This window comes from Gordionus sp. m RMFG-2023, chromosome 3, assembly GCF_954871325.1.
Source record: "Gordionus sp. m RMFG-2023 chromosome 3, tfGorSpeb1-WG-v2, whole genome shotgun sequence".
In the NCBI taxonomy this organism is placed as follows: Eukaryota; Metazoa; Nematomorpha; class Gordioida; order Chordodea; family Parachordodidae; genus Gordionus; species Gordionus sp. m RMFG-2023.
In genome coordinates this window covers 8,787,148-8,859,236 of record NC_088777.1, presented here as the reverse complement: position 1 = coordinate 8,859,236, position 72,089 = coordinate 8,787,148, and the positions used below count along the sequence as shown (strand labels likewise).

Below are 72,089 nucleotides of genomic sequence, written 5' to 3'. Positions count from 1 at the left end.
GTGTAGATATTACGTTTTTTGGACAAATCTCGATACTGATGTTGAAGACTTTGTTAAATGTTGTAAGAGTTGTCAAGAAGGAAGGCCGGGAGCTAAAGAAGTGCCATTATACAATTGGAACATTCCTACCCGACCTTGGGAACGATTACACATTGATTTGACAGGCCCCGTATCTGGAAAGTATTGGTTAATTTGCGTAGACGCTTTTACCAAATGGGTTGAAGTTGCAATTTTAACACATATTAATTCAACGAGTTTAATAAATAATCTGCTTAATTATTTCGCTAGATTTAGTTTACCTCCTTACATTGTCTCAGATAACGCTACTCAGTTTACTGGATCTGAATTCAAAATGTTTCTTTTTAAAAACAATATAAAACATTTTAGATCGGCCCCTTATAGCCCCAAATCGAATGGTTTGGCTGAACGATATATACGGACGATAAAGACGCGTTTCTATGCTGGAAGGAGATGTGGGACTCCGGACCAGTTAAATTTAGCGAATGTTTTAATTACTCACCGTAATACTCCCAATGCAACTACTGGTAAATCCCCTGCCGAGATGATGTTTGGAAGGTCGTTTAGGACGACATTAGATCAGTGGAAATTATCAACGAGAGAAAGGACGGAAAACGCTCTATGGAAACAAAAGTACTACAAAGATAGAAGTGTTGAACCTCGGGAGTTTGAAGAGCAGCAAAAAGTATGGATAGCAAACGAAAGGACAGCAGGGTGGCATGAAGGAAAAGTGTTACAACGAAAAAGCGCAATATTGTACGATGTGGAATCAGAGGGGATCGTTAAAAACAAGCATGCAGATCAATTGAGGGATGCACATACACAAGAGAAGGAAATACCCGTTACGTTGACCGAAGAAGTGGAAAAGGCAGAACATGAGAATACAACTCTTGAAAAAAGAGTTTCGAAACCCCCACTACGTTATCACGATGAATTAAATTTATAGTGGGGAGAACTGTAATATAAATGTAATTGTAAATTGAATATAATATTAACTTTTTTTTGTAAATTAAATAACCTGAAGGATTGAATTCATTATATATATATAGTGATATTTTGTATAAAAGATACTTTTACTTACTTTACTTATTTTACTTATTTAATAAAACACTTTAGTAACTCAAAATGATACTTAATATTTTTTCTTTTAAATATGTTTAAAAAATTTATTTTAGTAAGATTTTCCTTTTTTAAGCAACGTATACAGCATTAATAATTAGTGATCTAGCATAATTGAAAGGCTTTGAGATTTGATAAATCAAGATTATTTTATCCAATCGTTCTTTTAGTAAATCAGCCAAATGGGTGCTCCAAAAATCTCTTAAAACATTCACATTTTACAATTTCCTTTAATTGTTATTCCCTTTCTTATTTCGTGTCATTTATTTTCCTATCCAAAATATAATTTTAATTTTACCGGAGAAGATGGACGCTCGATTTCTGTGTCATAAAGATTCGTATATTTTTGTTGTGTGACTGGATTGGACCCAAAATTAAGTGACAAAATATCCCAGATCTGTTTTTTTAAATTCCTTATATCCGTAACTTTGTTCCGCTTTTCGAAATGGATGTGCAAGTTTTCGATCTATCAAAAAAATTAATAAATCATCAGGAATATTAATGTATCCAAGCCCTAGTTTTTTATACAAGGTTTCCATCACCCTTAAAAGGCAAAAATATTAACCAGCCCATATGACTTTGATTTTTTTAAAAAAAGTAGGAATGCAAACATTTTTTTTAAGTCTTGGCCTGGAGTTTTTCTGGAATTATTGGAATCAGCTGATCCGATATATCGGTATTAGTTTTTTTAAACCATTGTAGATTACTTATTAATAGATTAAAATAATTAATAAGCACAATAAGGTCGTATCATGATTCGTCTTATTTCGGTACAGAAAATCTGGTAGGCGTCTATAGTTTACTCTAAACAGAACAAAAAACTAAGGCCATGTCCTGGTTTATCTTATTTATGAAACAGTTTATTCAGACTTTAAACTAGGAGACCCTATTGTGTTTTAAGTGTGTACAAAATCTAAATAGCCTAGTTCTTTCTATTCTGTTTATAGGAAGCTAAAAAATTAAGGACATGGTTTAAGTGTTAATTTTTTTTTTTTAAAGTTATAACTGATGAAAAAAATTATATTAATTTTATTTAACGGGGTCTAAAAGCGGTGTTAGAAACGTGTAAAATCAATTTTTCCTTGGCTCAAGCCCACCCTGGCCTTGTGGTAAATAATTTTTTAGATGTAAGCGCAGCCTGCAGTGCCCCAAATTTAGAAATCCCAAGGCTCAAAATATTTATTGGATTCTTTATTTTAATAATGGTTATGCAAAATATTCAGCAATAAATTTGATAATAAAATGACTTTTATTCTATTTATTTAAAAAAAATGAATAGCAAATATTTCCCTACCTCTTGATTTATTTTAAACAAAAGCATTTTTTAAAAATTTTTCTTAAAATATATTTTATAATTGTGATATTCACGATCAGGCAAAAGGTAAGAATTTGGGTAGGAAATATAATGATAAACATTTTTTTGTGGCCAAAAGCTGGGCTTTTATTTTATTGGCGATGTTAAGGTAGGCTTGTATGTCTGTCTTGCAGCACTTTACAACTAATGCACAATGTATGGTTATGGTAACTTAAAGAAAAGCATTTATTACTGACTATATAATGTATTTAAATTTGGTAGGTGGGGGGGGGGAGGTTAAAGAGGAGAGTAGATAAGAAAATAATAATTTATATTATCTAATTTAAGTTTGGTGTTTTAGAGACTAATCATATTTTACCGATATTAGGTTTATACCAACTGATTATCAATTATCAACTAATTCAATTATTAATGTAAAAATATACTATGTGAATAGTGTATATAAGAAAATGGAATGAAACAAAATCAAAAATACACATATTATAACACGAATGAGTTATTACTTAAAAAAAAATTATGAATCAATATTAAACTTTTAGACTATTCACAATTTTTATAGAACAGATTTGTCAGCTTTGACTCTATATAGAAAACATTATAACAATAAAATATATATGATAACAAGCGAGAGAACACATTTTACTTTTCTAGTTGGTTGCAAAAATTGGGTCCCCAAGTAGGTATCGTTATTGATAATTTCCCCATTCAGCATGGTGGTAGTTCTATTGGGAACATCCTCAACTAAAGTGGTGTTTTCATTATAATCGTTCATAAAGGAATGGTTGTGATTTTCTACACCAGATAGATTCAATCTTGAGCTGTTGGCTTGTGGTTGCTGCTTTGTAGGAGATGCACAGAATAGTTCTGATTGACGCTGTTTTTCTAATTCTTTCAGAACGTGTTTTAAAAAATAAATATGCACGAATTCCAATTTTTTTTTTGAAAAGAAATTTGGATTTATTTCTATGTTTTGATTAGATTTAGTAAAATAATAAGTCTTTATATTAAAAAAAAAATATATGTTAATTTTTTTTTAAATGTACCCGGGCCAGTCCTAAAAATTTTTTTAAATACCCAGGCCGGGCCTATAATTATCTTTAAAAAAAATACCCGAGCCGGGTTGTATATTTTAAATAGCCATTATTAGCTTTATATTTCCGTAATTTTCTTTTTACGAGGCAGTTTTCTATTTTATTTTAACTTGATTTTTTCTTAGTAAACTTATATATATATTTTAATTTTTCTCTTAAAACAAAGGGTAAAAGTCCATCTCATAATTTTTCGCGATCGTTATATTATAAACAAAAAAAATATCCACTATCAAATAACGAGAAAAATAAATAAAAAATAAAATATATATAAAAAAAGAGTTTATAAGAAAAAAATCTAAGTTAAAATAAAATAAGAAAACGTCCTTGTAAAAAAATAATAATAAGACTTAGAAAAAATTAGAATAAGAAAATTACCTTGAAAATATAAGTTAATAAGAAATATAAATATAGGAAAATAAAAGATACAAGATAAGCATATAAAAATGTGAGTTGCAAAAGCCAGCATATAAGTTTTTAGCTGGAGAGGGATGTCCTCTTCCACTTCCCTGCGGCGTACAGGCCTGACACTTATATTTTACATACAATACATATCATAATTTTAAATTTGTACTAATCCCATTGTTTATATATTAAAGATAACCTTGATTATAAAGAATTACAAAAGATATAAAATAGATAGATAAAATCCATTGCCTAGAGCTATTTCTTACATATATTTTATGCAAATTAGTTGCACTTAGAATCGGTTTTAGTTCTAGGAAATTTTAGAAATAGATTCTAGTTTCCTGAAATTTTAGTAAGAGTCAGGCATATTTCTGGCTCTTAGGCGTTCGGTTCTAGGCTTTGATCTATATTGCTTTTCTTATTTAGAAAATTTATTATCCATTATGGAATATTGATTACCTTTCCCATTAAATGACATGTAAGATAGAGTATGAACGCTTAGTAAGATATCTCCCAAATTTTCGGTATTTTTAAAATTAACATTATTTTGAAGGTTGGATGGAGTATTTGTGGATATTTCGCTTTTCCTTTTTATCGATTCGTTTTGAAAATAGGTATTTTCACGAGTTAAATTATTGTTTATATTGTTATCAAGATGTTTTCGAACCAATCGGATAGCATTATTATTCATAGTTATCTGGAAATATATATTAAAAAAATAGATATATCAAATATGAAGTTAAGATATATATATTATAAATGAGTGCTATGTAAAATAATTTATAATAAAAATATATATATTAGTAATAGTGTTACTTTATTGAGGGAAGGGGGGGGGGGTAATATTTAAATAGAAAAAATGAATTTAAAATTTTCATAATTAAATTTAAAGCCCATTTTTGACAACAAACACCTAACAAAGTTTGTATCCTTTTAATATAATAATAAAAATAACCGAACCTTAAAATAAGGCAGCGCATGTATACCAAACAGTTCCTGCTCGGCATCTATCCGTTCATTTATTTTATCGAATTTGGATTCATTTTTATCAGTATATTTTGATATTTCTTGCCGCCTTAATAATTGGGCTTTCTTTATCATTTTATTCAAACTCTGTTTCGTAAGTTGGTTATCGTTTTTGCGGGTAACTGGTTTGTAGCTCAGTTCGAACGTTTCGGTGCACAAGTCATATTGAGCTGGTAACTTAACGCCGTCAGCTGTAAGCCTTTCTTGGAGTTTTTTAAAAAAAATTAAAATAGATCGGTTATATTATTGTCATATTAATGTTTTGTTTATTATAACAATGTACTTATTATTATTTCCCTTTTACCTTACCAACAATCAAGAATAATTTTTTCTATTTTTTTATTGGAAAATCTTCGTATAAAAAAAATAAATGTCAATTTTCATTTTACTCCGACTCCCCCACCCTTTCCCCCATTTGTTTCTTGTTTTCTTTAACCTTATCTTAATCACAGTTAATCGAACAAAAATAAATAATTACAACACACACACACCATTTTGAACATTGGGTAAAATTTCACCACGCATTGTCTCAAAAAATATCTTGTGCAAAAGTCGTTTCTGCTTCCTTTGTTTAAAAGATTTCGTATTGTTATCGGTAGAATTTTGAGTAAAAGCGGGAACTTTAAAAGATTTTTGTTTTTAAAAAAATGCAATATAATTTAAGGTATTAATTGGGATATCAATTGTTTGTCCAATCTAAATATTAATTTGATATCATTTCTGTTTGATTGTTAGTTTATATGTATCTGTTTTTAAATATTGGGTTCATAAGAATACCGGCGATTTCTTATCATGCAACAAAAAAAGTAACAGTAAGGTAATAATTAGTCCTTGTTTATAAGCTCGACTGGAGTCGATTTCTAAAAACGGCTAAATTCAATATTTAGCCATAAAAATATTGCTTAAGGCTTGAAATTTTGGCTAATAAATGTCCAAACCTTTGGGTCAATCTATGAGTAAAATCTTCAAGTTTGCGTAATATTTTTCTGGATAAAATATTAAGTTAGCCGTTTTTAAAATGGACTCCACTCGAGCCTATTTAGCAACACTAGTAATAAAAATATATTTTAAAATAAGAAATTTAACTTCTAGGTCTTAAAAGTCTTGCATCTATAGAGTTGGCATTGAATCGAGTATAGTCTAGATTTTGTTGCGACATTAGCATCTGAGCTAAATTTTCTGAATCCCATTCTCTGATTAATTTTTTTTAAATAATTTTTTATATAGATAATGATCCTGTTTATCGTGGCAACTAAATCAATTAGAAATTTTCCAGGAAAATATTCTCCTATAATTTATTTTTTTACAAAATTTCTTTAATTAATTTTAATCGAATTCACGTTGTTCATAACTTTCATACTATACACGTAATCCATTTTAAAATTTAGTCTTTGGAACTCCCATAACTGTTTATAATTGATCAAACTATAAGATAAAACCTTAATATAACACAGTATTAAGTAAAACAAATAGGGGATTCTTTAATCGTTGAAGGTCATTTTTTTTTCTAGAAAATTTTTTTTAAAAAAAATAAGAAGTGTATATTTTACTTATTTTTTATTCACAAATAAGGTAATACATATTTGTTCTCGAAAAAAACAAAATTAACAAATTGTGCAGATAGAGGAGGAAATGGTAAATATAAACATAATTTTAAAAAAATGTATTTACGATATCTTTCCTAAAACTAGGCTCGATTTTCCGAATATTCTCGTAGAACCTATAATATTTATTATTATGATTTAAAAAAATATATAAATTAAAGATCGTTAATAATTTAGCATAATAGTAAAACCTCTATAGAGGTGATCACTAGATGATTACTTTTTTTAGGGTTAACTCGGTAGAATGTGTCAGCATATAGAATATTTTGATAAACATTTTAAAAATAATATTTTTGTGAGGGATGGACCTATAAGACCCATTTATTTTTATTATATATTAACGGAAAGTAACAGAGTCCGATCTGCTATATATCACGCCCCCCCCCCCTTTTCAGCCAAAGACGGAACTAACTAGATGGCTTTAGGAAAAAACATGGTACTCGAATCGGATTGTGATACGCACACTGAACAGACTATGCCCGTAGCCATTAGGGCATGCCCTTCCATTTGGCTCCTTGATAAATTTTAGCCCCATAAATTTATAAAAAGTATCAGTCATAGAATTAATCCCTCTAAACAATTAAATCTAAATGGAAAAAACAAAATTCTTATAAAAAATTCTAGATATTAAACTTTTGATTTGCCAAATCAATTGGACAAACAAGAAAAATATTATTTATAAAATATCTTATTCACGCATTTCATTAACCATTAAATGAAGAAACAAACAATCATTTTTCGAACTTAAGAAGCTCATATCTCAATCGCTGTTTAGAGTTGGAGGTTAAATTTTATTTTTTCCGTAGCTATAATATATGCTGACTTTAGAAAAAAATCTGAGGGGGTCGGGTTGAAGCTCATGTTGATTTGTAATGATCACCATATATTCTCTCATAATAATCGGAAATTTATATTTGATTTATATAGGGCTCTATTGATCGTAAATGTTTATATTTATATTTATTTATTTCCATTTTCAAGTTTCGAAAGTTTGTGAATCAAATTTTTTGATGTTTGAAACACAGTAATAATATTTATAAAAATTTCATTATGTGTAAAAAATAAACCAATCAATTATTATTGTTAAAAAAATAAACCAATAAAAATAAACAATCTTTTTTGAATGTATAAATAATAAGCAAATACCTAAAAAATAACAACAAAAATGATTTTTTAAATCATGGCAGGAATTGAACCATGAATGGAGATGCCAATTGAAAATTTTATGTTTTGGATATAAACATACATTTGGATCTCTAGATTTTGATGAGATTTTACAATCTAAAAAAATTTAATGGCTTCAGGACCAAAATTCCCTAAAGTGGTGATAACCTATGGGATAAAATATCGGTTAAAGTATTTATTGAATTTTCGCGTCTCCATTTGGGTTATGCATTCCGAAAAGGAATTTCTGGCAAGCATGAGTTATAAAAAAAGTAATATGCCTCTTGAAAGAAGCAATAATACTTTTTTTATTTACTCGGCCAAGCTTGGTATAGGATCTTAAAAATAAAATATTTGAAACTATCCCACACTATTTAAGTTAATGTAATTTAATTTAATTCAATAAATATATTTAAATTTAATTCAATAAATATATTTAAATTTAATTCAATAAATATATTTAAATTTAATTCAATAAATATATTTAAATTTAATTCAATAAATATATTTAAATTTAATTCAATAAATATGTTTAAATTTAATTCAATAAATATATTTAAATTTTATTCAATAAATATATTTAAATTTAATTCAATAAATACATTTAAATTTACAGTTTTTTCTTTGGGCAATAGAATAAATATAATTAATGTTACTCTAAATTATTCAATTTTATTCATCTAGAGATAATATTTTTTATGTTGTAATCACTTGTTTATTGATTTCAAATTAAATTTTAAACAAAGGAATATTAGAAAAAAATACTTTTATTAAATACATTAATATAAAAAAAACCCAGATCCAAAAAATTCAAGTTTTCTTGGATACGATATTTTTCAATCCTGGATTTTTGGCTTACTTTTTTAAACATTTACTCACCATCTGGTATGGCCTTATCACATGAAACAATTTTAAATCTAAACGTTAAAAACTTACTTTTATTCAAATCTTCCATAATATTGTGAGAATCTTTATGGTTTTCGTTAAAATTAATATTGTTTAAAGATAGTTCTAAATTTTCCTCGAGCAATGAAACGTTATCGCCTTCCAAATTTAAATCGTCTACTTCTGGGATATCCAATAAATTGTGATTACCATTTTGCTATAATATAAAATGAACAATAAAACGTGGATTTAAAGAAAATAAACAATTCTTGTTTATTTTTGGGACCGAACCGACACGATTTAACAGCTGATAGATTAAATGTAGGTGAACTAGAACCCAAACCCCTTTTCAAAATAACATATAAAACTAAATTTAAATTAAATATTAAATAACATGCAAATTATTTAAAACCATGGAGTACTTTTAAATATATTTTAGAGTACTCCATTTCAAGTAAAAAATAAATTTTGCCAGCACATTTAATAACTATTTTTAAATAATAGATAATAATATATATATATATCTTAGGAATATTTATTTTCGTTTGTTGAATTAATAAATTAAAAGTGAGATCAAAAAAAAAAGAAAATAATCAAAAGACTAAATATTACAATTTGCAATGCACTCTCAAAGTTAGGCTCAAAAAATCGATATTTTAATTTTAGCATATCGATTTTGGAAGCTGATGTTTGTCATTTTTACTAAATTTAATAAGTCTTTATTTTTCTGGAACACGAACCCTGAACCTGATTCATAGATATTTCACTGAACCAGAACCCAAACCATTTTCTTAGGAGGAGGGTTTACAGCCCTGTAAATTTGTTTATGAGACCAATTTTTCTTTATTAATATTAATTATAATAATATTAGAATTATTGATCTTTATTGAGAAAAATTGATCTCAATAAAAGATTTTCAAAATCTCTCAGCTGTTAAATCGTGTGGGATAAGATCGCACTATTAAATCACGAGGATATTTTGTTCGTGTATTTTTTTTATTTTATAAAAAATAACAAATATGTAAATTATAAGGTGGTAGACGGGGTATGATTAAATATTGCATTGCTAAATATAAAAAATAATCAAAATTTTATTATAAAATTTATAAAAAAATTTATTTAATCAATTTTCTATCAAATTATGGATTAAATGTCTATCAATATATAAATCTATTTTTTTTATTTAATATGGTTCAAATGTTAATATGCAATTTTAAAATTTAATAAATATATGTACATAAGAGGGCGTTAAACACATAAAAATTTTAATAATTTGAATTATAATTGGCTAGCGCTTTTTTTACATTTGGGTGCAGATACACGTGGAAAATTAAATAAAAATAATAGGTTTCTTTGACATTTAATTTATGAGTAAACTTGAATCGAAAAATAATTGCAAACTTATGTCATTTGCTCGAAATGTATTTTGTTATACTTTTTTTATGCTTATATTTAGGTGGAAAACATTATCCAAAAAAATATTATTAAAATATTGTGATTTGATCGATTGCCAACCCAAAACCGGCCAAAGACCAAATACTGTTTTGCGTGGGTTATCCATTATTTTTGTTTTCTAGGTTTATACTTGCAAAAAATTATTCCAAAAAATATTAAAATATTATGATTTGACATAGCCGACCCAAAATCGCCGATAACTTATTATTGCATTGCTGGCGTTATTCACCTCAGAATTAAAACAACCTAAAAATTCTTTTTACTGAATTCCCACTAGATTTTGCAGAGTAAAAATTTTGATTTTTCAGAATTTGATTTTTCAAAAAATATAAAATATCGTTCTGAAATTTTTACTATTTTTTTAAAAATTAAGTACATTTATCTTAGGCATGATTTTTTGTGTGTCAAAATTAATCTACTTTTGTCTTCAGGTTTATGTCATGGGAATATGGGGAAGGGGGGGGGGGGTGAAAACTTTCCTAAAAAAATATCGAGGCAATGGTATCAAATGAAAGCTAATAAAATAATTTTGAGTTCTTTTATAATATCAAAGGCCCTCGGGTATTGTCAGGGACAAGTATGAAATTTCTTATATCTATTTAAAATAATAAAATTTAAGGTTTAAAAAATAAACCATTGATATCTACTTATCGATTAAAAAAATTTCTCTTATATCAACTCAGTATATTTTTATATCCTAAAAATAAATTAAAGAATTTTAAAAATATTAGATATATTTATTCTATAATACATTATATAAAGCTATCCGTCCAGACTAATATTATAAGATTATATTAGCAAATATAAAGAAAATAAGTTTCTAATTTGTCCTATGAACCCTGTAGCTATTTATAATGTGTCATGTTTTTTCACTTAAAAATTCAAAATACTTTAAAAGGTTTAGTGTGGTAGAAAAATCAGCTAACTAAAAATGGTCACACATCAAGATACAGATTTTATGAGGATTTTTTTTTGCAAAATTCTGTTAAATGTGTTCCGCTATTCATTACCTCGTCAATCCCACGAATAACGTGTCAAAAATAACTTCTCTTTTCGTTACGAATTACAAAAGTGTAATTCAATTTTATTCAAATAAAAATAGCCACTTCATAACTAACTACCCCCTCTAATTTCAATGACGACCTTAAGTTATCTGTCCCGAGTAGAAGCCCCTTCACTCGAATGAGCCCGAAGCAACGCGATAGTTTCTTCGTTATAAAAGTTTGGTGGGAAAAAATTGTCCAACCTTCGCGATAAACGGCAAGGTAAAAAAATCGCGAAAAAGTGTTTGGAACATTTAAAATTGATTTATGTTTGTGTAGTAATATATATTTTTTTAATGTTAATAAAGGTTCATAATTTTTTTTAAATTTAAATATTATTTGGTTAAGCTTTTCAATATATTATATACTCACATTTGATATGATAACATTAACAATGTAAATAAATCTTTCAATAAAAAAATTGCACGGGTAATTGAAAATATAATTTATTTATGGTCGAGTGGACTTGCATAGGCAAGATGCAATCCCTCAAAATAAATTTCGTCATGCAAAGAATAACGCAACGAATCGAAAAAACCCCCGCTGTATATTTCATTTATATTTTATAAAAATTCTGTTACTATTTGTATAAAATGTCTCTACAAGATGCCTCCCACTAATAGAAAGACTTTAATAAAAACATTCATCAATAATTTTTATATCATTCGTCGAAGACTAACGGAGTTAAGACATTGAAAGTACATTTTGAAAGAATTGTAAATAACTTTAAACTTAAAAATGTAAATATAATGATATATTTGCAAAATTGTTATACATTTCAAATTCATAAATATTGAGAATTTATTTATCTTATCAAAAAGGATAAAAATTTTTAAACTAGGAAAAATATGTGATTATATATTTTCAATTTCCTTTTCAAATGCAGCCTTGGAGAGGATTTTTAATATGTCTTGAAGAAAAAATCGTTCTTTCATTTGATTTATTAGAGGCTTTCTTCATAAAGAATTACAAATTTATCTTATCCAATAGAATTTTGTAATTTTTTTTAATGATCATAATTTTGCAGTTATATTTATTTATTGAAATAGGTAATGAAGCCAGAGTGATGAAGATCTTCAAATGAAGTCACTTTTATATCAGAAGGCTATATCAATGTGAATTGTGTAAATAGATAGAGGGCATTCAAAAGTCTCGATGAATTTTTTTTTAAAATATATATAGTTTACATTTTAAGGTTTTATTTAGGGGTTCCTATAAAAGAACAAAATTTTTATAGAGAATAAGATTTTTTTAAAAAATGAGATTTCCTTTTATTATTAACACAAATGATTTAAAAAAATCGTTAAAAAAAATTAATTCGGAAAATTTAATAAAAATTTTTTTCTATAATTTATAAAAATTCTTAGTTTTCAATATTTTTAATATTAATTAAGTATTATAAGCATTTCAGAATATTTATTAAAATTTATTATTAATGATATAAAGAACATTTTAAACATTTACGTGATGGGGGGGGGGGAGTGACTAACTGGGTTAAAAAATTTACCCAAAATGTCCGTTTTCCTGACTTAAACACGAAAGATCAAACATCCGCTAAAATGTAGTGTCGATCTAAAATATTGAGGTTATGGTTGTCGCGGAAAAATATCGCTATATTGTTTTCGCTAATTGTTTCTCGGAATTGGCTAAAATTCCTTCGAGAAAAGGTTTAACTCTGATACGTTACAAGTTTGCTCTTATTTTTCGATTCTAAGCTTGCTCGAAAATTAAATTTCAAAGAAACCTATCATTTTTTACTAATTTTTCTGTTGTAATAACATATTTTCGAAAGTATTATTGTAACAATATGTCAAGGAAGTTTTGGAATATATAATGATTTCGTTTTTCTTGAAATATGAATTACTATTTTTGTTCTATTAAATATTATTCACGTTTTTTTAAATAAAAAAATATATATTTCGTTAAAAAAGAATAAGAATAAAAGGTGTAAAAATTGCTGTTGTCCAATTAAAATATAGAAAAAATTACATTGTAATAGTAGATTATAAAGAACTTCTCTTATAAAAAAGATAAACTTCTTTTACAACAATTTCTCTTACAACAAAGATAAACTTCTTTTACAATAATTTACCTCGCCATAGTAGATTATAAAAAGAAACTTCTTTTACAATAGCATCTACACCCAAAAATAAAAAAGCGGTAACCAATACTCATTCGGTTTCCCTAATTTATTATTTATGTATTTAGCGCCCTCTTTCGGAGATATATTTATTAAATTTTAAAATGAAAAATAAAATTAAAGTAAGGTTTTTGATATTATATACCCTAAAGGCTGATATTTATTCTAAATTTACTATATCCATAAATATTTTGAATCTTAAATAAGAATCAAATAAATAGATTTGTAAATGTCCCTATAATGTCTTATAAGATCTTTTATCATAAAAAAATCTTCAATTTATAAAACAAAATGTAATTAATTATATTATAGAATTATAAACATATATAAATTTGCAAAAATTGCAAATCACATAATTAATTTTTATATTCTTTTCATCATATATAAATAAAAAAAAATTTCCAGACCTCAGATTTACCATTGTCATTTTCTCTTACTTCACAAGATCTGCAAATTTAAAATAATCGGGTTCGGGCCGGGGTTGGGTTGGACCTTGGAATATTTTTAAAATATATCTAAATTTATCAATTTTATGTATTTATTTATTGAAACTAAACGACATATAACATATGTCTTTTATTTGGAGTAATTATAATGATAAATTTCTATATTTAAATAAATTCGGGCCATGCTGGGTCGATAAAATTTTTTAAAAAAATTTCGAGTTCAGGCTGGACTGGCACAACTTTTTTTAAAAATTTCGGGTTCGGGCCGGGCTTAAAAAATTAGGCCTGATGCAGATCACTACTTCATATTCATATTAATTGCTTTCATCAATTTCTTTTAATTTGGCATCCATTAAAATAATTATTTTAATATGAAATATATTTAATTAAATTTTTTTAAATAAAGTGAAATTAATCTTCTTGGATCACTTTTAAGCAGTTTTTCTAACTGTGAGGGGTTTATGGGGGAAAAAAATTATCTATTCCTACCAAAGATTTTACATATTTTTAGATCTTCTTACTTTGTTTTAAATAATGAAATTGTTAATCGTTTTCATGAAATCATTAAAAGTATATTAGAAAATATTTTAAATATAAAATTGAAAGATTATAACTGGAGGGCTTCTCACAATTACCCTAGAAAAGGGATGGTATAGATTTATTTCTCTTTCTTCATTTTTGGCATTGCGTTTGATGAATAACGCAATGATATCTTCTTTTATCTTTTTAACGTCGTGCCGTATCTCCTCGAGAAACTTTATTAGTAAAATAGTATTTCCAAGAATTTACAACCAAAGAATATCAATTAAAATTACGATTTTATAAAGAAAAAAAATCAACTAAACTAATTACAATCTTCCCTTTTATAGGGAAGTGAATAATAATTTTTAAAAATAACCAGGCAGAATCATTATGATATGATAAATTATAATTTTAAAAAGAGTTATTTTTAGTTTGGTTATTTTTTTAATGATTTGTGTAAAAAATCGGGTGGGGGGAAGATATGAGGGTATTTAATTTCAAATATATGTGTAGATATGTCGATCTGGGGACTCATCTGGTTAGAACTACGATAATTAGCAAGGAAACGGAACCCCTAGCTAGTGAATGGAGAACATTGGCTAACGAGGGGAAACCTGAGGCGACACAAGTACCGCTACGCGAGAGGTCGGTGAGTCGAACAAGGGATGGATGGAGGAATGCTGAAGATATGAATTTATTTTATGGCTGCGGAAAAGCGGGACACATCCGAAGATGGTGTCCAAGGGAGCGATATGACCAACCTCAGGGAGGAGTGGGTGGTGAAAAGGAAAAAAGAAGCGGGTAGCAGTGTTAAAGAAATGTCTGATGAGGTGCCAAAGCTGCGGGTGGGGAAGAAAGAATACAAGCATTCGCCAAGAGTTGGTAAAAGGAGGGAATGTTCCAAATGAGTCATAGTCTTTGGGAGATGATTGTGTCGTTATATATTATTAGTTGTTTTAGGAAATCATGATGAATTGTATTTAATTATATTTTAATTTTATTTTTAGATTATAAAAGTTAGTTATGGCAGAATCATTGTGATATTGTATTTAATTATATTTTTAATCACGTTAATAAATTATTTATATATTTTTAAAAGTTAGTTATGGCAGAATCATTATGATATGATAAATTATTCTTTTAAAAAAAGTTATTTTTAGTTTGGTTATTTTTTAAAATTATTATTCACTTCTCTATAAAAGGGAAGCGAAATTGTAATTAGTTTAGTTGATTTTTTTTTCTTTATAAAATAGTAATTTTTTTTAATTGATATTCTTTGGTTGTAAATTCTTATAAATATTATATTACTAATAAAGTTTGTTGAGTATATATCATTTCCGTGCAAAGTAGTATATTAATTCTATCAGGGAGATACGGCACGATAAAGTACTCTTAAAGATAACCTTTTAATCAGACTTTGGATATCTTTAGCTCTACCTGAGTTTCACCCACAATTTTAACACATTAATCAATGAACCTTTGATTAAATTTTTTTTAAAAATACTCTCATCAACCCTACGCCCCCCTCCCTCCCACCCCTTTTAGAATATATTCAACTATTACAAAATGCTGACTGTACTAGTTATTATGAATGTCTGGAAACATTACCAAGTAGTAAACTAGGTAACCACTTATCGATGAACAATTAAGAGTTGCCATAGACCATAGAATTGGATATAACATAGTTACTACATACATGCATAAAATGTAAAATATTAGTTGATTACAAAGGGAGACAGGTTCTAATTGTATCACATGAAAGACACAGCAATTAATTCAGTTATTAGCTTTTCTTTTACGTGGTCCCGAATACCAAACATCCTGGAGCCTGCTAATTTATCATTATATGATGTCCTAAGACCAGATGGCTTAACTTCTGTTTCTTGGTATTTAGGTAAATCCTTAATTCGGGACTTCACATGCTTAATTTTTTAAAAATTTAAATTCTGACCCGGTAGATATAGTCGGAAAAAAAACAATTAAATATTTGAAATTAACAAATTTTATTTTTTTTACCAATCGTTATCTCTTTCCTTGGACATATTCATGCGGAACTTAAGCATTTTTAAAAATATAGGCGAGAAAATAAGATCCCTTGCATCAGAATCCAGAAAATTTTATTTTTTAAAACAAAATATAATTATTCATGTTTTTGGGAAACTTGAAGTCCCACCTCCGTTAATAGAATAGTTTTTTTAAATATTTTTATAATAATATAATAAAATAGACATTTTAATAATAAAAAAATATTTAATTAAATAGATATTAGTAAAATATATTTTATTTAACTTGATAGAATATGATAAAAATATGGTATGTAATAATATCGCTTTAATTATGCGATACAATCAACATAAAATAGTTTGGTGTATGGATGTTATGTAAATTATAAAATAGTAATTGAAAATGACTAGTTATTCTGATTGACATTTTGGATAAAATGTGATAAATAAATAATGATATGGGTTATAATTGACATTATGAATTATAATATTATTTAGGATATTAATATTTATTTTTATGGTAGGGTCAGGCTTAGGGTCGAAACAGCTTTTACAACCCGATCCGAGCACAAATTTTTTAATGCCGAGTTATACCCGAGCCTCGCAGTTTTCTAATCATTATTACTAAACGATTGTGCAGAAAGGGGCGATTTGATAAAAAAAATTTTATTAAATAATTTTTTTACTTTAATATTAATTTAAAATAGATTTGTAGTGTTGTGTATTTTAAATTATTTTATTTAATATATTTTTATTTATTTATAAAAATAAGGAATCAAAAAAAATAAAAATTTTAAAAACACAAATTTCTTCTTCTCCGTTTTATGGCGATTTCCAGGTTTACCCGGGTAGGCCAGTTTTCCCTCTGATTTTTCTTTTCCATTTTTGACGGTCCTGAGCATCAATACTTGTAAGATTCAAGCTTCTCATATCCGCCGCTATCACATTTGTCCACGTCATCTTGGGTCTTCCTCTAGGTCTTGATCCTCCTACTTCCATCATTGTGCATCTCTTTACCCAGTCATCTCTTGTCATACGTTCCACATGCCCAAACCATCTTAGTCTATTTCGTCGCATTACCATACCAACCATTTCTATACCTAATCTTGCTCGCAATTCCTTGCTAGTTTTTCTCTCTCTTAGAGATACCCCACACATCCATCTAACCATCCTCATCTCTGTTCTTTCTAATTTGGCTTCGTGAATTGCTTTCATTGCCCATGTTTCACCGCAATAAACTAAACAACTCCTCACGCAGCTTACGTAAACTTTCCCCTTTAACTTCAGAGAAACTTTTTTATTTGTAAGAATAGATGACATCTCTCTGAACTTATTCCAAGCTTGTCTGATCCTTGCAACAACAGCAGAATCTACACCACCATCTGCGTTTAGCATATCACCTAAATAACAAAACTTATCCACTTTTTCTAGGGTTAACCCATTGCCAATATCCAGACCACCATTTTTTAGGTTATCATTATTATGTATCCCTTTCATGCATGTTTTACAAATAAAGGTCATTCTTTCTAACATCAAACTGCCTTTTTTCCCACTACATCTTTTATGTACCCATTTCTGGCATCTGGTGCATTGGATAGAATTTCTAGCAACTCCTTTCCCACATACACCACAAGGCCACTTACCTGATTCTTCTATCTTTAGATTTTCCCCACCAATCATCACCTTTGTTTTTGATGCATTCATTTTCAGGCCCTTTGCTTCCATAGTCATCTTCCATTTACTAACTTTATCCCTCAATTCTCCCTCACTGTTTGCCATTAATACAAGGTCATCTGCATATAATATCTCCCAGGGAAGTCCTTCACGCATTTCTCTAGCCACCACATCCATTACTAAGATAAATAATAATGGACTCAGCACGGATCCTTGATGAAGTCCTACCTTCACCTCAAAGCTGTCACTATCACCATGATCCGTCCGTACTGCTGTTTGTGCTCCAACATACATTGCCATCACTGCGGTAACTAACCATTCCTCCACACCGGATTTTCTCAAGGCCCATCTTGTAATCTCACGCGGCACCCTATCAAATGCTTTCTCCAAATCAACAAACGCATAATAGAGTTTCTTTTCCTTCGCAAGATACTTCTCCTGAATTTGTCTCACCACAAAAATTGCATCTGTCGAGCCTTTTCCCGATGTAAAACCAAACTGCATTTCATCAATTTTGATTTGTTCCCTTATCCGCTTTTCTAACACTCTCTCAAATACTTTCATTGCATGTTCCAAGAGTTTAATAGCTCTGTAAGACCCACAATCTAAAGGATCACCTTTCCCCTTGTATACTGGGATAATTATACTTCTTCGCCAGTCCTCGGGAATAGTACCTTCTGTGACAATCTGATTTGCTAAATTCATTAACCATTCAATCCCTAAATCATCAGAACCTTTAAACATCTCTGATACCACCATCGTTAAACCCGATGCCTTCCCTTTCTTCATCTTTTTCACTGCTCTCCTTATCTTGTCCTTGCCAAATTTACACCCTGGACCTTCTACCTTTGCACAACTAATATTATTATTCCATTCATTTTCTTCATTCAAAAGTCCTTTCATGTAAATCTTCCAGGTGTTCTTAATACCACTACTATCAATCGTCATTTTTCCTTCCATATTTTTCAAACACTTTACACCTATCACATCCTGCCTCTTTTTTGACATCTGTTTTGCCATTCTAACCATATTTCCAATTCCATCAGCGCATTTCATTTCTTTAGCAAACTCGTGTCTTTTTTCTTCTTGAGCCTTCGCTATTAATTTCTTAGCATTTCTTTTAGCCATCTTGTAAATATCATTATCACTATTTTCTTTGCTATTATACCATACTTTGAAACACCTCCGTTTCTCATCCACGGCTTTCGCTACCTCTGGGCTCCACCACCAAGTCTCCTTATGTCTAGGCGGCCCTTTTGTCCATCCACATACCTCCTCAGTTGTCATTACCCAAGCTTTCTTCATGGCTTCCCACTTGTCATTCACCCCAGATGCTTGTGCCACCTCCGCCTCCCTAATCGCCAATGCCATATTGAATTGACGTCTAGCATTCTCCAATTTCCAAACCTTCAGCCTTGGGACAAACTTTCTTTTAGTGACCCTGGCACCTTTAAGAGTGAGATCTCCTACAACTAGTCGATGCTGATTTATACATTCCTCTCCCGGTATCACTTTCACATTTTTTATTATACATCGATCACATCTCCTTAATAACAAGTAATCCACAACACTTTTGGTACTACCCGACTTATAAGTCACCAGCTTCTCTGATTCTTTCTTAAACATTGTATTACAAACAATCATATCCATAGCATCACTAAATTCTAAAATCCTCTCTCCTTCCAAATTTCTCATGCCGTAACTGAACCCTCCATGTACTCCTTCATAACCCTCACTACTCGCTCCCACATGTCCATTCAGATCGCCAGCCAGGATAATCCCCTCTTCATTTGCCAGTCTCGATGTCACCCCCAATAGACTGTCCCAAAATACATCTTTCTCTTCTTCACTTCTTCCAACCTGAGGAACATATGCCGAGATCATATTATATAGCTTTCTACCAATAATCATCTTGATAACCATTATCTGGTTGTCTAGCTTTCTCACTTCGACTACTTTGTCTACCAATTTCTCCGCAATCAATACCCCAACTCCAGCCTTACCATCATTACCTCCTTGCCAAAAGAATTTATACTTTTCGCTAGTCTTGCCAATCATTCTGGTCCAATTTCCTTTCCATCTAGTCTCCTGTATGCAACACACATCTATATGTCTTCTGTGCAATACATCGACGACTTCTCCCGCTCTTCCCGTCATACTCCCAACATTCCATATCGCGACCCTAACTCGATCACCCGTAAACTGGTTTCTCCACTTTTTATTAGGTCGTTTATGGCCGTCATAGGTTTCATTTTCATGAATAGTGGTTCCACCAGGTTTCCCATCCTTCTTTTTGTCGTAGGCGGATGAGGAGGCCCACGGGGTACTTTGGGCTGTACCCCGCCCATGCTTTGTTGTAACCATAGGGAAATTTTTGTAGCATGGTTTTTACAATCGGATGCCCTTCCTGACATCAACCTCTTTAAGTGGTTTTTACACCCCGTCGAGGAGACGGTGATCCTATTCTAGACCCAGATCACAGGGAACCTTTTAGACCTCCATTTGCCGCCAAAAGACGTTGCCACTCTCCCGCCAAGATGAGGGTGAAGGTAAATTTCTATATATCAGTTTACAGTAACGTAAGGTGGATAACGTAAATATCATATTTGGAATTATTTTTTTCCTTTTTGACTTTCAAATTTTCGGGTGATAAGCTTCTTCGATATCTCTTATTCTATTCAATTTATATTTAGTGATATTGGTTTTAAGCTTGGTGATCCATTGGATTTGGTCTTCTTCCCTCTCGTTTACCCACCCAATATATTTGTATTTTTTATCTAACCCTTTACCCCTGCTATCATTCTCATCACCGTTATCTGTAAACTTCTCTCGTCTGATTCTTTGCTTGGGACTGGACAGTCCTGCACATAATGACGTTCCTGAATCTGAAATACGTTATCACTAGTGCATTATTTCCCCCATTTTCTAATTCTTTTGGTATGACAATATCACACCAATTTTTAATATTCGCTTCTGGTAGCCCATATTTAACCAGTGGAAACCCACTGGTGCCTTATTGTTCTCTCTGAAACCAGGTACCTACTTGTTTTTCTCTGCAACAACTATCCGAAGTATCCCCCCATCTCCCAACTTCTTTATATATTAATTTTCAAACAATTTCCCCCATTTTATAATAGGTATACACATAATATTTTTCTGCACTGTGACCTATAATTCATAGGGGATAGTAAAATTTAGACGGGAGAATAATTTTTGGAATTTTTTTTAAGAAAAAAAAATTAAATATGATAAAACTGTTGAAATACAAAGAACAGTTAAAAGTTTGAGATTTCATAAACAAAAAAAAATTAAATTATTGACCGGTTAATTTTTTTTAAAAAAAATTTATTTATCATATATTTAAAAGAAAGGAAGAAATTTTTTGACTCTTAGAACTCTCCTCTTTTAAAAAGAGTCCGGGCTTAGCCAAAATACCAGGGTTCAGGGTTTGGATTCAAATCCCTGCTTATTTAAATTTTAACTCTAGTTATTTTAAATTTTAGAAAGCACTGTCTCAATTTCCATTTACAAATCAAAATTGATTATATCGTCGCATAAGAATTAGATTATTCTATATCCACTTTTTGTCAAAAATAATTTCTTTTTTAAAGATGATATCATTTTTTTATGATTAATTATACTATTCCATCTAAATAAAAAAATCAGAAACATTTATAAAATAACTCAAATTAAACTAGACACTAGGTTAACAATCCTATTGAAAACAATAAGAAATGTAAATTTTTTTAAAATTTCTCTCCTGTTAAATTAGTGGAAATGATTATTTTAATTCTCAAGCGACGATATATACTCTATTAATTAAAGTGAGATTCGAATTCTAAAAAATAAGCACGTTATAAAAATCAAATTATTCAAGTATTCACAATTAGAAAATTTACCCTTTACCCTTTGTTTTTCCACATCAGGGAATTTCGGAAAGAAAGATTCTATTTTTAAAAACTTTAGATAAAAAGTTAACTACAATCACTGGAGATCCTAAAGAAAAATCTATTAGTTTCTTTCGAGATATGTAGATCTAATTTTATCTCCACTTCGGCTCTATGTCTGGTAATATATCTTTTTTATACCTCTTCTACTGTTTTGTTTTAAAAATAATTTAGTATATATATATATATATATATAATATTTTAAAAATTCTGGAAGATATAGATTGTAAATTTAGAGGAAAATCAAGGGTCAGAAGATAATCAATATAATAAATGATGGGAAAAAAAGGCAATCAAAATGTTTAATAACAGGGGAAATAAAATTTTGGAAAATAAGAGTATGGAGAAAGATAGAATTGGAAATATGGGAAATAATATTTCTGAAACCCTGGAAGATATAAAAATTACGAGTGTGAAAATCAATCAGATGTCGCCTGTCAATTTTAAATGATAATTGTGACGAAAATATGTTAAATTTATATATATTTATTATACAGTTCTAAATTGGTTTTTATAATAGTTAGATAATTAATCTCTTTACTTTTTTACTTAATAAAAAATTTATTAAGAAATATAAAAACATATGTTTAAAATTTTTTGATTAATTGCCTTTTTAGCAGATGCAATTTAGCAATGCAGTATTTCGTCATACCCGGTGGTAGGTGCTTTACTTTTAAATTCTAAAATAATCACGGTTCCCCTAAATATTGATAAATCTGAAGATTTAATTTTTAAAAAATATCAAGCTATGCAAATTTAATTAAAAAGATATGAACAATATTCATTATATAATAGTCCAAATTCGATCCTATCCATATGAACTCATCGAATAGAACGTGTATGGATGGATCTAAAGGTCAACATTCCACGAACGGGGAGAAAACAATGATGTCACTTATATATTTGGGAATATTGCTATAGAAATATTGGACATGTCTAATTTTAATAAATTAATTAAATTTTGAAATTACATAAATTTATATATGACAATTTTTACATTTAAAATATTAAATTTATGTTTAATATTTGATGTTCATTCAAATAAATTCCTTAATTATCTAAAAAAAAATTTTTTATGAAATTTATATAATATATAAAAAGAAATCACGTGTTTTTTTGTACAATATTAAAAAACACACGAAAAAATTTTCTCGTGATTTAATGACTTATCCAATATATCTTTTATAACTGTGTATTATATAAAATGTTACACAGCCAATTTAAAAACAGCGTCCATTCCAATGGAACGATCTTATAAATGATCTAAATATTATATCACTTTATGGTGTACTTATAATATACCTCAATAGCACTTATTTGATGATTGCGGCAAGTTTAATTTCATATTTAAAAATCCTCATACATTTTTAATCAAATTTTATACCTCATGGTCTTCCCCGATATTGTTATTGTCCTCCATCATATCTAAAAGGGTATAGGATACATTTTCTAACCCGAATTGACCCACCTTAGCGCCATCATAGCCGTTACGAGATTCGGAAATTCGCATTTTGTCAAACATCCTAGACACGTTTAACTTTTTTTTAAAAAAAATAAGTTTTCAATGTAATGTTTTTTAGGTTCCATTTGAAAAAAGGTGGGAAAAGAAATATTATTTTCTAGAAAGGTTTGAAGTGTACTAACTATTGACATCTAGTAATACCTAGATTGACTATGCATTCATTAAAAGTGCCCATCAATGAAAAACAGCTGAGAAAGCCATTTTGATTACGCATAACATATATAAAAAAATTTAAGTAAAAAATGTCCTAACTTCTCAATTATTCCAAAGCTATTCTCATAAGAAAATATGTATTAGGCAGAACAAAATTCAAATAGTTAAATTTGAATCCTATATAAGTCACCAAAATGGCGTGTCACATAGTTTCCCGCTGATTTGCATTTAACGACGCTTTAAAATGGCATCATTATGAATGAATCTAGATGATTGTATCTATTACTCTAATTAATTATGAAAACCAGGATAGCCAATATGGGACGCGGATAAATAAATAAATGTAATAATAAACTTCGTTATCTTTGGAAAACCCAATATCCTGGGTGGCAGAACAAATTATATATTTGTTATAATCGATTTTTCTAATATATTCGTCTGTATTATTTTTTTTGTAAACATAAATAAATAAAAAACTTTTTACCTAAAGGACTAATCAAAAACTATTTAATAACTAGTGCACACAGATTGAGCGTTTTAATGCTGGGTTGCAAACGCAAAGAATGCATTTCAAATTGCATCGTGCAAAGTGAAATTACCGTTTAGAACGCTTTTAAAATATTTTTTAATTCATTTATTTTGTAAATTGGTCTGCGACCACTTCAAGAACTTGGGTTTTTTGGTAAGAAAGCCGACAAAACCTTGTTACTCATATAAAATAATAATAAGGGAGGGAACTACAAATCCATTCCTAGTTTTTAAATATATATATATATATGTAAATTAAATTTAATATTATATAAAAAAAATTTTTTAATTTATCTTTTAAAATGGAATATTTAGTAGAAGTTAGTCAAATAAAAAGGCAGACAATAATGGGTCATTCTATTTGGTTAAGCAAAGAAAGGTTAATGTTTTTATCATTACCTCCCTTCATTCAATTATACATATCTTAAAAACTACATAATTGATTATATTATTAAATTTTAAAAAAATTAATTTTCGTCAATTTCCGGCCAAAAATTTTTTTTTGGAAATAATGCTTCATTTTCTATAAAAAATTTACTATAAAAACGCCCTTTATATTTATAAAAATAATCTGGGAAGCGGACAGCCTCATTTTCAAAATCAATAAAAATGATTAGAAAAGTGTCTAAATATTTTATTAAATCAGTTTTTAATGAGTTTTCCTTGAGGTATTTGATATTATTTTAAGGATTATTTATCCTGTAAGATAAAATAACAATCAATGGGGGTTTAAATCAATAAAAGAATTTGGGCCATAACATGACAAATCGTTTCGGACGACCTCTTTTCCACAATTATAAATGTTAGGCCTTTTACGTATCTCTTAATTACATTAATCTATCATTGCATATCAAATTTTTAAAAAATCGAAAGATTGGCCGAATCGTGGTTGATTTATCATGGAATGTTCCCTACTATAATTTATAAAAACTAATTCTTTTTTTATAACTTAGTTAAACATTTGAATTGACGATACTGATAAAAAGGCAGGTAAACTCATAAACAATGAATAAGTTACGTTTTTTTTAAATTTAAAAAGATATACAAAACGCAAACGATCAATCTGTGCGCATTATTAGGTATTAAATAAATTAATATAAATAGATTAACAAAAATATCTTTAAAAAATTATGCAAAATAATTACTTACTCATTTATTAATATGCCATATAAACCTTTGTACGAATAAAAAAGGTTAAAAAGTAAAATGCGAATCTAATTTGACAAGACATCAGATACTATGAAATGTCACTCTTGACATAGCCTCAATGATCAGGATAAGTAAATGAATGGACACACTCTCTATTAAGAGTAAAACTAGTGAATTTACTATACAGTGTTGTTAAACGGTTCGATTTTTAAAAAAGCTAATCCAATATTTTCGCCAAAAAAAAATTAGGCGAGCTTCGAGATTTTGGATATCCAAGTCTCTCTCTCTGCCATCTATGAGCAAAATCTCCAGACTTGTGTATTATTTTTGGCTAAAATATTGTGTTACCGTTTTTAAAAATCACAACAATAGTTACCTTAAAAAATAACTGGTTATAATTACTTAATAAATTTTATTTAAAAATATGACTTGCAACTGGTTATACTAAAAGTTACTTTACATGATTAAGTATATAATATAATTTTATTATACAAAATAATTTTGGGTTATACAAATTTAATTCAAGCAATAAAATTGTAATGAAAAAACCTCAAAAAATAAAAATAACATGTGTTTTTCATAAAATTTTCAAATTTCGTGTCTAAAAATGGGTGCTAGTTCTTCCCCAAAAATATGCATCCCTAGACTAAGAAACCAGTACTGCGAATAAAATATTATATGTTGTAATAATTTTATGAAACATGTTGACTATTAAATTAAAAACTATCCAGATAAAAGTATTTTGCTTGCAAAAATATCAAAAAAACACATTTGCAATTTATTTAAAAAAATTTAAAACAATCCTCTATTTTTTCTTTAAATTTTTTTTTAATACTTAAATTATTTTTTTAAAACTTTTCTTAATTTATTTATAATGAATAATTTTATTTCTCTTATCTTGGATCTTTCTACATCTACAGGTTTGTAGCATTTAATATATTATTTATATTTTTCCTCACAGGAAGAACCATCTTATTATCATATTTAATGTTCAGTTTCATTTGATATAACAAATGATTCTTTACCCAGTCAAAAAAATGTTTCTACAATTGATACTTATACTCAAACACAAAAGAAATATAGCAATTGGAGTCAGGAAAAAATCGCCATAGCCAAAAAATAGCTCAGTAAACCTATACATGAACAGGCGAGTATAGAAACAATGGCGCAAGACCGCAATTTATCCGTTGCCTCAGTATACCGATTCAAAACGGATTACCTTCCCCAAATACTAAGATGATCTCTTTTGGCCGATTACATAGTCAATCAAAGAGGGAGGAACAAAAAGAATGATTGGGATTAATATCTAAAATTAAACAGCTACTTTAACATAATAATGGATTGAAGATAAAAAATATAGTAGAAAATTTACCACTTAATCTCAAAATGAGTATTTCGAAAATATCTAGAAGCATTAAATCAATGGGATGGAACTGGGAAAGGGTTGGAAAAGAACCCGATAGACGGAATTCCCCAGATGTTATAAATATTCGTAAATAATATAGCTTAAAAATGATGAAGGTGCCATTTCAAAATATATTCCATTTAGATGAAACAGGCTTAACACGTCATTTCCCACTATGGAGGGGCACCTCTGGATATGATGTCATCCGTCAAACTCCCTTCTTCAAAGGGGAAAAGCATATTGGTTTTGTGTACCATAGAAATTAATGGTCTCAAAAAATACATAATTATAGACGGACAACAATGTGATTTAAAACTTACCTGGGTGAATTTTCATCCATTTTTCCGTTGAATTCACTCATAATAATAAATAATGTGACTATTCATCGCGCCCATATAATAACTCAAAGTTATCAAAATATATCTTCCATCTTATTCCACGCAACTAAACCCCATTGAAATTTTTTTTGACGTTTTGAAAATCAATATCGATCTATATATCCCAAACCAAATAAGAGAATATATATAATCGTGGCAATAACTAGCCTTTTGCTTAATTTCGATTTCACAGCCTTCTACTCACATACGATACAATATATTGAAGAGAGAATCTGATCCAAATAGATAATTACACTAGATTATTATATAATATAGATATATTTTTTCGTTATATTATGTGCAATTCAAATAGAAGACTAAATATATTTTGAACTTTTATATAAATAAAATAAATACAAGTTAAATAAAGATTTCACAGGTCATTTTAGAAACTATAATATAAGAAGGGCAAATTTAATAGAAAATAAAATAAACAATGAAAAAATAAAGTTAAAAAATTATCATAATTTGACCTTAAGTTTTACCCCAAAAAATTGTGTATTTTTTAACTTATTCAAAAAGTCTTCCAGTTTATAGATAAAAATTAATTTTATAAAAAAAAACCTCGGTCATAAAAACAAATTTTAAAGGAAAAGAAAGGTTATATTAAATTTTTCAATAATGTGTAAATGTGTTTTAATTATTTTTTCAAGCAGAATACTTTTATCTGGATGGGTATTAATTTAATCGTCAACATGTTTCATAAAATCATCACAATACTGTAAACAATAAAATTGGGAATCATAATGTATCTAAAAATATCGAGGAGCATATATAACTATTTAACATTTAAAATGGTGGCTTGAAAAAAACCAGTTATTTTTGTGATTACATTCCAAAAATATGTTATAAAAAAAATTTTTCTAAGTTATTTTTAGTAAGACTATAATTTGCCAATATACCTAAAATTGAGTAGTCGGCTAATTTAACCCACTCAAAATTAGCCATTTTTTAGGTGAATCGGCTATGGAGCTTGGCTAAATGTCCGTCATGTATTATGTAAAAATATAGATAAAATAATTTTAATAAATATGATTAAATAATAATTGAAGCTATGCTCATCTTACATAACACTGACGGATGATTAGCCAGGGTCTAATTAGTTTTAGCCACTAATTAGGATTAAGCGAGATTAAATAAGAATTGTTATATTGCATTCACTTATCTGTCAGCTCATAAAAGCTCAGTATCTCATCAAATGATATTTTAATAAAAATTTCAATTTTAAAAAGATTTATTAAATTTATCTACAAACCAATTGTCTCTTCCATCAAGTTTTCATTTTCCTCGTTTCCAGAATTGAGATCTTCCCCCTCTCCTGGTGCTTGTTCTTTCTCTGCATTCCCTGAATTATCATACATATTATAAATAGTGTTAAAAAAAACGGCTTTTTAAAAAATATGGTCAAAAGTCTAGACCATCTGATCTTTGAAACCGAAATGGTCCAGAAGGCCAAATATGAGATGGGAAAGCTTTCCCTATCTAAGGGTTCAAAAGGACCGAGATTGAATCCATCTTTTGACGTTAGACTAATTTCTTTAGTGTTATAACAATAAATCATTTAATATTTTTTAAAAAAAGATGTCAGTCTCACCACAAAAGGCCTAACAGTGCGATCTAATTGAGAGTTTTAGTTTTGTTATGCAAAACGCAGACAATGCATTTCAAATGGTATCACGCAAATTGATAACAATTTTTAAATATCAGTTTGATTTTTTAAAAAAAAACGCTCAATTACGCACTAAAATTGACAAAATTTTAAAAATAGTGTATTTAAGATATTGATTTATATGTTTTTTATCATATCTTAAAGGCAGAATTTGTAAAAAAATATATAACTTTATCTTCATATTTTTGATCAAATTTTACTGACCTTCACTACTCTTCTGTAAAGTTTTTTAAAAAAAGTATGGGTCGAAAAATATTTTTTCCAGTATAAATTGAGAGTATAAATAATATATCAGACATTTTCAGTAAGCATATCTATTTTTCAGTTTTTTAATATAAATATTTTTATTACAAGATATTTTAATTGATTTATAGTATATTTTTTCCCCCTTATTATTTTTTATTATATCCAGTATTTGTGCCGAAAAAACCGACCCAAAATAAAAATTATTTGTTCCCCAGCCCAAGAATTCAATTTTATACAGAAAAATTATATATTTTTTATTTTAAAAAAAATATTAGCGCCTTGTTTCTTGCAAGAATTGTAAAATATATCAATTTATTTGAGAAAATGATATCATATTTAAACATTTAAGCCCATCTCGACCCGAAATTTTTTAAAAAATAGGGGCTGGGCCATAATTTGCAGATCTTTAATAGCGATTTCGTCGCGATAAATACAAAATACAGTAAATATCATATCATATTCAGGTTAATGATCGCACTTTAGAGTCGCCATTAAACCAAAATATAATCGCAGAGATTTTTTAAATACAAATCATTTTGTATTCGCTTGGAATATTGATTCGTAAAATACTGCCATTGGTAGAATATAACATAAATTATTTTACATTTACAGGGGTATTTTTGAAATGAATGGCTACTTTTTTTGAAGATTTCAAAATCAATCAAGTTAAAATTATGATTTAAATGATATTTTTTTAAAAAATAGCTAAAATTACCTTATATAATAAAAAGCGAAATATTGATAATATAAAATATGGGAAACATTAGCAAATTAGCTTGCACATATATTATATTTGTATACCATTTCAGCCTCCACGCTTAAATCTATGTGGAAAACTTTAAAAGATTGCACAATAAGAGAAAGGCTCAAAATGAACGAGCTCAGAAATGGGTCTGCTAGCATAATTAATTTTCCTATATCATGGCCTTACTACCAGGTTATTCCATTTCTGGTAGACACAGTAACTCCTTTTACAAAAATATTTATTAGATAAGGCTGGAATATTCTTTATGGCCAGATTTAATAGAAGTGTTTAAAGAAATGGCAGGATAAAAACTATGAGATTCAACAGTTCTCAGTACCAAGTTTAATTAATGCAGAACTATTGAGAATAATTACATTTTCAAATGTTGTCACTATCATCAAATGTTTTGACATTATCTTCATTAATGAGATCAACTAAATAATAAATATAATATCAATTCAAATGATATATTTTACATTCATATATCTACCCTGCCATTTCATTAAAACTGGCGGTAAGAGTATTCCAGTCTTATATAATGAAGATTTTTGTAAACAAGGAGTTACTATGTCTACCAGAAAAAGCATATCCTCGTAGTAAGACCACATAAATGTAAAATTGTGCTATTATGCCAAAAGCAGTATTTAAAGAATCAATATTTCTAAATCACAAGATAAACACAAAATAATTTGCATTTAAAAAAAATTGCTGCAATTAACTTTTGGTTAAATGGCGACTATATACGCGCGATCTGTAACTATGAATGCGATATGATATTTACTATTTAATGTATTTATTGTGGCAAAATCGTGATCGCGCTAGCTATGAATTCAAGGTTATATGTTGATACGAATATTAATAATAATAAAATCTATTCTATTATATTTAGCTAATCAATTATCTATTTAATCGATTTCATCACTTTTTAGCTTATCTCTACAAACATTACCTGCCCCCTAACCTTATCCAATATATCAGAAAAATTGTTCCAAGATTGGGTCAGATCTCTAACCATCTGAGCATCAATTGGTATGAGAAATTTGTAAAAAGTTACACTATTTTTCTTGGGACACTCAAACCTGATACTGAATAAATTATATTTTTACTTGAACAAAATTATTGTTATTTTACTCATTAAATTATTTTTTTTATTGATCAATTTTTTTTTTACTGATCAATAAATATTGACCAATTTCATATTTAATAACGATATTTATTTATACTGATTAAATATCACAAGAATTTCATAAAAATTATTGGAGATTTTAATTGGTATAATAAGACCCACATGTCCAAAAATCAAAATTGAAACCTAATTCAATATTTTTATCGGGGTTATCATGTAAGTATCTGTGATCAAATAGCAACCCATAACTAGCGATGGATTTCACCAATGTATTGTGCAGGAATAGGCCTCTGGGGCTCCCAGTGTCAAAGCCAGATGATATTTTTTGAAAAAGTTGATCAGCCTAAATAAATATATAATTTAATTCAGAGTATTGTAAGTGGTTAATGTAAGACCTAACAGGCAATATGTAATTGGCTGAGTGTTATAATGTTTTATATCCAATTTTCAAATTGTTCAGGAGAGCACTTTTTTTTTAAAAAGAAGATTTTTTGTATTTTAGATATTAAATCACAAATAAAATAATGCAAATAAATGATATTATTCTTCAATTATATTTAATATTTTTATTGTGAATATATAAGAATGCAATACTGAAGATATACCAAAAAGCGTGGATATAGGTAGAACAGTATAACACTCAACTAACCACTTATTTTTCTGATTAAGTGTATTAACTGTGCAAAAGAAAGAAAGAAAGAAAGAATTTCTTCAATTTTTAAGAATAGGATTAGTAAATATAATTTATTTGTTAAAACAAAAATATTAGGAATAAATGAAATATCAAAATTTATATATATATTTTTTTTACGAATCTGATATTTTCGGATTTGACTCGATTGATATTCTTTAAATTCTTCTCGATGTTAGAACCACGTACTCGAATCTAGGTTTAATTTTTTTTTTAAATAATTAAGATATCAATGTTTATTTATTTTCCCACTTATTAGCAGTTTTGATTTTTTGGTCTGAGGAAACCCTTATGATTTTACATTGTTCTTCGGGTTTTGACGTTTTATAGATATTTTGATTTCCGGTTTCCAGAAATATTATAATTACACTTATTTCTCGCTTTTTTGAAGTTTTCAAAAAATCTTATCGTTTTACAATGTTTCTTGTTTTTAAATTTATATATGATTAATTTTGAGGATGGCTATTAGTGGGGCTAACTACATAAAAAAAAATAATAAAAACAGTTTATTTAGACAAACAGAATCAAAATATAAATATCCATATAAGGGGGGTAGGAGAGTAGTTGTTAGCTTAATTGATATATAAATGTCAGAGACCTGCAGACAGTTTAAAATGGGCTATTGTTGTTTAAAATTATAAATTGTTTGGATATAAATTTAGTTTTGCCTTTTCATATTATAAAATTAATTTTTTTACCATTCAGATCAAAAGTAAAAAATTGTTTATTTTGAAATATATATATATTTCATGATGAAGGAATAAATATAATTTGCTGTTCAGGATTTATCAGTCAAGCCTATTAAAAAAACAAATTCAAATGATATCAATTAATCTGTTGGGAAATTAAATATTAGACAATTTAACATTCATCTACTGTTCATATTTTATATTTCCCAATTCCCTTTAAAACAATTTTAAAAACCGCCAAAATTATTTTTAAACATCCAGGGTCAGACTGAACTTTTTTTAATGGTCCAAGTCAGATTTGAATATGGTAATGTGGGTCTGGTCTGGTTTAAAAACTTGATCTCTACACATCTCTGATAAATGAGATATTATTTAAAAGGGAAATTATAAAAAAATAAAATAAGTTAAAAGTTTGGGATAAAACTTTTTTTTTTGTTTTAGCTTTTTCATTTTCATCATTTCTACCTTCAGGATCAATGTTGTCTCCACCATTATCTGGATCTTTTTCATCTTAATATAAAAATTTATATATATTCTTTCTTCCTTCCCCTCAATGAAATATAACTAACAAATATCTTATCTAGATATATATATATCAATTTCTTAATAACATCTACCCCAATAATGATAAATGAGTCAATCCAACATCAAAATAATGGATAAATCATTTGATGTAGAATCATAGATTTAAAAAAAAATATATCATATTTATCAGGGACCTGCAGAAATTTGCATGGCCTGGGCTAAATATTTTTTTTAAAAAAAATTTGAGCCCATCCCAGCCTGGATTATTTTAAAATTATATAACATTTATTTTAAATTTCTATAGCTAATAATGTGATTTAAAATATACATTAAGCCTGGGCCTAAAATTTGAAGTCTGGCCAAGGATTATTTAAAAAAATTAAATACAGCCACACCCATTACCAGGACTTAGGACTAGGCCTGCAGGTCTCTAATATTTATATTCAATTCTTTCTTTATTAACACATGACTTAGGACAGACACTCTTGGTCCTTGTCCTATCCATTCAAGAAATACTACATATTCAAGATATGTTTCATAGATGTTGGAAAATTGAACAAAACTGGGAGGAACTATTCCTAATTTCATTTCTAGAACCAGCATAAGGACTTATTTATCTGATATGCATATTTTTTGGATGTTATATTATATAAGTGTGAACAAAATTTTACCTTAAACTTATACCTTCTATACCTTATTATATTAAAATTATTGTCAAGGCAAATGCCCCAATTCATTTAGAAGATTTAATCATAAAAAATAATTTTGAATTGAGAAGAATTCTATAGATTATTTGAGTGTAACCAGGCTATTTTTACAACTATATTCTTCAAATGAGTTGGGCCCAAAATAAATTTAGAAAGTTTCACAACCCTTATAAATTGATGTATTATAGTTATACCTGATTTGGAACAAAGGATAGATAATAACTTAAATGTTTCTTTATAGTAACCATCAACTCTATAAGAATAGATTTTAGAGCTTGCATCTATAGTATTGCTTGCAACCTTAAAAACATTTCATTATTTATTAGACATAAATGATAAATAAATTATGATAAAGTAGCTATTTATAATAAGTGTCAATGTTTGTTGCAATCTTAAATAAATTGTCATACAAAATTATAAAAAATATTATATATTTGACTAAGTAATTTCACTTGAAAATTAGTATCATTTTCTCTGGATTGAGATTGAACAATCTGGGCCATGTAATCAATCAGATGTAGACTAAATGCATTTTGTGTGGTAATTTTCTGATAAATTTTTTTTTTAAATTATACAATAGTATTTGGAATTACATTTTCGGCACATAACTTAACACAAGTAGCATAGTGATCCGAAATTTGAGAACTTGACATTTTAAATTTATTTGATTTCCTTTTTAAAACATATAATTCATCATTATAAAAGTATCTAAAGTACCTGCGATTTTCATTGTTTACTTCTGAATCAACTTGATCAGTCTCCTTGATAGATATTAATTTGTTTTTGTGTCTGGCTAACTTTTCTTTCTCTTCATCATTAACCTCGTCAAAAAATGACTCTTCCAATAAGGATAAGTTTTTCCTTTCAGTACTTTTCCTCATATAAAATCTATATTTGTGACTGTGATATCAAAAGGTACGCTGGTCAGAATTATTTCCATTGTTTATATTTTGAAAAAGCCGCTGTTTATAAAAGAGAAATTTTACAACTAGAAAAACAGGATGAAATAAATTATATATATGAGTATGTTATGTATAATATTGGCCAAATAAAAAGTCTTTTTTTTATAATCAGTAGATTTATTAAAAATGTTTATGATTTATCCAAATAACACCCCTAACCCTGTTATCTGGAGAAGCTGCAATACCTAAATGAATTATCAAGGAATATACAATAAATTTAAAACCTAGATCATATATGTTATACAATAATGTTAAATGTTCTATCCTAATAAATATTATAACTATTATAAATTTTGTACAACATTAGTTTAATTATTTAATAAACAAAATATAGTTCAATATCTTCAGTACCCCATTTTTTACAATGTATTACTACTATCCACCTTTATTAATGGAATACATCAAAGGCTTGATTTATTATGCGGTAAGGTGAAAAAATAAGGCGACTGGTTGTATGAAAAACGTGCGTTGGACTGGCATTAGATTTTGTTAAAGAGCCCGAGTTGGGTTGATTTCTTAAAACGGCTCGATTATGATATAAATTTATGTAAGACTGGAGATTTTGTTTATATATGGCATAAAGATCTGGACCTCTATTTTCCAAATCTTAAGACTTTCATATTATTAGTTTGGTTAAAATCTTAATCGGTCTGTTTTTTTAAATCGACCCAACTCGGGCTTTATAACAACATTAGCCCTTGGTCTATTATTGCACCCCTAAAAGTGCCATTATTTATATTAATTATGTCCAGCTGATAAGTTTTTTTAAACATTATAACGTTTAATACCATAACATATCTGAATATAAAAAAATATATATCATAATAATGTTAAAAAGCTTAGATCAGATAAAATTCTCATAGATAAAATAGATTTAACATCGGTACTCTTATAACAGGTGCATCATTAGATGCATGTTGCGCCAGGGTTTATTGGCCAATATGTCTCATAAATATTCAAACTTTAGTTTATTTTTAGGTTATTTCCAGATTTTAATTTAAAATAATATAAATGTACCCTAATGGCAATACACTTAATTTAAAATTTAATAATCTCGAATACATTTTTTTTATTTTAAAATTTTCAATTTTAAATCGCGTATAATATAATAATGAATATAATTAATGTAAAATTATTCCAAAAAAATAAAACTTTGCCTAGTTTTTTCATTCAAATAAATTAATAAACAAAATACATTTCATAAAAATGGCAGGTCCATCTTATAAATAAGTATAGATATGTACAAAACGCAACAGTTAAATCTTTTACAAAAAAGCTTGCAAAGGTGTTAATTTATTTTTTTTACAGTTCCTATAAATTTTTTAACTTATATCAATGACATAAAATAATACTTAGACTGACAATTTATTTATAGAAGTATGTATCAATGCAAATCAACTGGAGACGCCATTAACGCCATGTTGATTCTTCATAAGTCATTGACCTGCATGCAGCGTCTACATGAGCGGGAGGGGTAGGAACAGTTCGCATCCTATTTTTTGAGGGGGGGGGGTGTAGTGGATAGGCTGCTTTAATGGGGGTAAGGGGTAGGCTCAGTGGCTACATGAGCGGGAGGGGTAGGAACAGTTTGCATCCTATTTTTTTGAAGGGGTAGGCTGCTTTAATGGGGGTATGATAAATTTTTTGGGGGATTATTTATTAAATTTTGAGATCAAATAGGACAAATTTATTTCTATAAATACTTTTATATTAGAATTATTATAATACAATTTATCGCCAAATCTATATATTACAAACAATCATACACATTGTTTTCCAAATAAAACTTTCTGCTATCCTTTGTAATGTAATTTGAAAGGTTTAGATATTTCAGCAAGATCATAATGCCATAATAATTAATTCATTGTAAATAAAGGAGGTTTTAATTGAATTTATTATCTAAAAAATAAATTCTTTATATTCACAAAATATCGATAGTTGGTAGTAAAGATAGATTAATTTAAGTTATCCTTTATTAATTCTCTGAAAAGAGTATCAATAAATTAAAAGGGGGAAAATAATAATAGAGACACTGCCGCCGAAGGCTGCGAGAATTTTAGGGGGGTAGGCAAAGGTTTTTGAAGGGGGTTAGCATCCAGTAAAAATCCTGTCATGTAGACGCTGGGTAGGCTGCTTTAATGGTGGTAAGATAAATTTTTTAGAAGGTTATCTATTAAATTTTGAGATGAAATAGGACAAAATTTATTGCTGTAAAAATTAATACTTTTATAATAGAATTATTATAATACAATTCATCGACCAAATCTATATATTGCAAACAATCATACACATTGTTTACCAAATAAAACTTTCTGCTATCATCAGCAAGCTCATAATGCCATAATAATTAATTCATTGTAAATAATGGAGGTTTTAATTGAATTTATTATCTAAAAAATTAATTCTTTATATTCACAAAATATCGATAATTGATAGTAGAGATAGATTAATTTAAGTTATCCTTTATAAATTCTCTGAAAAGAGTATCAAAAAATTTAAAAGATAAAAATAATAATAGGGAGACACCGCCGTCGAAGGTGTTAATTTTTTTTAGGGGGGTAGACAAACGTTTTTGAAGGGGGTTTGCATCCAGCGAAAATCCTGTCACGTAGACGCTGCCTGCATGGTAAAATTTGTAATATAATATGAAGGCAATGACTTCGTTCTAAATCAAATATTCAGAAGCAATTTTTATGATTCAAAATATTCTGGATAAAATATGAATTTTTTATTATATTAATATTAATAAATCTTTTATATTTTGATAATAATTATATATTATCCTAATAAAGTTGCTTTTAGTTATTTGTTTTTATGATACTTTGCTACCCTCATTAATATTATGAACTATATAAGGTAATATCAGGAATTTTGAATCATCATGATTAAATTACAAAAGACTATCTAGCTTTAATATCCAAACTTAAATTATATCTTTAAAGCATTCAAGCTAAATAAATAATTTACATTTTGCAAAGTAAAGATTAAACCTTTATTAAGAAAAACTCCAAAAGTAATTTTAAACCCAAAACAATTTAAAAATCTTCACTTCTAAGCAACCTTTCCAAATTATGGAGAAAATTAACTATATTATAATTTTCATAGATATATAAAATGTTCTCTCCATAATATAAAAATTTGTTGTCTTCTATCTTAAAAGTAGTACTTTTATTTTGCATATATAAAATAAATGCTTCGCTTCAGATATCTATATTATCTATATTATAATTTTCCGATGTCCTCACTACGTCATCGTGACATCATGTCATTGCTACGTCATGTCATCGTTACGTCATGTCATCGGTACGTATTTATTTATTTTTTATTTTTTATTTTTTATTTTTTATTTGTTTATTTATTTTATACAAACAGATGATCCTATAACTTAAATTTTCTATGCAACTGTAGGAGGCCATATTAAAACCAAAAAGTAATACATTATTTACTAAATATTACAAATTATTAATATTTTATATCTCTAGTCTTGTGAAATTTATTTCAAAATTAATGCAACTGTAGGAGGCACAATATTAGGAAGCATAATTAAGAAGCATATAATTATAAAAAAGTTTATCAAGCGCAGCTCAACCCTTAATAATTTGTAAAAGATATTCCCATGTCCATTGATCAAGTCTTGAGTTTATACCAATGCTTATATATAGGAAAGTAATACATTATTTACTAAATATTACAAATTATTAAGAAAGCCCATCAAAAATGACGGGGAATGAGATTTTTATTCATTTTTTACGATAGTGTCATGCCAGGTCCAAGCTCACAATATTAGGAAGCATATAATTATAAAAAAGTTTATCAAGCCCAGCTCAACCCTTAATAATTTGTAAAAGATATTCCCATGTCAGGTGCAAGCTAATATTAATTTTGAGATTCCATGCCCAGTCGTATCCAATATAATTATGAAATTTTTTTCATGGCAGACTTTATTTTGTCATGATTCTCTAATAAGTGCTTTGTTCAGGCTTTCTCAGTTTCCCTTATTACCAATTCACATGATTTTTTTTCAAAATTAGTGCAACTGTAGGAGGCCATATTAAAACCAATTGCCAAAGTAATACATTATTTACTAAATATTACAAATTATTAATATTTTATATAGAAATTATAACTGTGTTAATTCAATAAATTTAATATCTCTAGGCTTGGGAAATTTTTTTCAAAATTATTATGGGTTGGACTGGGCTTAAAAAATATTTCTCAAAATTAATATTAGCTTGGTTTTCAAAAATTATTAGGGATTGAAATAGGCTTGAGAAATTTTTTTAAAATTATTAAGATCTTGGATACTTGGAAATTTTTTCCAAATATTGTAGGCTTGAACCTATATTGGGATTTTTAATGTTAAATCTTAGTCTTATGTTGATATTTTTATAAAGTATTATATTTTACTCGTAGACTAATTGGTAAATCAGAGATTTCCCCTTTATTAATTATAAATTTAATATCTCTTAGCTTGGTTTCAAAATTATTAGGGATTGAGGTGGGCTTGAGAAAATCTTTTTAAATTATTAAGATATTGGATGCTTGGATATTTTTTCCAGATATTGTAGGCTTAACTTAGATTGAGATTTTTTAATGTTAAATGTTAGTCTTATGTTAATATTTTTATAAAGATATATATTTTAACTCAAAGAATAGTTTTCAGGAACATACAAAATGTAGACTGACTATGCTATGCCGACAACATATGTATCCCTACTAAAGATATCACTAACATTCATTATTTTAACAACAGTCTCAAATAATATGGGAAAATTTAAAATTTAAAAAATACTAAAATTCTCTTTTCCTTTTTTTCCCTTTTAATTTCTTTTATTATCTTCCCCTTTCTCATCATTTCCCTTTCCTATCTTCATTTTTTAATTTCCTTTTTCTTTATCTTTACCTTCCTTTCCCTTTTAATTTCTCTATTTTCTGTCCATTTAATTTTCTCTTATTTCCCTACCTCAGGCTACACACTCCAGCCGAAGGCTGGGCTTATCAAAAAATAAATATCATTTAATTCTTATTCAACTCATATTCAAGCAAAAAAATTATACTGTGTCATATGAAGTGAAGCCCAATAAAATCTACCAAATGCAAAATAAAGTTATTCATCTATATATACTAAAAATGCTTATATTTTTCATTTTAGAATACATCTATTTTAGCTTCTGATGGATGATATTTCCTCTATTTCTAAAGAGGTTAACCATCCCTGCTGAATATTTTGTATAACGCACAAAAAAATATACATAGTACATTATTTTTATTATAAATAATTTTATATATGATTTAATATCTATTCCAAAAATTCGAATATTTTTTTATAATTTAAATAAATTTATATTATTTTAAGCATCCTACGTATTTTTAAGGCTATCCATTTTCTCGGGCCGCACAATATACCCTTTTATCTCTGATGAATATTTTGTCTAACTGAAAATTATACAAAGTACATTTTTAAAATTTAACTAAATTAATATAACAATTTTTAAGGATCCTACTTTTTTAAAAGCTTACTTGTCGGATCCACCATTGCTCTATTATTCCTGTGATTATTTTGTATAATGCTCAAATAAATATACATAGTATATTATTTTTATATATGAATTTATATATATTGTAAAAAATCATTATATATTACAATATTTATTTTTATTCAATTAAAATTATATATTTATTCTTAAGGTTCCTACCTTTTTAACAATACTCCTTTTTATTCTTTCAATAAAAAATACTAAACGGGGTTTTCTATTTTTATATTTATTCCAAAAAAAATACATATTACGGTATATATATATTATTTAAATTATTCTATACCTATTCACAAGGATCCTATTTTTTTTTTAAGTTTGCCAATTGGTCTCTCCGAATGGTATTTTATTTTATTCCTACCTTATAAATTCAACTTGAGAATTATTTTATTTTTACTTTATAAAACTATCCCCATCTTATTTCCTCTTTAAAATTGTTCAAATATTTATATATCAGCAATTAATAATGCACAAATGCAAAATATACCTTTAGAATATCATAATAGGTTTGATAGGCCCCCCCCCCCCCAATTTTGTTGATGATTACCACCAACTACTAGCTATATGCATCTAATATTGACCCATCTACTGGTTTACAGAATTTTAATGTTCGTTTTATTTCAATAATAATGTTTATTTATATTTTTGCCTGATTTCTTTATTTGTCTAGGCTAACCCAACCTTAATCCCTCACATTGCTACAAAACATGATGAATCTATTAAAGATAAGCAAATAAAATAATGACGAATAAACAAACGCCTTGCCCGTTCTAGAGTTACTGGTAGCCAAAATAATAAAAAAACTATGCTTGAAATTAACTCCTCTGGAGGTTTATTTATTTTTTTTATCTTATGTTTCATATTTATATGTTTATTTTATTTTCACCCAGTTGCCTCCAAATGATATTTCTATTAGAGATCTGCAAAGTTAGGCCCGGCCCGAGTCCGGCCCGGGCTCGGGCCTAATTTTATTTAAAATAATTGGGTCCGGGCCGGGCCTAATATTTTTTAAAAAAATTCGGGCCGGGTCGGTCGGACCTTAGAAATTTATTTAAATATATTTAAATTTATCAATTTTATATTGAATTTTTTATGTAAAATAAAAATATTTGATTTTATTTATTGAAACTAAACGACATATAACATGTCTTTTATTTTGAGTAATTATAAATATTAATTTATATATTTAAATAAATTCGGGCCGGGCTGGGCGGATAAATTTTTTTAAAAAAATTTCGGGTTCGGGCCGGGCTGGCTAAACTTGTATAAAAAAATTCGGGCCGGGCCGGGCTTGAAAAATTAGGCCCGATGCAGATCACTAATTTTTATCACCACTACCACAATCCCTATGCCACCTCTGCCTATTTTTTAACAAATATAAGCATTCAATTCCGTACTATCATTCACTTCACTAGGAGTTATTATAAATATTACTTTATCCGATTCTCTGAGAAACTTTAATGATTATTTAGAGGAATGTTCAAACCTGAATGTGCAATACGGCCATTTTCATCAACTTTATTAATGGAAAAATATGCAGTAGTTCTGTCGTGTCCTTTATAACAATTCTTACTACCTTTTTATGGTTGAGTTAACATTGTCGTTCATAATTCTATTTTAGAGGGGGCTACCAATGCTGACATTAACAAAAATATTATTTTGCGTTCTTCCTTTACCAGTATCCCAGGGCATAGGCATATGACTCATCCTTATCAGGACGTATTGTGTTTTGTACACTGCTTTGGTAATCCGTCATTACTTTCATCTACAACTTTAAATGATATGAAATTATACATTAATTATTTCCTTTCCAGACAATCTTCCAGATTTATTTTGTCGATTTTCCATCAAAAATAAAAATGTCAACAAGGATTTGCTCTTAATTTTATCAAATACAAACAACAATTTATTTTTTATATATAATTATAATTGATCATATTACCAAAAAGTATAAGAGTCGGTTATTTTTATTTTATTTGTCATGATTCTCTAATAAGTGGTTTGCCCAGGCCTTCCCAGTTTCCCTTAATACGGAATTCACATGTTTTTTTTACATCTTAAACTAATTGGTAAATCAGATAATTCCCCTTCATGTGATGATAAATCAATTAAAAATTTAACTATCTCCGAGGTGGGAAAAAATTTTCAAAATTATTAGATACGACTGGGCTTGGAACCTCAAAATTTATATTAGCTTGCACCTGACATGGGAATATCTTTAACAAATTATTAAGGGTTGAGCTAGGCTGGATAAACTTTTTAATAATTATATGCTTCCTAATATTGTGAGCTTAGATCTGGCATGACATCTATCGTAAAAAATGAATAAAAATCTCATTCCCCGTCATTTTTGACGGGCTTTCTACTAGTATTATTAATAATATAACAATTTGTTTATTTTGTGCATATTATAAATATGTAGTATTTAATAAAGTGTCATAGTTATTTCCTTTATTTTCTTAAGGGCCAATTTAAAATGATTTAAAAATTATTCAATAATTAAAGAAATAAATTACTTATGAATTTGATATTTGAAGGAGTTGTGCTACTTATACCTAACCTTAACATTTAGGAACCTTATCCTAGTTAAGGAGAAAATTTAAAACATTTTTACTTTTATTACGATATCCTATTGATTTATTTATGCTCTAAATAAAGAATCTTTTACAATCACGATTTTTTGATGACTGATTGAGGAGTATTAAAAATTAATATATAAAGGGAGTACCATTATAATTAAAAAAGTGTAATTAATAATGTGAGAATGTTGCCGGGGAAAGTAATGGGAATCTAGGTGGATGGTATTGGATTTAAGGGGAGGTGTGCTTTCCAGAACTAGTCATTTAATTATTTTATAATATTTTTTCTTGGTACATACTATTGAATTTGAGAATTTGTATCATTATAAATTTTTAAAAAAGATTGGGCTCTTCCACTTCCTGCACTCTCTAATTTCAATGGAGATATTACCTCATAACCTCTCCCTTGTTAGTTCTTGCCGGTTCCTCATAATAAAATTTATTAGTTACAACTATAGCTCAGCAATAGATTTTTCGCGGCTTAAGCCCGACCCGAGCTCGAGTTTAATAAAATTTTCTGTCCGAGCCCAACCCGAGCACAAATTTTTTATTCCAGCATCCGAACTAGATTAAAATATATTTTGAATTTGAGTTTAAATATTATAATATCTAAGGAAATATTAAAAATTATATGTATTTATTCACATACTGCTACCTTAAATAAAAAAAAATAAAAAAACATAACTATTGTAACGGATCAATATTCCTGATTTTATATCGGCAATGTAGAATATAATATATATTTTATGTAACTTGATAGCATATGATGTATGTAAGTAATAGAGTTTTTACTAGTCACAATAAAAATATCAATCGCAGTAAATTATTAATTTGAGAAATGAAAATTACATAAAGAATAGGTGAAATTGACACATCTTTGGAGCAAAATAATTATTGAAGATATTTTCAATATTCAATTTTGAGGCCTCGGGTCGGGCTGGAGAAAAAGTTTTCAATCTCCGAGCACGAGGTTCAGGTTTGGTGGGGTTTCTAATTCGAACAGGAGATGCAGGACTTAGGTTACTAAGATTTATTTTTAAAAGTGAATCTTTTGATTTGTGAATATGGTTTTGGATAAATAAAGGGTAAAATTAACATTCAAAACATATTTGAAAGTTAGAATGCCCTTAAAGACATAGTGATGAGTAAAAAATACAATGTTATCAGTAGATCTTTATTTAGCTTTTATAAGATACCAATATTGAAATATTATGTTAGCATTTTTTAGCTTATTCCACCGCAAATAATAGAGTTATAATTATTCATAATAAATTAATTTTTCTCAAGATATTATGCTGGAAACTTCTTTAGCCCCACTGCACTTATCTTGTAGACGTAGATTAAAAATCATTCTTATAATCAATCGATCTCCTTATTAGCTATTATTTGATACCCATGTCGATATATTATGATAGAATATATTTAACTGTAACCATATTATACCCACTCTGATGTGTATCAATATAATCAATTGACTTCTTTTATTAGCTTTTATTTGATAAACATGTTGAGATATAGAAAATTATAAACCATCCCCAACTCCCACTCCCTGGTGTAGAGGGATGAAAATCAATGTAATTAATTAATCATCTTATTCGCTTTTACTTGATACTCGAGCCGACATAATGATATAAATTTTTAACAGACCCCCCCCCCCCGCCCATTTACAACCTGGAGGGATGAGTACTAATGTAATCAATTAATCTTTTTATTTTTTATTTGATACCCATGTTAAGATATTTTACTATACACTACCCCCACCCTCGCCAACACCCACCTGGAAGTGATTAGCATCAATGTAATTAGTTGATCTTTGGATTAAATTTCATTTAATAACCTGTTGAATATTATATATAAAAAATTTATTCATCCCACAAGTACCCTCATGTGGTGTGGAGTAACATTTTATTTTTTATTAGCATTCATTTGATACCCATGATAAGATATTATTTAAAAAAAAATTATTCCACCCCTCCCCTCATTACACTTACCCCGATGACATATAATGTCGAGTATCATGTAATCAATTTATCTTTTTATTAGCCTTTATTTGATACCTATATTGATATATGTAGAAGATTTTAACCCCCCCCCCCCCCCCCTTCCTTCAAACCTACCCTGTTGTTATAGAGTTGAGCATTAATGTAGTCACTTTAACTTTTTATTAGCTTTTATTTGATACCCATGACAAAATTATGTTTTAAAAATTTATTCGCCCCCCCCCCTCTATTACTACCTACCCCTGGTGACATATATTTAGTACGGTAAACATTTCCAAAATGTTTAACGCGTTCATGTCACCTTCAAAAAGAGGAACGCCTTTAAGTTCGTAAACGCGTTCACATTTGTTCAAAACATTTTAAATTTCATTTAATATTAAATATTATATAAATAAATACCTATATTTTTTAACGCGATATATTATCCGTGTTTTAAACTAAAAGTTTTAAGAAAAAAAAAAAATTTATTGTTAAAAAAATTTTCTTATTAATTATTACCAGTATATAAAATTAATATTTTTCATTTTCAAATGATTAAATATAGGAAAATTTTCTAATATTGAACGAACGTAAAAAATGAATATGTTCTTCAAAAAAAAGGAACGTGTTCGCGTCAAAGTTCGTCAAAAATAAAAAGAAAGTTTCATTATTTTCTTTCAAAAAAATGAACTTCGTATTTACATATTGTTAAGTATCAATGTAATCACTTTATCTTTTTATTTATTTGATATCCACGTCAAGATATTATGTATAGAAAATTTACCCCCCCCCCCTACCTTGCTAAATACCATTATAAACAATTTAGCTTTCTATTATCTTTCATTTAATACCCATGTTGACATATTATGATGAAATTTTATCTCCCAACCTCTACCCTGATCACATAAAGTGTCGAGCATCAATGTAGTCAATTTCACTTATTAGTTTTCACTTGATACTCAACAAAATATTATATTTAAAAAATGTACTCCCCCCCCCACCAACCCATGACCTACTAAACACTAGAGCATAAGCAATAAAACTCAACCAACATAGATTAATGAAACTCAACAATTTATTTGAATAACTTTAATATTAAAACAAAATATTTTAATAGTAAAAATTTATGAGCATTTAGTATTTCTTCTAATAAATTCGATAAAAAAAATTAAGATAAAATTAAAATTTTTACTTTGTAATAATCATTACCCTATTAAAATATCTAAACTAGGATTAAATTTTTCAATTATTTAAATTATCATAACTTCAACCAAGAATTAATGCGAAACTTCTCACTCGCGTGATATGCCCAGATACTAACTCAAGATTCTACCCAAAATGTATTATCCAACTAAAAATCTTGCTCATAAATGGCAGCAAGGTTTTGAACCTATTGTGAAATTTTGAGGCATAGGTTATATTATTTTGGTCGCTTTTGAAAATCGGTTGGATTGACCCGTTTAACAACATTAATTTTTAGGCTACGTGCACCATTACAGGTTGTAATTTGTGACATGTCATCAATCGATTTCCAGAATTTTAATTCTGAAATCATTTTTTTGAAGATAGTATCAGGGCAGATTTTGTGAACATCGCCATGATAAGATAGAAATAAAACAAGCAAATAAAAATACAGCTAAAATCAATTATATAATAGTGAATTTCATTTGACATTCTGCTACCTTTCGTCCTCAATTTTCAAATATTTACATCCAAATTTAATATATTTAATAGAAATTCATATGTAAAATTTTCGCCATTATTTTTAAAAAATAACTTTTTTATATATAACCCTAAGGAAAATTATATATTCCTTAAAAGCACAACAAGGTGAGACAAGCGAGAATTCATCTGAACTCGATTAAATTAGATATTTTTTTAATAAATGAACAAAACAGAAGAGATAAAGATGGAAAATAATTATTATATTTGTTTAATGAATTATAAATCATATATCAGTTGATTGTTGCAGTTGCGAAAGTAAAATAATACGTCAAGTAAAACTTTATCTCCCATCATTACTATGATTATCATTTTTTTTTAAATAATGTTTTTTGGCGAATTTTTTTTTATAAAATATAAAATAAGTCTATTTTTAAATTGATATTATATTTAAATAAATACTATGCCAACTTCAAATGATGAGGATGACTCAAAGGTCGGTAATAATAAACACGATGTTAAGGTATTATCCCCGGAAAAAGTGGAACTAAAGGCGGAAGTTAGTGAAATCGAATACATACCTTCGCAACCAGTGTTGATACCTAGTTATTCATTGTACGAGATATTCCGAGTAGACCCGCCTACTCCAAATGATACTACACATTCCACAAGTTCCAAGGATAGTTTGTGTAATATGCTAAAATTTCATTTAAAAACATCACAATTACATTTTATTTTATTAGGTCGTGAGTTAGTTAGGTTTTGTTTCTTCTACTTTTATTTTTAATTACTGAGGATTTATTTTTTTTTAAAAATGGCTATATTATTTCCTAAGTTACCTCTAAATCTGATTTACTTTTAATGAACAAAGATCAGTGTTTTGTACCGGAAGCTAGAGTTCTCGAAACCGGGACCATTTTAATTTTTTAATTTTATAGGAAACAGCTTTTTTTTAAAACTTTTACTTATTCACCCAGACTAGGGATGTAGGTAGGTTTAAATGGTACTATTTAAATTATAATTCATTTATTATTCAAATCTATTATTTGATGACTTTTTAATTTAAAAAAAAAGCAATTCCTAGCGAAACGGCCATTATTGAAGATATGTACGTTAACAATGAAAGCATCTCCGACGATTCTTCGTCGATAGCGCTCGTAAATAGAAAATCATATATGTATTTAAAATAACACCATGGCTTGGAATAGTAAAAAAAATGGAAATTTCAAGAAACTTAGTATTTATTGTAATCTATTTTCTTTAAAGGCTTTGCAAAACTAGGATTACTTTTTCTTTTGTCTCCACACTCATTTTCCAACATCGAAATATTTCGTTCTTTTTTCGAAATAATTTAAAGATATTTATGATATGATACTATTTTAAAATGCAAATTCATTTCATTCACAGTTAGCCCGAATTCTCGGCGCATTAGAAGAAGCATGCCATATTTTTGTATTCTTGGCCGCGAATTCGCGCCAACTGTGAACGAGGGGTCACCCTGCATTCATGGTTAGCACGAATATGCGGCAAAGTATACAAAATATGCTACCTTTGTGCATTTATATATACTTAGCCGCGAATTCTAACCGTGAATGCAGGGTTAGTCTCAATTTTATATCATTTAAGTAGGGGTTAATTTTAAATTTAAAAAATCTGCCCGGTTAACATGTTTTCGTTTATAGAGTGCCCAAACTGTGAATTTCATATAATTTTGACTTGAACTTTTATAACTAACTCTCTTAACTCTGATATTGTTATTTTCATATATATTTTTTTAAAAATAACAATAATGGTAAATAATTTCTGAAACTTCTAAGGTAGGTGTGTATACTCTAAATAATCCAAAAAACACCGGTGAAATCAGATTTCTCAAATTCAAAAATTTTTTTCAGGTAAATTGAAATGTTCCGAATCACCTTTTTCCTATTCCTTTATCAATCATATTTTAAAAATATATCAAGTCGTCTTATTAAATAAGCGGTGTATTCAATTTTCACTTATCGCCCTGCAATTTATAAATTTATCAGAACCGTTACCACTCATTTACAGTTAGCGCGAATTAGCGGGAAAAAAAATTCAAAAATACATCATATTTTGTATACCTCGCTACGATTTCGTGCTAACTATGAATTCAGGGTTAAGGCTATCGTTGATTTATATCTGCTCGAAAATAATGCAACACGTCTCACACACCAGATTAATAATATGAATAATTTATATACTGTTCTATTATCAACTTTAAAAATTTCATCAGGGGAGTCAGAAAGTTATGTGGGTAAGGAGGCAGCTCATAAATTACCTTTCTCTTAATATTTAAGGCCGGGAGTTTCAATAACCTGAATGAATGATGCCACGTTTCAAAATTCAAAATATGGCCAGGGATTGGTTCATCCCTTGCGCTTTAAAACTAAGCATATCTCGCTACAAATATTTAATTATGAATGAAACCGGGGGGAAGGGGTCTTAATCAAGATGCTTTTTTAATTTTTACAAATATAGTAAAAATTTATTTTGATTTAACTAATTAATCTATTTTAAAATCTAGAAATAGATTGATTTGATAACATGCTAAACAGATTTACTTATTTTAAAATATAATAATTATAATTATTTAGAGTGATTCCGCATTATCAATGGTGCCAGCGGAGGACAATGATTCAACATACTCTAATTCTTCAAGCAAAAATAAACGTGCAGCTAATTTTAATTATTCAAATACTTGTAATTTACAACTCGATATGAGATTAGAAGGTAAAAATAAATTCAATTACTAATACTATTATTTGAAGATAAGGGTCTTTTTTAAAAATAATTTTCTTAGATTTTTACAAAAAAAATACTAAATTAAAAAATGGTTTGATTTTGTTTAGGTAACAATATAGTACCAAGGAAAAATTTTAGACACATTGACTCTTCGGAATCCATGACAGGATTTCCAAGTTCTGCTAAACGGCTCAAGACATCCACTTCGGATAGTAGATTGATAGAAACAAGTGAACTTTTGTCCTCGGGGAGTAAAAAGTCAGAACTTAAAAAGGTACGTAGTAAATGCGATATATGCAAAGCTAAAGTTGGATTATTAGGTAATTCATATATTTAAAAAAAATTCAAATCGTTATTATTTTAGTTTAGCAAACTATTATTATGAAATAATGTGAAATACAGATATGAAGAGTTTCAAAAATATTTTATAAGCCAAATCTTTTAGATTTTTTCGTTAAATTTAAAATTCAAAAAAGTTATATAATATATTTATATATTGTATACCAGAGATATGAAAGGCCCGGTCGTTTAGATGGTATGATTTTATAATTAAATAACCAATAAAAAATTTCAAATCTTGGCTGAGTCTAAAAATTTTTATCACTAGTGGTCTTTAATATTATAATCAAAATGCAGATTTAACGCCTTTAACGTTTACCCTCATTTAAGGTTTTAAATTATCTGATACTATAAATCTTATATAAAAAATTATTCCCAGCTACATTCAAAAAAAAATTTTCTATGAATTAATTAGGTTTATTTCTATGTTATTATAACTATTCTATGCATTGGCTCCAGCAACAGCAGGGATACGAAGCAAATGCCTCATTAAATTTGCGAGGGAGTATATACATTTGCATTAATTGTTTCTAACTATACCAAAATATCCCATGTCTCATCATAAGGATGTTATTTAAAGTTTTATTTGTGTACAAATTTATGAAATAGATTTTAAAATGAATAAATATAATATATTTTCGTATTTCAAACAAATTTACAAACGAAATATTACAAATCTTTTAACTTTATTAGTTAGAAAAAATCTACAAATTTCTAGACGGAAATTTGTTCTATTGCTCCAGTCTCTACATGAGCGGGAGGGGTAGGAACAGTTTGCATCCAAATTCCTTGGAGGGGAGTAGGATTTAAGGTTTGTTATTAGGAGTAGGATAAATTTGATGGGGGGGGGGGGTTATTTATTAAATTTTTAGATGAAATAGGACAAAATGTATTGCTGAAAAATGAATACGTTTATTAAAGATCTATTATAATGATACGATATCACTAAAAATCAACCAAATCTATATATTGCACACAATCATAGACATTATTTTTCGAATAAAACGATTTCTGGATCATTTTTTTAAATTCTTTTAAATGAAATTTAAAAGGATTAAAAATTTTATCATCCAACTCATATTCATGCTAAACAATATACTACAGTTTTGATTTTGACCAAATTTAATGGGAATTTTTCCATACTTTTTAATTTATTTGAAAATAAAAATATTAGACTTGAAAATTTTGTTAAAATTACATATTAATATATTCTCATCAATTATTTAAAAACGTTAAAAAATATGGAAATATTTTAAATTAAATCTGCATAACCCTGTATAATAATACATTCATTGTAATTGAATGTTACAAAAATTAACTCTTTTACTTATACAATATTTTGATAGTTGGCAATAGAACAGTAATCATTTAAGTTATGAAGGGAGTACGATTATCATTGAAAAGATTAATTTATAATGTGGGAATATCGCAGCCGAAGGAAGCAGAAATTTCTTAGGAAGGTAGGCATAGATTTTTGAGGGAGGTTTGCATCAAGTGGATATCCTGTTATGTAGTCGCAGGCTTGATCACATCGAATTCAAATAATGTTTAAAAATATTAACCAAAAAAATATGGTATTTAATAAATGAATGTCCCTATTATAGTAATGGAATGATGAATATACTAATGATGTTAGGAAAAACATTCAACTCTTAACTTTGACGAAAAAAAGAAGTTATAGTTTAACATTAATACAAGTTAAATTGACAATTCATTCATATAGATAAAAAATGTATTCATTCATTGAAGTTCACCATTGAAAGTCAATACAATGTGATAGACATTTAGATAAAATGTCTTTCAATCGCAACTAATCCAGCCTATGACATTAACTACAGCTGGGTTAAATGTATGTACACTTTAATAAAAGATTCGTCAGTCTAAGGATGATATAGTATTAATGTCCTTGGTTATAGTTTTCAAAGATATTACATATATGGAATAACACATATTTTTAAATGTAACATAGTATTGTTTACAACTATCTTAACTCAAAGGTATAAAATTTGGGGGATATATGTTCTAGGGGTATTTCTCAGAGGCATAAGGGGGTATAGAAGCCATTGATTCTACGTGACAAACTTTTTTTTGTGTTCATTTTTTTAAGCACAAAATAGAGCTAGCAATTACAAATTTAGAAAAGACGTATAACGTTGTTTTTTCTCGAAAGGCTTCCTTCGTTGTTTATTGATGGGTTATTTTAAAATAAATAAAACAAAAAACGTAAAATATAACTTTTTTTAACACAAAATAAAACATATCAATATTATGGACAATAAAATTTTAAATCCGTTATTTAAAAAATAACGCAAAGTTTACAATGTATAAGCACTATAAGGATTTTTTTAAAATCGATTATGTTTGAGTTTTAGCCTTCAGTGGCCCCTACACTTTCTGAGCGAATAAAGCAGAATACCTCCCTGAAAAGTACCACCCACCCTCGAAAAAATTATAAATATTTTATGACACCCATAAATTTCAAAAATAATTTTTAGCATCAATTTTTAATATATAATATAAATAAAATGCAAAAAATATATACTTTATAAATATTATTTTTAAATTAATAATTTAGAAAAATTAGGGGAAGAGAAAGCGAAAGAATTTATAATTTCATCAATATTTAATTGTTTAAATAAATTTTTTTCCATTGATAATATGGTTTGAGAAATGAATCTTTCATGGTACTACGAAGTCTTGTTTTAATTAATTTAATTTTACTCATGACTCTTTCGGCAGTACATGAGGTTGTAGGAATGGTTCATAAATATTTATATAAATTCTTAAATTAGGAAAAGCAGAAAAATTTAAAAGTAGACGATAAGGTAAAATAAATGAATAGTTTTTCCAATCTGAATCGTAAGTCCCTGAATTATCATCATCATCAGAAGAAGCTAAATAATGTATTGGTAAAAATATTTAATTAAATAAATTTACAATTCTCAGAATCTGACAAATTTATAGAATCTTGAACCTCTAGGTCATGGGTAATAATTACATTCCCCATTTTGGCCATCTTATAAATATTTCTAAACTTCAACATTTCTTCGAAAATTTGACTTGAATTTAAATTGTAAAATTCACAGATATCCTCGATATCTTCTTTAATAATTGATTTTTCTGCCATTCCCTTTGGCGTAAAAAATGATGTTTGATGTAAAAATTTCATCGAATCATCATTAAATCTTTCGTTAAACTGCATATGTTGTATTCATTAAAATTTAATAATGCTAAATTAATATTTATTACCAGTAGAGAGATAATAAGAATTTCTTGTTCTAATTTATCAAATCTCTGCTCTGTGTCTGCTTATAAAAAAATATAGCAGAGATAAAAAATAAGAGTAATTAAATACCTCAGGTTCACTAATTTCATGATCATTATCATAATCATCAGATACTATATTTTCTTCTAACACATTTTCTCTATTATTAGGACACTTTTAAAAGATAATTATATTAATTAAAAATATTTATTATACCAACAGCATTGAATTCCCAATTCTTACTTCTTTTTTCTTAAATTGCGATTTAATACCCTTTATAATAAGATAAGTATAAATAATTAAATATTTAATAAAAAAATTACTTTGCTATTTGTCTTTAAGTAACATTCTTAAAAGCTACTATTTCAAAGCTTTTCCTTATATCGTTAAAATTAAGCCCACCATGTCTTTTTCTAATGTGATCCCATTTATCATCTCTTATATTATGCGATTTGCAATTTTTAATTAGGCATTTGTATTTTTTTTGGTTTTTAGGCATATTTAAAAATTGGAAAAATAATTTATGACAAGAAATCTGGAATAACAACCTAATTTACTAAACATTGACCAAAATTTCCGTCAATATATATTAAATTAAATATTAAGTTGGGGGGGGGAGGTCTTATTATTACATTTATAAACCAGAAATCACTTGATCATGATGGATGTAACAGAACAGTAAAAGAATTAAATAATAAAGAAAATTTTAAAAAAAGTACCTTCACTTAAATTTACTGAAGAAGTTGCTTCGGACCCCCCCCCCCCCCGTTTTAGGGGCCACTGTTAGCCTTGAATGATTTTATCAAGGTAAAAAGAAAAAAAATATTGTTATGCTAGAACCCGAAACCACTGGACTACTAAAATTCATCGAACATATTCCTCTCCTCTTACAAATGTTTAAATAACTCGTTAAAATCACCTTCAAGCTTTTAACCTAAAAATATATACCTATGCCTTTAAGTTGAGCATTAGTTTTATGATTGAGATTTTTTGGGGTGTGCAAACACTTAGAAAAGCATTTGGAGTTGGCTAAATATAGGTTCTCCTAAACATTGTAGTAAATAATCTAAAGTAAATTGTTGAAGATCAATTGAATTATTCAAATTATTAATAATAGCGGTTTGATTTAAATTTTATAGGCCACTTTAATTAGGACGTAGTTTGGCCACAATTATAACATCTTAATATCATTCAATTGTATATTTTATATTTTTTTTTCTTCATTAATTTATAAACAATGATTAAATATTAATATCTATTTACAATAAAATCAAAATTTCTTAGAAAAATATACTTTTTAAATTTTTTAACAATAGGGTTCGCTTGTAGATGTGGTGGGCAATATTGTGGCACTCATAGATATTCAAATATCCATGGTTGTAAATTTGATTATAAAAAATTGGGGAAAGAAGAAATCACGAAAGCAAATCCAGTTGTTAAAGCTTCAAAAATAACAAAAATTTAAAGAATTTTAGTAATTATTAATTGATTTTAAATAGTGGAATAATTATCAGCATTATATTCAAATAATCTATCTCCTAAATAATATCACTTTATGTTTAATAAAATTAATTTTTAATATTTGATGATATCAGATTATATGTTTGATTTTTATATTATGCATTAGATTATAGGATAATATACATTAATTCAGATGACATAGCATAGCATTAACAAATATCTTGTTTTAAAATTTGCAAACATTAATAAGTTATTGTTTCAACTTTAGCGGCTTTATAGATGTTTAGCTATATCAAAAGCAATGCTCCATACTTTCTTTAAGAAATTATGCTAACCCACTAGCGGGTTGGCATTAATTGGTTCTGCATGAGGGTTCAAGTAGTGTAAAGATAATATAAATAAAATATTTTAAAGAAATCCTAATTTTTTAAAACAAATTCGAAATTAAAAAATAAGCTGGTTAGGTCAATTTTAGTTAAATTTTCATTTATTTTATCAATCAAATAAATATTATTTTTGTAGATTTCGGGTTGCTAATTCAAATCACCAGATTATATTTATCACGCTTTTGTTATAATAAACAATAGCTTTTAGGTTGAATATGGAATGGATTTTTATTATCTTCAAAGTTGGATATAAAAAACTAGTTTTATTAATAAGTGATTGTATTTTACCGTTTTTAGTTTATTTAATCATGTTTATTTTTAGGTTTCTCGCAAGGCTAATAAAAGTAAAATTAACATTGCCAACATAACCCTTCTATAATCAAATCTTACTTAATCGGGCATGGACTTTTTACCTCTCCTTTTATTTCTCATGGGCGTTTAAGTAAGTGGCTTTGCCTCTTGCGCCCCCTGTCCAAAAAATGTGAATGGTCCTCTTAACTATTTTCACCATTTATCCCAGTCTTATGGGCTTTTTTATAGAAAACCAAGCGTTGCTCTGTTGTATATATAACGCTTTAGGGCTAGGCGCTTAATATCACATAAATTATTTTTCGGTATAAGTATGGCTATACGTTGACTGCAAATTTTAAAATTTTTATCATGGAATATTTATTATTTTTTCCTTTAATGTTTTTTTATATTATGGATATTAGATTGCTTAAATAAAAATTACCTAAAAATCAAACTCAAATTCACAAATTTAAAAAACATATAATTACAAATGTAACTTTTTTTTTATTAAGAATCAACTAGTGTTGTTAAACGACTCATGAGCCGTTTAAACTACCCACTACAAATAAAGAAAGCACAATAAAATCAGACATAAAATAGTATTCTTAAAATTGAAAAATATTGAATCTTAATAACTAATTGTAAATTTTTAATTTATCCAAACTAAAAATAGAAAATACTGAAGAAAAATAATAATTATGAATCTCTCTTTCTTAGAACAAAATTTATGAACAAGAATATATAAAATCAATTTCAAAGTCAAATAGTTCTAATTATGTTTTTATTTTACTACATTCAATAATAACAGGAAAAAGTATTGAAATAAATGATGAAAATTTTATAAATGAAACTCAAAAATAAAAAGGCAATATGATTTGATATAAGATTTATAATATATTTATTTATACATTCACTTCAAAACAAATGAAACAGAGTTGTTAAAGTATCTAGATATAAAAATGTGGTATCTGTATCAAAATAGATTTCTAATTAAAGTATCTATTTGTAGCTAGATATTATTTTAGAGGTATCTGTATCATTTAGATACATTTTGATATACTTTTATTTAACGCTTTTTTATATTATAAATAAAAATACTTGAGTGTAAAATTTATTTTATTTCATATGAACATATAAATTAATATTAATATATATATTAAAAAATTATATATATATGTAAAATATTAAAACTTATATATAAAATAGAATTTATAAATATTAATTAAATATTATGTCCGAGTTATCAATAACAAGCAAATTCTGATATTACAATCCATTTCAAGAAATTTGCCATTTTTAATTGCAATGGAATTGGTATTTTATTTTATTCTATTATATTAATTTTTAAGATTAATATTGATGACAAAAATGACGACATTCCATAGCCAATTTATATACTATATTTTAAAATAATATCTCAAAATAAAGAAAACAAATCTCTGTTAGTAAAATGTTTGCCATGTCCAAAAAATATGAAAATTTCAGTTAGCATTACCTCAACTTGCAACATTGTAAAACATTTAAGGGTATAGATACTAAATAAATGTTTACAATTTTAATTTTAAATTTTAAGAGAAAACATCAAACACTCTTAATCCAAATAAAAAAGGGGAAGGAGAAAAAATCTATTAAAGAAAATATTGAACTAGGCTCATCGTCCATTGATTTTTTTTTCAAAAGACCTCCGACTTTAACCCAAACCATTTTAGATGATTTAATATCTGATTTTATTATAGATAGCATTCAGCCATTTCAATTGTTGCAAATCCATCATTTATAAAAATGACCAAAACATTAACTCCACAAAAAAATATAATTTGCAGACAGACAGTGTTTGCTAGAATTTCCCAAAGATGGGGGAATGAAAAGATGCACAACAGCAGATTGTTGGAGTGTCTATCGCCGGTAAACATATTTACCAGCTCATTATTAAATTGAAAAATTTTAAACAAATGAACCTGAAATTTTGTTTAAAAGGAATTGAAGATAGGTAAATTAATAATAAATTAATCAGTATTTAATAATTCTAGGTTTATTGGGACAATTTTTGAAGATGAAAATATTTTGGCAACTACGCTTCATCCTTTTTTTAAACTAGATTGGACATGGTTGCAAATGGATGAAAATTTTAATAAAAAAAACAATTAATACAAAGATTAGTAGAGGAATTACCAAAGTCTTCTAATGAGTGCTAATTAACCTGTGAAAAAAACCAATAATTTAATGTCCGATTTTTTTCAGTATCCCACAGCAGGAGATATGATTGTTAATGATTTAAATTCTGATAATCAACAAATTTTAAATAGTTTTTTCAAAAATGAATGCCGAGATTTTAGTATTTTTAAACAATAAATGTTATTGATTAAATATAACACCACAATCCCTTCCAGCGTCCCTGTTGAAAGACTTTTTAGTATAGCTAAAAATGCCTATACAGATAAAATTTTGAAAATATTTTATTACTGAAAACTAATAATTATTTATACTCATTTAATCATATATTATATTATTTTATTAATGATATATATTAATTATTTATATTAATCATATATTATATTAATAATCAATATTTTAGTTATATTTTGATAAATGTGATATCGAGTCAATATTTTTTAGATCATTTCATAAATTTTCACAATAGAATCCTAATTTAGGTTTATTCAAACCTTATCTAAGAGTATAATAAAAAATGTATTTGTACCTAACATTTTAAATTGTATCTGTATCAAGATAACTTTTTAGAAGTTGTATCTGTATCTAGATAAATTTTAGACCATGTATCTGTATCTAGATCCATTTAAAAAGTATCTTTTAACAACTCTGAAATGAAATGATGTTATTTTATTATAATTGATTTATAATTATTTTCTTTATTAATCCACAAAAGTAGCAAATATTATAGTCTAAGAAGGTTATAAAAATAATTTTATAAAAAAATTGCGATGATAAAGCTCAGCATCTAAATGACAGAATATTCACTGGAGGCCAACTTCCCTCGAAAATTTATACCTAGGGTTGTTAAAAGTCCAGTTCGATTAAGATTTTGGCAAAAATAATATTATGCAAGCCCTGAGATTTTGCTAGGTTTCGTCCTCTATGCTAAATCTCTGTTATATTTATGCGTATTCCATTTTTTATAATTACGCGATAATTTGAATATGAATTATATTATTATATAATTAGTTGTTTGAATATTGTTAATCGAGTATCGACGATTGTAAATTATTATTTAGAGATATTTGAATATTTAGTTTTTGGAATATATATATTATTATTTGATGAACTTTAATGTACTTTTAATTTTTTTTTGCATATTAAAAAAATGTATATTAAAAGACATAAAATTTTTAAATAAAAAAGTTTTTTGGTTTTGCGATTTATTAAAGTTTCAGTGTTATTTTTTAAAATACGGAATAGTGATAGCGAGGTAAATCGTTCTAGTGAGAAAATTCGTAAGAATTATTATTAAATTAATTAATTATATTAATCTTTTTCTTATTATTTATTACAGGTTTCATTTTGATTTTATTAAAAGTCTCTCCCTTAAAGTCTTCGACAAATATATTACAATTAAAATATGGAATTGTAACAGTGGTGCCGTATTGATTATATCCAGGCTTTAGAAGATCGAATGCCATTCTAATTTATACTTTTCCATAAAAATTTGGACTAAGGTAAAAAAATAATATTATATATAAATTTTTATATATATTTTTTTTAAAAGGAAATTTTTTTTAAGTTATATAAATTTCTTATCATGTTATTAGTTTTATTCATATTTTTATATTTATTTAATTTTCTAAGATTAGTTAAGATTCTGTCCCATCGCAGTGGAGACGTCAGATAACAACGCAGCGTTGCTAGTGCGGGAAATTGGTGAAAGAAAAACGCGGTAGAAAGTTAGTTCTCAAGGGGGGGGATGTTATATTTATGCGTATTCCATTTTTTATAATTTACGCGATAATTTGTCAACGATTAACTATGCATCCTGGTATTGACCATTTGTTCTACCTAGTCGTTGTCAATATATTATTAACTTCATCTTAAGATCTCTTATACGATGCAGATTTCTTTTATCTTTTGATCTCAAATAAAAATTCGATCTCTACATGAGCTCGATTGCGGCATAAAATTTCTAATGACGAAAAACCGTTTCTCTTTATGAAGATTTTCGGTTAATCCACAACCTTATATTATATAAAACGATCACTTGTACCTATAACGATCTCTTGTGATGAATTCTGTTTAACTAAACGACTAATTATATTCTTTTCCGAATTACGACCATTGATATTGATACCATTGTTTCATTGCACTCATTCTTTATCTTAGAGTCGATAGTCATTTCATAAATCTCCTTCCCCCTTTATTTAGAATTATTTTCAGAGTTAATTAGACTGAATTGTTGTAATTGCCCTGGCACATCCACTCTCCAACATCATTGTAAAATAATGAAAGTTAATTAGACTGAATATGCCCATAGAACATAATGTTTCGGTAACAAATGTTGTAGTTGAGAATTAAAGAGAATACAAATAATTAGTATAAATAAATTAACTACTAATACTTTATTAATATAAATTGTAATGACATAATCATAACTAAAATAAAAAAATATGTTCGCAAATTCATAATAATTATTATTCAAGTAAAATATTCCCGATTATTTATACTTTTCTTAACTATTCATTTATATAGTGTTTAAACAACAAACTTAAATAATCTTGAACTTTATCTAATCTGAATAATACATCTTTTTAATCCATTTTTCTTTAACTCATTTGAATATTACAACAATCTCAAGGCTTGCATAATATTATTTTGGATAAATTATGTATCGGATCGTTTTAATCGACCTTTTTTAAACATTCCAACTTATACATACCTGACTAAAAAATATGACGCGACATTCCCACGTTATTAATTATTAAATAGTAATCTCTTCATAAATTTTAAAAAGAATAACATAAATAATCAACACTCCACTATAAACCATTTAAAAAAAATTGTGATATAAAAAAAGTTATTTGTTAAAATGTATAAATTATAAACCTTCCTCTATGATGAATGCATTAATTATAAAAATTTATTTGGCATGAATTCGAGTCTGATAATATTCTATCTTTAAAATTACATGTAAAAATAAAGCAGAAAATTATCCAGAATTAAGTTTTATTATGCAAATGATCTATATTTTTGATGCTTTAACTGGATCAAAATATTATGTATAATTATTCTAAATCTTGCAATATAATATTTTAAATTTCTAAATAATCACTTGTTTAATAAATAGATAAATGTGGTATTGAGATACAGAATCTATGGGTTGAAATCTCTCAATTGTATATAATTTCATGTATTAGAGCATGTATGAAATATCAAGATTTGGCAAATAGATATCCAAGTATTGGTAGTTATGAGGAAAATCTTTATGCTTCATATTATTTTAGTTGTAATCTTAATTGGGCCATTTTTTAAAATAAACCCCAGACTTTTTAACACTTACCTTAGAATTCAAGCAATTTTTGCCATGAACTTTTGTATATTTTTTAATTTATAAGGAAAAAGAGTATTTTAACAGTTCTAGGCAAAATTATCTGAAATTTATTATATGGGCACTCTACATTTTGTAACACATTTTCCTATCCAATTTTATAGACTTTTCAGTAAATTCCAATGTTGGGAGATATCAAATTCTATATCATTTTGGGGAGGCCTTTGGTTATAACATATTTATTGAATTGAGATAAGTATATACAATAATATCAATAAAATTATTTCAAATATCAATGATGACATAGCATTCACAAAAATTATCTTGTTTTAAAATTTGTAAACATGAGTAAGTTATTGCCTTAACTTCAGTGCCTTGTGGATGTTTAGCTAAATCAAAAGATTCGCCATATCCCTTAGCTTTTAATTTATAATGTATTTCATCACCATCAAAATTTTGATCATTTACATTATCTTTTGTAATATTTAAAATTTTGACTTTTCGAGCTATCAAAAAATTCTCAGCTGAGAAATAGTATAAAAATTCATTTAAATAATTAAATAGAAGGCTTTCTATGTCACTCGCTTCACATTCGATTGTCCAAGTGGTCTGAATACTAACTGTTTCTATATCTGTCATATATGCAAACATTGCTATAGCTGTCTTAAAGATATAATGCATATCTTAATTTTAATACTTGTTCAAAACACTCTTCAAGAGTTTGACCCCATGCGTGAAGCTGAACATCGGCAGGATGATCTAAATATTCATATTTTTTTTCAGGAATTTCAAAAAAATCTCCAACATCGCGCTCGTCAGCTTCGTCCATAAATAGTGAATGAATGTTTCTTGATTGTCATCTGATAACATAGATTTTAAATATGTTGTATTCAAAACTTATTTAAATTCATTTATATTATATAGTATTCTAAATTTCGTAATATTAAATGATCTGTTATTTTCTTATTATATTTTGTTATATTTCTTATTCAAAATATCCTAAAATAATATTATATAAAGCATAATCTTATATATAAATTATATCATAAAATCAAAGTAAAATATAATACAAAGTGTAATTTTATCATAAAATTAAATAAAAAAATATATAATATAAAGTCTATGAATACTAATGTATATCTTGTACGTCTATGCACAACAGTTTCTTTTATAACCATTTTACGAAATTATCACCTTTTTGCTTCCAAAATGTTTAAATATTGTGTAATAAATCAAACATATTGTTTATCATGCTTTTTGAATAATTAACAATTTCTACTACATTTATTTAAGAAGGGAATATAATTTTTATGAGCAATTAAACTTTTATTTCTTTTAAATAATTATACCCCCCCCCCCTCTCCACCACTTTATAGTGTAAACTAGATTATAGAGGTAGGCAACTTTATTTAATGAGAACAAAGATTGCATTCATATTGTAAAAATTTGATATCTTTTTGAACCCAGAATAAGATTAGGTTATCTTTGTATATTTTAGTACCTATAAATATGGTGAGGATTTGTTCTTTTTATACCTTTAGTATAATTCTCTTATATAATTGATGATATCCGATATAGACCGATAAAAATTAGACCTGAAATGAGATGACAAAGAAAAAGGTTTCTCCTAATCCCGTCTTCTTATATATTTTTTAGATATTTAAAAAAAAATTATGAACTCTCATTTATAACCTCCAAACAATTTGAATTAAACTTACAGTCCTCATGATTATTTGGGCCAGGAGTAACAAATAAACATAATTTAGTGATAATTAATTAGTTGTTACTAACCGTATTCTAACCCACAAGCATATACAACTTTAAATCTAAAATGTTATTTGAAAATGAATGAGAAATAAATGGATAAATTTATATAAATCAGTTATTTTTCTCTTTGATCTATGAATAGTATTTATTTTACTTTACCTTATCCCTCTTTGAATGTCTGCCCCTTCAAAAATGTTGGAGAAAAATTCCCTTACCCCTTATGTAGACGCTTTATGTAAATATTTAAAGATGCCGCTTGATTCAAAAATTCCACTTTTATTTAAAAATATACCATTAAAAAATATTCAAAACCAATAAGATTATAAATATAATTTATAATTCTATAGAAAGCATCATGCAGTCCCATCTTATGTATAGCTTTGAAAATGAGGGTAAAATGACTTGAACAAATTTTAATAGAATTATTTTTTTTATTTTAAAACTCTATCTATTATATTCTATAATCAAAGAGAAAATTGGCCTAGAAACTTAGATGGGCTATTTGGAGAAGCAAATAAAAAAAATTGACCATTGATTCTAAATAAATGAATACAAAACAATTGCTGGAGTTCGACAATAACCGATAAAGATATTCCTAATAAAGAATTAAAAAAATTCTGAGTGAGTGTCGTTATAAAGTCCGATTAGGGTGGATTTTTAAACAGGGCCCGATTAAGTATTTACCAAAATAAAAATATGTAGGCCACGAGATTTGGCTAATAGAGGTCCAAACCTTTCTGCCATCTGAAACTTACAGGCTTATATAATATTATTTTGGCTAAAATCTTAATCGGGCTATTTTTAAAAATTGATCCGAATCGGGCTTTATTAACACTACTGTCGATAATTTATCTTGCAATACTGCCGAGTGTAAAAGGGGCTGTCATCATATGATTTTGATCATGGTAGAGAATCCAGCGAGTTTAAGAGTAAATTACTTGTCATGAATCATGAATATCATAACATTATTGGCTCCTCGTCCTCTAGTACATTCTACAGTTGTTTAAAAATACAATATTAATATTTTCGTTTATACCCTGATAATTATAGTTTTTATTTTATAGTATTATAATTATTCAATTTTGAATCTTTATACTGAATAATTAATTCTATAATATTAATAAATTCGTGTTGTCAACAAATAACCTACATTGAAGTTTAATAAGAATTGTAAATTAATTAATTATTTAAATAATTTTCCTTAAAATATATAAATATAACCTCTCTAATTTGGGTAATGAGAAATTGCCTTGATAAATTGGGGTAAATGTCTACTTTGAAAAATAGGCAGATTTTAATTTTTTGTCTATTTGCGTAAAACCTCTATATATAAAAATCTTATCATCTCCTTAAAACTATTCATAGCAAATAACAAAATTAATAAAGAAAACAAATATAACGGGTTATTTAATTAAAAAAATTTAAGTCACTAAATTTCTAAATCATTATACTCAAGGAGAATATGCTAAAATATTTAATATTTCTAAAGAAACTGTTGGCAATATTCATAAAGCCAAAAAAGACATTATCAGATGCCCTGCAAAAACATATTGAATCGATAAACAAATAAAAATAATATCTTATTTTACTTCATAAATTAATTTTATATTTTTATTCTTATTTATAAGAATTTTATTTTATACATTCCTAATTTGTATAACTTTATGTACATGTCGTATTGGGATAAGGAATCCATAGGGATTCATGATCTCTCAATTCTATATCACTTATTGAGTGTGAGTTTTAAATTTGGAAAGTCTTTGACCGGATATATATTTCAGCATTATAAGTGACTAGTATTGTTAAACGGCTCGATTTGAGCCGATTTTAAAAGCGGCAAACTCCATATTTTGGCCAAAATAATATTGCCTTTGCCTCGAGATTTCGCAACTATATGTCCAAACTTTTGTGCCATCTATGATCCAAATATTCAAGCTTGCGTTATATTTTTCTGAATAATATATTGAGTTAGCCAATCGGCTCAAATCTAGCCGTTTAACAACACTAAGAGTGACTACCCTATAAATTTTAGACAATTTTTGCAATTATTTTTGTGTAATTTTAAATTTCTATGAAAAATAGATATAAAAATTAATTGTAATTCAAAAGTTTACAGTAAAATTGTCTGATATTCATAGTGTTAATTTTCTTTACACGCTGGAATCCATTTCCGGTCTAATCTAATTTTTCAAAGTTAAAAATTCTCCCTCAGTATTATAGTTAAATTTGAGAAATTCTGAACCCCCCATGGATTCCATATTCGAATACGGACATATACATATATTATTTTACTCATGATTTGATGAATTAAGAAAAATATGAAAATTATTTGAAAATGGTTGAATATAATCTTACTTTTTGTTAAGCTAAATATATAACAGATGACGAAATGTTTATTTTAAAGAAGTAAAAAGTCTTGATAAAATTGGCAACTGTGTAAGTTGGGCAAAAATCTTGGTTCCAACGGTGCCTAAATTAGACAGGTTTGAAACAGTTCTATCCAGGGGTTCGAACCGAACCCGAACCCTAAAAAGAAAATTCGTTTTGAAAAAATAATTTGAACCCGAACCGAACCTGAACCCTTTTTATAAAATTTTCAAAACCCCGAACCGAACCCGGGAATTTTATTTGAATCCAGGTTCAACCGGGTTCAGTGTATTGTTTAAATTAAAATAAGATTATTGTATAATTGTAAATACAAATATTAATAATTTACTTGACATTTTATAATTTTCAAATTTCAAATTAAGTGAAGTGTTAATAAGTTTTAAACAACTTAATTCATTTACTCCATTTTTAAATTTATTCAAATTTATTCTCAAAGATTCCTATTGGATTGTTAATAAATTTTAAACAATAAAATTCATTTACGCCATTTATTTTTAATTTTTAACTTATTCTCAAAGATTATTAATTAGAAGAAAATGAACAAGTAAAAATTATTATATTGGATATTGTTAATTTATAGAAATACGTCTAAATAAATTTTTTAAAATCTATATGACTATGCTTTGTATTTTTAACTATATTTTGCAAATAAAATAAAAAAAAATTTTTATATCAAATTTATGTCTAGTTTTTTAATTATGATTTAAATATAGTATATTTTTTTTTATCATTTCAAAAATTCTTAAACCCAAATTGAACCCGGAACCAGACGTTCAAAAATATTTCCCTAAACCGAACCCGAACCGAACCCGGGTATAAATTTTGCCGGGTTCACATCCCTGGTTTTATCATATTGAATTTTTTCTTAAAAAAATATTCCAAAAATTATTCTCAGGTCCAATTTTTACTATTCAATTTCCTATGGAATTATAGGTTACAGCGTTGAAAAATATTATATATGTACCTATAAAATAGGGGAAATTGTATGAAAATTAATGTTTTTTAAAAAAATATGTGGGAGACAGGGACATACTTGGGATAGATGTTCAGAGAAGAACAAGCAGGTACCAGTGGTTTCAGAGGAGAAAAATGAGGTGTCACTGGTTTTCTACTGGTTAAATATGGGTTACCAGAAGTGAATATTAAAAATGGGTATGTTCAGGCGTGCACGCAGGAATTTGGTCTGGGGGGGGGGGGTAATAAAATTTTTTAAGAAATATTTTTGTTTTTTTTAAATATCAAGCATAAATTTATTAGGACTAATAACTATTTCTAATACATAATTTTAAATTAATGTGAATTATAAAAAAATTATATGTAAAGAATCCCTTAAATGACCCAAAATAGAAATTTGAATTTTATACAAAAAGTTTCTTAGGAATAATTGCATTTTCTATGTTATATATTTACAGTGTAAAATCCAATCTTCGTTGTGATTGAGCTAATTTTTCAATTAGCCCATCTTTGCTTGTCGTCAAATGCCTATGAATATTCAAAAGATCCAAACCTTTCAATCTACTTTCAAATGTTGTACTTTTTGGTATGTTTTTCAGAAACCTGCAGGCTCGGCCCCCGGGCCGGACAGTATTTTAATTTTTTTAAATATACCCGGGCCGGGCCCGAAATTTTTTTAAAAAAAACACCCAAGCCGGGTCTGAATTATTTTAAAAAAACACCCAATCCGGGCTGTATTTTTTAAAACAGCCTATATTTGAAATCGTTATTATTAGCTATAAAAATTAAAAATAAATATAATTTATTTTAAAAAAATCCGGACCGGGCCTAAAAAATTTATTTAAAAAAAAGCCGGGCCGCCTGAAAATTTTTTAAAAAAACCCAGGCCATCCGTAAAAAATCCTTAAAAAAATCCGGGCTGTGCCCTGCATATGGTACTTCTGCAGGCCTCTGTTATTCTTCTTAAAAAAGAGAACGTTCTCTCATTAGTTTACTAATGGGAAGAGTTTATAAACCCTTTTAATACATTGGGAATTTAATCTAAAATGTGTTTGAAATAATGCAGAGCATCCATAGCATTTTTTGGGACTATACTAACCATAGTTAATCTTATAAACATAATTATTCAGCTAGTAAGGCATCATAAGATACTTTAACATCTTCATGATAAAAATCCAACAAATATTTTTTTTTCTATCACCATCTGAAAAAGGTTGGGAAGGCTTTTGTGGAAGTAATATTTGCAGATTAGTAAGTTCTGCATGATGAATTAAAAATTCATTTATTTGGGTTATAAATGTATCTGTATTTAAGATATACTCTTCTACTGATCTTATATTAATGTTTTAACGATGAGCTTGCCTTGCTACAAATCGAGGGAAACAAATATTAAACACGTATAGCTCTGCTTTTGACTCAACAATAAAATATAAAATATGAAATTCTTCATCAACATTAGCCCTAATTTCCTTGATTTCTGATAAAATGCTCTCCGCTATTCTCATCTTCTTAATCAAGTCAATGTCATGTTTTTGAAAAGTAATACTTAAAATAGTTGTATAATTAAAAATACATTCTAATGTGAAATAAAATTTGGAATAAGCATTGAATCCAATAATTTTCTTGCTTCTGAGGAAATATTTCTTTCAGGCCATTGTGATATTTCAGTGATAGCAAATAATTGGCTCTTCTAGCTCCTTTAAAGCTGTTACTGCTTGATGGCAGAGACTCTATCTCGTTGGACAAGGTTGCAATTTCTTTTTCCCTATTGGACAAGAAGTTTCAGAAATAATTATTATTTGACTATAAATTTGAAAATGGTAGATAAATATTACGCCACTAAAAATTCGAAAATAATAAGTAAATATTACGCCAGAAAACTTGAAATCGAAATTAATTGATAAAATACTTAGCAGATAAATGTGATAATAAATGTAATTAAAAATATATTCAATATGAAATACGAATAAATATTAACAAATATAAATTAATATAAACAATAATATTTTGAAAAATATATCCGGCATCTGCATTTTTCGGCTTTGGGGGGGGGGGGGGATTTGTCCCCTTGTCCCCTTCCCCTCGCTGCGTACGCCAATGGGTATGTTGTCTTACCAAAAGAAATAAAAAATGAGGAAAATAATTTACTAGTCTTAATTTTTTCAGATGCAGGAACGTCATTATGTGCAGGACTGTCCAGATCCAAACAAAGAATCAGACGAGAGAAGCTTACAGACAATGGATATGAGAATGATAGCAGGGGTATCAAAAAAGGATAAGATAAATGGTAAACGAAAGAAAGGAAAACCAACAAAGTTAAAACCAATATCACTAAATATAAATAAAATAAGAGATATCGAAGGAGCTTTTTACCCGAAAAGGTGAAATCCAAAAAGGGAAAAAAATTATAAATATGATATTTACGTTAGCCACCACATATTTATGTTATCGTAAACTGATATAAAGAAATTTGTGTTTTTAAAATTTTTATTTTATCTTTTTAATTCCTTATTTTTTTAAAAATAAATAAATAAAAATATTATATAAAATAAGATCATTTAAAATACACAACAATTTAAATCTTTTTTAAATTAATATTAAAGTAAAAAAGTTATACATAATAAAAATAATTTCAAATCGCTCCCTTCAGAGCTATCGTGTAGTAATATTGATTAGAGGGTCGGGTTCGGGCATAACAGATTTTTCGGGATCGGGTCGGGTTGTAAGAGCAGGGTGACCCAAATCCGAAACCTAACCCGAAAAATAAATATTAATATAAATATCTGAAATAATTATTTGTATTTATAATGTCAATTATAACCCTTATTATTTCTTATTTATGAAATTTTATCCTTAAAATGTGAATCAAAATAACATGTCATTTTAATTATTATTTTATAATTTACATAACATCCATATACCAAACTATTTTGTGTGAATATATTTTAGTAATTGTATTGCATCATTGGCGTACGCAGCGGGGAGGGGCAGGGGGATAAATCCCCCCCCCCCCCCCCCCAAGCCAAAAAATGCAGATGCCGGATATATTTTTCAAAAATATTATTGTTTATATTAATTTATATTTGTTAATATTTATTCCTATCTCATATTATATATATATTATATTACATTTATTATCACATTTATCTACTAAGTTATTTTATAAATTAATTTCGATAAAAGTTTTCCGGCATAATAGTTACTTATTATTTTCAAATTTTTAGTGGCGTAATATCTACCATTTTCAAATTTATAGTCAAATAATAATTATTCTGAAACTTCTTGTCCAACAGGGAAAAAGAAATTGCAACCTTGTCCAACGAGATAGTCTGCCATCAAGCAGTAACATCTTTTAAGGAGTTAGATAAGCCAATTATTTGCTATTACTAAAATATCACATGGCCTGAAAGAAATATTTCCTCAGAAGCAAGAAAATTATTGGATTCAATGCTAATTCCAAATTTTATTTCTCATTAGAATGTAATATTTATTTATACAACTATTTTAAGTATTACTTTTCAAAAACATGACAATGATTTGATTAAGAAGTTGGAAATAGCGGAGAGCATTTTATCAGAACTCAAGGAAATTAGGGCTAATGTTGATGAAGAATTTCATATTTTATATTTTATTGTTGAGTCAAAAGCAGAGCTATACGTGTTTAATATTTGTCTCCCTCGACAGCAAGGCAAGCTCATCGTTAAAACATTAATATAGGATCAGTAGAAGAGTTTTTCTTAGATGCAGTTACATTTATAACCCAAATAAATGAATTTTTAATATATCATGCAGCACTTTCATCTGCAAATATTACTTCCACAAAAGCCTTCCCAACCTTTTTCAGATGGTGATAGAAAAAAAAAATATTTGTTAGATTTTTATTATGAAGATGTTTAAGTATCTTATGATGCCTTACTGGCTGAATAACTATGTTTATAAGATTAACTATAGTTGATATAGTCCCAAAAAATGCTATGAATGCTCTGCATTATTTCAAACACATTTTAGATTAAATTCCCAATGTATTAAAAGGGTTTATAAACTCTTCCCATTAGTAAACTAATGAGAGAACACTCTCTTTTTAAGAAGAATAACAGAGGCCTGCAGAAGTACCATTTGCAGGGCACGGCCCGGATTTTTTTTAAAGATTTTTTACGCTATTTTTAAAAATTATTTTAGGCCGCTCGGCTTTTTTTAAAATTTACAGGCTCGGCCCGGCTTTTTTTTAAAATAAAATTTTCAGGCCCGGCCTGGATTTTTTAAAAATAAATTATATTTATTTTTGATTTTTATAGCTAATAATAACGATTTCAAATATAGGCTGTTTTAAAAAATACAGCCCGGCTTGGGTGTCTTTTTAAAAAAATTTAGGTCCGGCCCGGGTGTTTTTTAAAAAAAATTTTGGGCCCGGCCTTGGTATAATTAAAAAAATAAAATATTGTCCGGCCCAGGAGCCGGGCCTGCAGGTCTCTGAAAAACATACCAAGAAGTTTTGGATTTTTTGAATATTCATAGGCATTTGACGACAAGCAAGGATGATATAATTGAAAAATTAGCTCAATTCCAACGAAGATTGGATTTTACATTGTAAATATATAACATACAAAATACAATTATTCCTAAGAAACTTTTTGTGTAAAGGCTCAAAAAATTCAAATTTCTATTTTGGGTCATTTAAGTGATTCTTTACATATAATTTTTTTATAATTCACATTAATTTAAAATTGTGTATTAGGAATAGTTATTAGTCCTAATAAATTTATGCTTGATATTTTTAAAAAACATTAATATTTCTCAAAAAAATTTATTATCCCCCCCCCCTTCCCCAGACCAAATTCCTGCGTACGCGCCTGTATTGCATAGTTAAAACGATATTATTACATACATTATTTTTATCATATTCTATCAAGTAAATAAAATATACTTTGCTAAATCTATTAAAAAAATTTTAATTGATGTTAAATTAAAAAAATTAATGAAAAGATTAAAAGAAATTATTAATATGAAGTAAGGGAAAATGACAATGGCAAATCTGAGGTCTGGAAAAAGTTTTCATTAATATATGATGAAAACTGGTAAATAATAGTGATTATCCCTTTCGGTCAAAATTTTATGTTAACATTTTTTTATATATCATTTTAATGTGACATATTTTTTATTCACTTTGTATTTAAATTTAATCGGTAAAAATTTTATATAACATTTTTTTATATAATTTTAACGTTACATTTTTTTTAATATCAATTTGTATTTTCACACAATTAATTATTTTTTTTTATTGTTTAAAAAAAGATATATAAAGAAAAATTGTTTTTGGTGAAAGCAGTTAATAAAAAATATTATATAAAAATAAAATATACATCATGATATTATTACTCAGATAAAAATTTATGTGTTGCAATTTTTGCAAATATATACACCTTTAGGACATCAGAAACTAAACTCAAATTTTATTTTCAATTTTAAAATTCTATATATTTATCTCCGAAAGAGGGCGTTAAATGCATAAATATTAAATTAGAAAAACCCGAATGAGTATTGGTTAACGCTTTTTTATATTTGGGTGTAGATACTGTAGTAAGTGAAGTTTGTGATTGTAAAAGAAGTTTCTTCTATAATCTACTGTGGCGATGTAATTTATTGTTGTAAAAGAAGTTTATCTTTGTTGTAAGAGAAGTTTATCTTTATAATCTACTATTGCAATTTAAATTTTTCTATATTTTTATTGGACAACAGCATTTTTTAAATTTTTTATTCTTATTCTTTTTTAAAGAAATATATATTTAAAAGAAACGCGAAGAATATTTTATAGAACAAAAATCATATTTTAAGAAAAACAAAATTAATATAATGTTTACGTTAAGTCATTACCGTGAAAAAGTGAAACTACAATAATAATTTACCCACTTCCTTAAATCATAGTAGTAAAGTGTTTTAAGGATCTTATATATTTATTGTCTATTAAAACAATCCGATATGTGATAAATAATAAATTAGCCTATTTCTTTATGGTCTGTCACTTATGGATAAGTAGTAAGGGGGGCAGTTTCAGTTAAGTTTTTTCATCCCAGTTAGTCACCCCCCCCCCCCCCCCCCACTTAAATGTTGAAAATATTCTTTATATCATTAAAAATAAATTTTAATAAATATTCTGAAATGCTTAGAATTTTTCCCGTACTTAATCAAGATTAAATATATAAAAGCTAATTTTTTTTATAAATCATAGAAATGAGAAGCATCTTGTAGAGACATTTTTTACAAAAAATAACAGAAGTTTCATAAAATATAAATAAAATATATAGCAAATTACGGGACGTCGCGTTATTCTTTGCGGGACGAAATTCATTTTGCGAAATTGCGGAACTCAAAGCGAAACGTATGGCAGGCCCACTCGGCCATATAAATAAATTATATTTTTTCATTACCCGTCCAATTTTTTTATTAAAGGATTTATTCACATTGTTAATGTTAAAATGTCAAATGTGAGTATATAATATATTGAAAAACGTAACCAAATGCCAATATTACTACATAAATCAATTGTAAATGTTCGAAACATTTTTTCGCAATTTTTTTTACCGTCGATTGTCGTTTATCGTTTAGAAAATTTTTTCTCACCAAACTTTTATCACGAAGACACTATAGCGTTGCTTCAGCAGCGGCTTATTAGAGAGAAGGGGCTTCTACTCGAGACAGAGATAACTTAAGATCGTCATTGAAATTAGAGGGGGTAGTTAGTTATGAAGTGGATATTGTTATTTGAATAAAATTGAATTACACTTTTGTAATTCGTAACGAAAGGAAAAGTTTTTTTTGAAAGGTTATTTGTGGAATTGATTGGTAGGGAATAGCTAGATTTTGCAAAAAAAAAACCCT

At 27.4% G+C, this 72,089-nt stretch overlaps 2 protein-coding genes across 2 annotated transcripts; one reads left to right on the top strand and one right to left on the bottom strand.

Annotated features, from left to right (window-relative positions):
* Positions 1-47,626: 47,626 nt before the first annotated feature.
* Positions 47,627-53,937, top strand: LOC135926695 (uncharacterized). The gene is made up of 4 exons (XM_065462627.1): positions 47,627-47,704; positions 48,721-48,856; positions 48,976-49,188; positions 53,789-53,937. Exons 1-4 carry the CDS (start codon positions 47,627-47,629, stop codon positions 53,935-53,937), a joined length of 576 nt encoding a protein of 191 aa, XP_065318699.1.
* Positions 53,938-60,333: 6,396 nt separating this feature from the next.
* LOC135926277 (protein archease-like) lies at positions 60,334-60,935 on the bottom strand. Its single transcript, XM_065462083.1, has 2 exons — positions 60,802-60,935; positions 60,334-60,767 (listed from the first exon to the last, which is right to left on the bottom strand). The coding sequence occupies exons 1-2, from the start codon at positions 60,931-60,933 to the stop codon at positions 60,390-60,392; spliced, it is 510 nt and encodes a 169-aa protein (XP_065318155.1). The 5' UTR covers positions 60,934-60,935; the 3' UTR covers positions 60,334-60,389.
* Positions 60,936-72,089: the final 11,154 nt, after the last annotated feature.

Excerpts from the sequence above, each read along its gene's own strand:
- LOC135926695 (XM_065462627.1), top strand. The coding sequence starts at position 47,627 with ATGCGGCAAAGTATACAAAATATGCTACCTTTGTGCATTTATATATAC. Across the intron at positions 47,705-48,720 it reads ATTCTAACCGTGAATGCAGG|AGTGATTCCGCATTATCAAT; the intron begins GTTAGTCTCAAT and ends ATAATTATTTAG. Across the intron at positions 48,857-48,975 it reads ACTCGATATGAGATTAGAAG|GTAACAATATAGTACCAAGG; the intron begins GTAAAAATAAAT and ends GATTTTGTTTAG.
- LOC135926277 (XM_065462083.1), bottom strand. The coding sequence starts at position 60,933 with ATGGACGAAGCTGACGAGCGCGATGTTGGAGATTTTTTTGAAATTCCT. Across the intron at positions 60,768-60,801 it reads TTGAAGAGTGTTTTGAACAA|ACAGCTATAGCAATGTTTGC; the intron begins GTATTAAAATTA and ends TATATCTTTAAG.